Raw genomic sequence first — 72089 nt, 5'->3', positions numbered from 1 at the left:
TTTTGATAGTTTATTTACAGTATATATAACACATATTTGGTGTACTTTTTGATATTTTATGTACAGTATGTAATATATATTTACTGTACTTTTTGATATTTTATGTACAGTATATAAAATGTATTTGGTGTACTTTTTGTTAATATTATATGTACAATATATGAAACATATTTACTGTACTTTTTGATATTTTATGTACAGTATATAAGATACATTTGGTGTCCTTTTGATATTTTATATAAATTATATAATATATATTTGGTGTAGTTTTTGATATTTTACATAGGGTGTGTAGTATATATTTACTGTCCATTTGATATTTTATTTAAACTATATACTATACATTTCGTGTAATTTTTGATATTTTATGTACAGTATATTAAATATAATTACTGTAGTTTTTGATAGTTTATTTACAGTATATATAACACATATTTGGTGTACTTTTTGATATTTTATGTACAGTATGTAATATAAATTTACTGTACTTTTTGATATTTTATGTACAGTATATAAAATGTATTTGGTGTACTTTTAGTTAATATTATATGTACAATATATGAAGCATATTTACTGTACTTTTTGATATTTTATGTACAGTATATAAGATATATTTGGTGTCCTTTTGATATTTTATGTAAATTATATAATACATATTTGGTGTAGTTTTTGATATTTTACATAGGGTGTGTCATATATATTTACTGTCCTTTTTGATATTTTATTTACAGTATATACTATACATTTGGTGTAATTTTTGATATTTTATGTACAGTATATTAAATATAATTACTGTAGATTTTGATCGTTTATTTACAGTATATATAACACATATTTGGTGTACTTTTTGATATTTTATGTACAGTATGTAATATATATTTACTGTACTTTTTGATATTTTATGTACAGTATATAAAATGTATTAGGTGTAGTTTTTGTTAATTTTATATGTACAATATATGAAACATATTTACTGTACTTTTTGATATTTTATGTACAGTATATAAGATATATTTGGTGTCCTTATGATATTTTATGTAAATTATATGATACATACTTGGTGTAGTTTTTGATATTTTACATAGGGTGTGTAGTATATATTTACTGTCCTTTTTGATATTTTATTTACAGTATATAATGTACATTTGGTGTAATTTTTGATATTTTATGTACAGTATATTAAATATAATTACTGTAGTTTTTATAGTTTATTTACAGTATATATAACACATATTTGGTGTACTTTTTGATATTTTATGTACAGTATGTAATATATATTTGCTGTATTTTTGATATTTTATGTAAAGTATATAAAATGTATTTGGTGTACTTTTTGTTAATATTATATGTACAATATATGAAACATATTTACTGTACTTTTTGATATTTTATGTACAGTATATAAGATATATTTGGTGTCCTTTTGATATTTTATATAAATTATATAATATATATTTGGTGTAGTTTTTGATATTTTACATAGGGTGTGTAGTATATATTTACTGTCCTTTTTGATATTTTATTTACAGTATATAATGTACATTTGGTGTAATTTTTGATATTTTATGTACAGTATATTAAATATAATTACTGTAGTTTTTGATAGTTTATTTACAGTATATATAACACATATTTGGTGTACTTTTTGATATTTTATGTACAGTATGTAATATATATTTACTGTATTTTTGATATTTTATGTACAGTATATAAAATGTATTTGGTGTACTTTTTGTTAATATTATATGTAGAATATATGAAACATATTTACTGTACTTTTTGATATTTTATGTACAGTATATAAGATATATTTGGTGTCCTTTTGATATTTTATATAAATTATATAATATATATTTGGTGTAGTTTTTGATATTTTACATAGGGTGTGTAGTATATATTTACTGTCCTTTTTGATATTTTATTTACAGTTTATACTGTACATTTGGTGTAATTTTTGATATTTTATGTACAGTATATTAAATATAATTACTGTAGTTTTTGATAGTTTATTTACAGTATATATAACACATATTTGGTGTACTTTTTGATATTTTATGTACAGTATGTAATATATATTTACTGTACTTTTTGATATTTTATGTACAGTATATAAAATGTATTTGGTGTACTTTTTGTTAATATTATATGTACAATATATGAAACATATTTACTGTACTTTTTGATATTTTATGTACAGTATATAAGATACATTTGGTGTCCTTTTGATATTTTATATAAATTATATAATATATATTTGGTGTAGTTTTTGATATTTTACATAGGGTGTGTAGTATATATTTACTGTCCATTTGATATTTTATTTAAACTATATACTATACATTTCGTGTAATTTTTGATATTTTATGTACAGTATATTAAATATAATTACTGTAGTTTTTGATAGTTTATTTACAGTATATATAACACATATTTGGTGTACTTTTTGATATTTTATGTACAGTATGTAATATAAATTTACTGTACTTTTTGATATTTTATGTACAGTATATAAAATGTATTTGGTGTACTTTTAGTTAATATTATATGTACAATATATGAAGCATATTTACTGTACTTTTTGATATTTTATGTACAGTATATAAGATATATTTGGTGTCCTTTTGATATTTTATGTAAATTATATAATACATATTTGGTGTAGTTTTTGATATTTTACATAGGGTGTGTCATATATATTTACTGTCCTTTTTGATATTTTATTTACAGTATATACTATACATTTGGTGTAATTTTTGATATTTTATGTACAGTATATTAAATATAATTACTGTAGATTTTGATCGTTTATTTACAGTATATATAACACATATTTGGTGTACTTTTTGATATTTTATGTACAGTATGTAATATATATTTACTGTACTTTTTGATATTTTATGTACAGTATATAAAATGTATTAGGTGTAGTTTTTGTTAATTTTATATGTACAATATATGAAACATATTTACTGTACTTTTTGATATTTTATGTACAGTATATAAGATATATTTGGTGTCCTTATGATATTTTATGTAAATTATATGATACATACTTGGTGTAGTTTTTGATATTTTACATAGGGTGTGTAGTATATATTTACTGTCCTTTTTGATATTTTATTTACAGTATATAATGTACATTTGGTGTAATTTTTGATATTTTATGTACAGTATATTAAATATAATTACTGTAGTTTTTATAGTTTATTTACAGTATATATAACACATATTTGGTGTACTTTTTGATATTTTATGTACAGTATGTAATATATATTTGCTGTATTTTTGATATTTTATGTAAAGTATATAAAATGTATTTGGTGTACTTTTTGTTAATATTATATGTACAATATATGAAACATATTTACTGTACTTTTTGATATTTTATGTACAGTATATAAGATATATTTGGTGTCCTTTTGATATTTTATATAAATTATATAATATATATTTGGTGTAGTTTTTGATATTTTACATAGGGTGTGTAGTATATATTTACTGTCCTTTTTGATATTTTATTTACAGTATATAATGTACATTTGGTGTAATTTTTGATATTTTATGTACAGTATATTAAATATAATTACTGTAGTTTTTGATAGTTTATTTACAGTATATATAACACATATTTGGTGTACTTTTTGATATTTTATGTACAGTATGTAATATATATTTACTGTATTTTTGATATTTTATGTACAGTATATAAAATGTATTTGGTGTACTTTTTGTTAATATTATATGTAGAATATATGAAACATATTTACTGTACTTTTTGATATTTTATGTACAGTATATAAGATATATTTGGTGTCCTTTTGATATTTTATATAAATTATATAATATATATTTGGTGTAGTTTTTGATATTTTACATAGGGTGTGTAGTATATATTTACTGTCCTTTTTGATATTTTATTTACAGTTTATACTGTACATTTGGTGTAATTTTTGATATTTTATGTACAGTATATTAAATATAATTACTGTAGTTTTTGATAGTTTATTTACAGTATATATAACACATATTTGGTGTACTTTTTGATATTTTATGTACAGTATGTAATATATATTTACTGTACTTTTTGATATTTTATGTACAGTATATAAAATGTATTTGGTGTACTTTTTGTTAATATTATATGTACAATATATGAAACATATTTACTGTACTTTTTGATATTTTATGTACAGTATATAAGATACATTTGGTGTCCTTTTGATATTTTATATAAATTATATAATATATATTTGGTGTAGTTTTTGATATTTTACATAGGGTGTGTAGTATATATTTACTGTCCATTTGATATTTTATTTAAACTATATACTATACATTTCGTGTAATTTTTGATATTTTATGTACAGTATATTAAATATAATTACTGTAGTTTTTGATAGTTTATTTACAGTATATATAACACATATTTGGTGTACTTTTTGATATTTTATGTACAGTATGTAATATAAATTTACTGTACTTTTTGATATTTTATGTACAGTATATAAAATGTATTTGGTGTACTTTTAGTTAATATTATATGTACAATATATGAAGCATATTTACTGTACTTTTTGATATTTTATGTACAGTATATAAGATATATTTGGTGTCCTTTTGATATTTTATGTAAATTATATAATACATATTTGGTGTAGTTTTTGATATTTTACATAGGGTGTGTCATATATATTTACTGTCCTTTTTGATATTTTATTTACAGTATATACTATACATTTGGTGTAATTTTTGATATTTTATGTACAGTATATTAAATATAATTACTGTAGATTTTGATCGTTTATTTACAGTATATATAACACATATTTGGTGTACTTTTTGATATTTTATGTACAGTATGTAATATATATTTACTGTACTTTTTGATATTTTATGTACAGTATATAAAATGTATTAGGTGTAGTTTTTGTTAATTTTATATGTACAATATATGAAACATATTTACTGTACTTTTTGATATTTTATGTACAGTATATAAGATATATTTGGTGTCCTTATGATATTTTATGTAAATTATATGATACATACTTGGTGTAGTTTTTGATATTTTACATAGGGTGTGTAGTATATATTTACTGTCCTTTTTGATATTTTATTTACAGTATATAATGTACATTTGGTGTAATTTTTGATATTTTATGTACAGTATATTAAATATAATTACTGTAGTTTTTATAGTTTATTTACAGTATATATAACACATATTTGGTGTACTTTTTGATATTTTATGTACAGTATGTAATATATATTTGCTGTATTTTTGATATTTTATGTAAAGTATATAAAATGTATTTGGTGTACTTTTTGTTAATATTATATGTACAATATATGAAACATATTTACTGTACTTTTTGATATTTTATGTACAGTATATAAGATATATTTGGTGTCCTTTTGATATTTTATATAAATTATATAATATATATTTGGTGTAGTTTTTGATATTTTACATAGGGTGTGTAGTATATATTTACTGTCCTTTTTGATATTTTATTTACAGTATATAATGTACATTTGGTGTAATTTTTGATATTTTATGTACAGTATATTAAATATAATTACTGTAGTTTTTGATAGTTTATTTACAGTATATATAACACATATTTGGTGTACTTTTTGATATTTTATGTACAGTATGTAATATATATTTACTGTATTTTTGATATTTTATGTACAGTATATAAAATGTATTTGGTGTACTTTTTGTTAATATTATATGTAGAATATATGAAACATATTTACTGTACTTTTTGATATTTTATGTACAGTATATAAGATATATTTGGTGTCCTTTTGATATTTTATATAAATTATATAATATATATTTGGTGTAGTTTTTGATATTTTACATAGGGTGTGTAGTATATATTTACTGTCCTTTTTGATATTTTATTTACAGTTTATACTGTACATTTGGTGTAATTTTTGATATTTTATGTACAGTATATTAAATATAATTACTGTAGTTTTTGATAGTTTATTTACAGTATATATAACACATATTTGGTGTACTTTTTGATATTTTATGTACAGTATGTAATATATATTTACTGTACTTTTTGATATTTTATGTACAGTATATAAAATGTATTTGGTGTACTTTTTGTTAATATTATATGTACAATATATGAAACATATTTACTGTACTTTTTGATATTTTATGTACAGTATATAAGATACATTTGGTGTCCTTTTGATATTTTATATAAATTATATAATATATATTTGGTGTAGTTTTTGATATTTTACATAGGGTGTGTAGTATATATTTACTGTCCATTTGATATTTTATTTAAACTATATACTATACATTTCGTGTAATTTTTGATATTTTATGTACAGTATATTAAATATAATTACTGTAGTTTTTGATAGTTTATTTACAGTATATATAACACATATTTGGTGTACTTTTTGATATTTTATGTACAGTATGTAATATAAATTTACTGTACTTTTTGATATTTTATGTACAGTATATAAAATGTATTTGGTGTACTTTTAGTTAATATTATATGTACAATATATGAAGCATATTTACTGTACTTTTTGATATTTTATGTACAGTATATAAGATATATTTGGTGTCCTTTTGATATTTTATGTAAATTATATAATACATATTTGGTGTAGTTTTTGATATTTTACATAGGGTGTGTCATATATATTTACTGTCCTTTTTGATATTTTATTTACAGTATATACTATACATTTGGTGTAATTTTTGATATTTTATGTACAGTATATTAAATATAATTACTGTAGATTTTGATCGTTTATTTACAGTATATATAACACATATTTGGTGTACTTTTTGATATTTTATGTACAGTATGTAATATATATTTACTGTACTTTTTGATATTTTATGTACAGTATATAAAATGTATTAGGTGTAGTTTTTGTTAATTTTATATGTACAATATATGAAACATATTTACTGTACTTTTTGATATTTTATGTACAGTATATAAGACATATTTGGTGTCCTTATGATATTTTATGTAAATTATATGATACATACTTGGTGTAGTTTTTGATATTTTACATAGGGTGTGTAGTATATATTTACTGTCCTTTTTGATATTTTATTTACAGTATATAATGTACATTTGGTGTAATTTTTGATATTTTATGTACAGTATATTAAATATAATTACTGTAGTTTTTGTAGTTTATTTACAGTATATATAACACATATTTGGTGTACTTTTTGATATTTTATGTACAGTATGTAATATATATTTGCTGTATTTTTGATATTTTATGTAAAGTATATAAAATGTATTTGGTGTACTTTTTGTTAATATTATATGTACAATATATGAAACATATTTACTGTACTTTTTGATATTTTATGTACAGTATATAAGATATATTTGGTGTCCTTTTGATATTTTATATAAATTATATAATATATATTTGGTGTAGTTTTTGATATTTTACATAGGGTGTGTAGTATATATTTACTGTCCTTTTTGATATTTTATTTACAGTATATAATGTACATTTGGTGTAATTTTTGATATTTTATGTACAGTATATTAAATATAATTACTGTAGTTTTTGATAGTTTATTTACAGTATATATAACACATATTTGGTGTACTTTTTGATATTTTATGTACAGTATGTAATATATATTTACTGTATTTTTGATATTTTATGTACAGTATATAAAATGTATTTGGTGTACTTTTTGTTAATATTATATGTAGAATATATGAAACATATTTACTGTACTTTTTGATATTTTATGTACAGTATATAAGATATATTTGGTGTCCTTTTGATATTTTATATAAATTATATAATATATATTTGGTGTAGTTTTTGATATTTTACATAGGGTGTGTAGTATATATTTACTGTCCTTTTTGATATTTTATTTACAGTATATAATGTACATTTGGTGTAATTTTTGATATTTTATGTACAGTATATTAAATATAATTACTGTAGTTTTTGATAGTTTATTTACAGTATATATAACACATATTTGGTGTACTTTTTGATATTTTATGTACAGTATGTAATATATATTTACTGTATTTTTGATATTTTATGTACAGTATATAAAATGTATTTGGTGTACTTTTTGTTAATATTATATGTAGAATATATGAAACATATTTACTGTACTTTTTGATATTTTATGTACAGTATATAAGATATATTTGGTGTCCTTTTGATATTTTATATAAATTATATAATATATATTTGGTGTAGTTTTTGATATTTTACATAGGGTGTGTAGTATATATTTACTGTCCTTTTTGATATTTTATTTACAGTTTATACTGTACATTTGGTGTAATTTTTGATATTTTATGTACAGTATATTAAATATAATTACTGTAGTTTTTGATAGTTTATTTACAGTATATATAACACATATTTGGTGTACTTTTTGATATTTTATGTACAGTATGTAATATATATTTACTGTACTTTTTGATATTTTATGTACAGTATATAAAATGTATTTGGTGTACTTTTTGTTAATATTATATGTACAATATATGAAACATATTTACTGTACTTTTTGATATTTTATGTACAGTATATAAGATACATTTGGTGTCCTTTTGATATTTTATATAAATTATATAATATATATTTGGTGTAGTTTTTGATATTTTACATAGGGTGTGTAGTATATATTTACTGTCCATTTGATATTTTATTTAAACTATATACTATATATTTCGTGTAATTTTTGATATTTTATGTACAGTATATTAAATATAATTACTGTAGTTTTTGATAGTTTATTTACAGTATATATAACACATATTTGGTGTACTTTTTGATATTTTATGTACAGTATGTAATATAAATTTACTGTACTTTTTGATATTTTATCTACAGTATATAAAATGTATTTGGTGTACTTTTAGTTAATATTATATGTACAATATATGAAACATATTTACTGTACTTTTTGATATTTTATGTACAGTATATAAGATATATTTGGTGTCCTTTTGATATTTTATGTATATTATATAATACATATTTGGTGTAGTTTTTGATATTTTACATAGGGTGTGTCATATATATTTACTGTCCTTTTTGATATTTTATTTACAGTATATACTATATATTTGGTGTAATTTTTGATATTTTATGTACAGTATATTAAATATAATTACTGTAGATTTTGATAGTTTATTTACAGTATATATAACACATATTTGGTGTACTTTTTCATATTTTATGTACAGTATGTAATATATATTTACTCTACTTTTTGATATATTATCTACAGTATATAAAATGTGTTTGGTGTACTTTTAGTTAATATTATATGTACAATATTTGAAACATATTTACTGTACTTTTTGATATTTTATGTACAGTATATAAGATATATTTGGTGTCCTTTTGATATTTTATGTAAATTATATAATATATATTTGGCGTAGTTTTTGATATTTCACATAGGGTGTGTCATATATATTTACGGTCCTTTTTGATATTTTATTTACAGTATATAATGTACATTTGGTGACATTTTTGATGTTTTATGTACAGTATATTAAATATAATTACTGTAGTTTTTGATAGTTTATTTACAGCATATGTAACACATATTTGGTGTACTTTTTGATACTTTACGTACAGTATGTAATATATATTTACTGTACTTTTTGATATTTTATGTTGAGTATATAAAATGTATTTGGTGTACTTTTTGTTAATATTATATGTACAATATACGAAATATATTTACTGTATTTTTTATATTTTATGTACAGTATATAAGATATATTTGGTGTCTTTTTGATATTTTATGTAAATTATATATTATATATTTGGTGTAGTTTTTGATATTTTACATAGGGTGTGTCATATATATTTACTGTCCTTTTTGATATTTTATTTACAGTATATACTATACATTTGGTGTAATTTTTGATATTTTATATACAGTATATTAAATATAATTACTGTAGATTTTGATAGTTTATTTACAGTATATATAACACATGTTTGGTGTACTTTTTGATATTTTATGTACAGTGTGTAATATATATTTACTGTACTTTTTGATATTTTATGTAGAGTATATAAAATGTATTTGGTGTACTTTTAGTTAATATTATATATACAATATATGAAATATATTTACTGTATTTTTGATATTTTATGTACAGTATATAAGATATATTTGGTGTCCTTTTGATATTTTATGTAAATTATATAATGCATATTTGGTGTAGTTTTTGATATTTTACATAGGGTGTGTCATATATATTTACTGTCCTTTTTGATATTTTATTTACAGTATATACTATACATTTGGTGTAATTTTTGATATTTTATGTACAGTATATTAAATATAATTTCTGTAGATTTTGATAGTTTATTTACAGTATATATAACACATATTTGGTGTACTTTTTGATATTTTATGTACAGTATGTAATATATATTTGGTGTACTTTTAGTTAATATTATATGCACAATATATGAAACATATTTACTGTACTTTCTGATATTTTATGTACAGTATATAAGATATATTTGGTGTCCTTTTGATATTTTATGTAAATTATATAATTCATATTTGGTGTAGTTTTTGATATTTTACATAGGGTGTGTCATATATATTTCCTGTCCTTTTTGATATTTTATTTACAGTATATAATGTACATTTGGTGTAATTTTTGATATTTTATGTACAGTATATTAAATATAATTACTGTAGTTTTTGATAGTTTATTTACAGTATATATAACACATATTTGGTGTACTTTTTGATATTTTATGTACAGTATGTAATATATATTTACTGTACTTTTTGATATTTTATGTACAGTATATAAAATGTATTTGGTGTACTTTTAGTTAATATTATATGTACAATATATGAAATATATTTACTGTATTTTTGATATTTTATGTACAGTATGTCAGATATATTTGGTGTCCTTTTGATATTTTATGTAAATTATATAATTCATATTTGGTGTTGTTTTTGATATTTTACATAGGGTGTGTCATATATATTTCCGGTCCTTTTTGATATTTTATTTACAGTATATAATGTACATTTGGTGTAATTTTTGATATTTAATGTACAGTATATTAAATATAATTACTGTAGTTTTTGATAGTTTATTTACAGTATATATAACACATATTTGGTGTACTTTTTGATATTTTATGTACAGTATGTAATATATATTTACTGTACTTTTTGATATATTATGTACAGTATATAAAATGTATTTGGTGTACTTTTTGTTAATATTATATGTACAACATATGAAATATATTTACTGTACTTTTTGATATTTTATGTACAGTATATAAGATATATTTGGTGTCCTTTTGATATTTTATGTAAATTATATAATATATATTTGGCGTAGTTTTTGATATTTCACATAGGGTGTGTCATATATATTTACGGTCCTTTTTGATATTTTATTTACAGTATATAATGTACATTTGGTGAAATTTTTGATGTTTTATGTACAGTATATTAAATATAATTACTGTAGTTTTTGATAGTTTATTTACAGCATATGTAACACATATTTGGTGTACTTTTTGATACTTTATGTACAGTATGTAATATATATTTACTGTACTTTTTGATATTTTATGTAGAGTATATAAAATGTATTTGGTGTACTTTTTGTTAATATTATATGTACAATATACGAAATATATTTACTGTATTTTTGATATTTTATGTACAGTATATAAGATATATTTGGTGTCCTTTTGATATTTTATGTAAATTATATAATATATACTTGGTGTAGTTTTTGATATTTTACATAGGGTGTGTCATATATATTTACTGTCCTTTTTGATATTTTATTTACAGTATATAATGTACATTTGGGGTAATTTTTGATATTTTATGTACAGTATATTAAATATAATTACTGTAGTTTTTGATAGTTTATTTACAGTATAGATAACACATATTTGCTGTACTTTTAGATATTTTATGTACAGTATGTCATATATATTTACTGTACATTTTGATATTTTATGTAGAGTATATAAAATGTATTTGGTGTACTTATTGTTAATATTATATTTAAAATATATGAAATATATTTACTGTATTTTTGATATTTTATGTACAGTATATAAGATATATTTGGTGTCTTTTGATATTTTATGTAAATTATATAATATATATTTGGTGTAGTTTTTGATATTTTACATTCGGTGTGTCATATATATTTACTGTACTTTTTGATATTTTATTTACAGTATATACTATACATTTGGTGTAATTTTTGGTATTTTAAGTACAGTATATTAAATATAATTACTGTAGATTTTGATAGATTATTTATAGTATATATAACACATATTTGGTGTACTTTTTGATATTTTATGTACAGTATGTAATATATATTTACTGTACTTTTTGATATTTTATGTACAGTATATAAAATGTATTTGGTGTACTTTTAGTTAATATTATATGTACAATGTATGAAATATATTTACTGTATTTTTGATATTTTATGTACAGTATGTCAGATATATTTGGTGTCCTTTTGATATTTTATGTAAATCATATAATTCATATTTGGTGTTGTTTTTGATATTTTACATAGGGTGTGTCATATATATTTCCTGTCCTTTTTGATATTTTATTTACAGTATAAAATGTACCTTTGGTGTAATTTTTGGTATTTTATGTACAGTATATTAAATATAATTACTGTAGTTTTTGATAGTTTATTTACAGTATATATAACACATATTTGGTGTACTTTTTGATATTTTATGTACAGTATGTAATATATATTTACTGTACATTTTGATATTTTATGTAGAGTACATAAAATGTATTTGGTGTACTTTTTGTTAATATTATATGTACAATATATGAAATATATTTACTGTACTTTTTGATATTTTATGTACAGTATATAAGATATATTTGGTGGCCTTTTGATATTTTATGTAAATTATATAATACATATTTGGTGTAGTTTTTGATATTTTACATAGGGTGTGTCATATATATTTACTGTCCTTTTTGATATTTTATTTACAGTATATACTATACATTTGGTGTAATTTTTGATATTTTATGTACAGTATATAAAATATAATTACTGTAGATTTTGATAGTTTATTTACAGTATATATAACACATATTTGGTGTACTTTTTGATATTTTATGTACAGTATGTCATATATATTTACTGTACATTTTGATATTTTATGTAGAGTATATAAAATGTATTTGGTGTACTTTTTGTTAATATTATATGTACAATATATGAAATATATTTACTGTATTTTTGATATTTTATGTATAGTATATAAGACATATTTGGTGTCCTTTTGATATTTTATATAAATTATATAATATATATTTGGTGTAGTTTTTGATATTTTACATAGGGTGTTTAGTATATATTTACTGTCCTTTTTCATATTTTATTTACATTATATAATGTACATTTTGTGTAATTTTTGATATTTTATGTACAGTATATTAAATATAATTACTGTAGTTTTTGATAGTTTATTTACAGTATATATAACACATATTTGGTGTACTTTTTGATATTTTATGTACAGTATGTCATATATATTTACTGTACTTTTTGATATTTTATGTACAGTATATAAAATGTATTTGGTGTACTTCTAGTTAATATTATATGTACAATATATGAAACATATTTACTGTACTTTTTGATATTTTATGTACAGTATATTAAATATAATTACTGTAGTTTTTGATAGTTTATTTACAGTATATATAACACATATATGGTGTACTTTTTGATATTTTATGTACAGTATGTAATATATATTTACTGTACTTTTTGGTATTTTATGTAGAGTACATAAAATGTATTTGGTGTACTTTTTGTTAATATTATATGTACAATATATGAAATATATTTACTGTATTTTTGATATTTTATGTACAGTATATAAGATATATTTGGTGTCCTTTTGATATTTTATGTAAATTATATAATACATATTTGGTGTAGTTTTTGATATTTTACATAGGGTGTGTCATATATATTTACTGTCCTTTTTGATATTTTATTTACAGTATATACTATACATTTGGTGTAATTTTTGATATTTTATGTACAGTATATAAAATATAATTACTGTAGATTTTGATAGTTTATTTACAGTATATATAACACATATTTGGTGTACTTTTTGATATTTTATGTACAGTATGTAATATATATTTACTGAATTTTTGATATTTTATGTACAGTATATAAAATATATTTGGTGTACTTTTAGTTAATATTAAATGTACAATATATGAAACACATTTACTGTACTTTGTGATATTTTATGTACAGAATATAAGATATATTTGATGTCCTTTTGATATTTTATGTAAATTAAATAATTCATATTCGGTGTAGTTTTTGATATTTTACATAGGGTGTGGCATATATATTTACTGTCCTTTTTGATATTTTATTTACAGTATATAATGTACATTTGGTGTAATTTTTGATATTTTATGTACAGTATATTAAATATAATTACTGTAGTTTTTGATAGTTTATTTACAGTATATATAACACATATTTGGTGTACTTTTTGATATTTTATGTACAGTATGTAATATATATTTACTGTACTTTTTGATATTTTATGTAGAGTTTATAAAATGTATTTGGTGTACTTTTTGTTAATATTATATGTACAATATATGAAACATATTTAGTGTACTTTTTGATATTTTATGTACACTATATAAGATATATTTGGTGTCCTTTTGATATTTTTTGTAAATTATATAATATATATTTGGTGTAGTTTTTGATATTTTACATAGGGTGTGTCATATATATTTGCTGTCCTTTTTGATATTTTATTTACAGTATATAATGTACATTTGGTGTAATTTTTGATATTTTATGTACAGTATATTAAATATAATTACTGCAGTTTTTGATAGTTTATTTACAGTATATATAACACATATTTGGTGTACTTTTTGATATTTTATGTACAGTATGTAATATATATTTACTGTACTTTTTGATATTTTATGTAGAGTATATAAAATGTATTTGGTGTACTTTTTGTTAATATTATATGTAAAATATATGAAATATATTTACTGTATTTTTGATATTTTATGTACAGTATATCAGATATATTTGGTGTCCTTTTGATATTTTATGTAAATTATATAATACATATTTGGTGTAGTTTTTGTATTTTACATAGGGTGTGTCATATATATTTACTTTCCTTTTTGATATTTTATTTACAGTATATACTATACATTTGGTGTAATTTTTGATATTTTATGTACAGTATATTAAATATAATTACTGTAGATTTTGATAGTTTATTTACAGTATATATAACACATATTTGGTGTACTTTTTGATATTTTATGTACAGTATGTAATATATATTTGGTGTACTTTTACTTAATATTATATGTACAATATATGAAACATATTTACTGTACTTTCTGATATTTTATGTACAGTAAATAAGATATATTTGGTGTCATTTTGATATTTTATGTAAATTATATAATTCATATTTGGTGTAGTTTTTGATATTTTACTTAGGGTGTGTCATATATATTTCCTGTCCTTTTTGATATTTTATTTACAGTATATAATGTACATTTGGTGTAATTTTTGATATTTTATGTACAGTATATTAAATATAATTACTGTAGTTTTTGATAGTTTATTTACAGTATATGTAACACATATTTGGTGTACTTTTTGATATTTTATGTACAGTATGTAATATATATTTACTGTACTTTTGATATTTTATGTAGAGTATATAAAATGTATTTGGTGTACTTTTTGTTAATATTATATGTACAATACATGAAATATATTTACTGTATTTTTGATATTTTATGTACAGTATATAAGATATATTTGGTGTCCTTTTGATATTTTATGTAAATTATATAATATATATTTGGTGTAGTTTTTGATATTTTACATAGGGTGTGTCATATAAACTTACTGTCCTTTTTCATATTTTATTTACACTATATAATGTACATTTGGTGTAATTTTTGATATTTTATGTACAGTATATTAAATATAATTACTGTAGATTTTGATAGTTTATTTACAGTATTTATAACACATATTTGGTGTACTTTTTGCTATTTTATGTACAGTATGTAATATATATTTACTGTACTTTTTGATATTTTATGTAGAGTATATAAAATATATTTGGTGTACTTTTTGTTAATATTATATGTACAATATATGAAATATATTTACTGTACTTTTTGATATTTTATGTACAGTATATAAGATATATTTGATGTCCTTTTGATATTTAATATAAATTATAAAATATATATTTGGTGTAGTTTTTGATATTTTACATAGGGTGTGTCGTATATATTTACTGTCCTTTTTGATATTTTATTTATAGTATATAATGTATATTTGGTGTAACTTTTGATATTTTATGTACAGTATATTAAATATAATTACTGTAGATTTTGATAGTTTATTTACAGTATATATAACCCATATTTGGTGTACTTTTTGATATTTTATGTACAGTATGTTATATATATTCACTGTAATTTTGATAATTTATGTACAGTATATTAAATGTATTTGGTGTACTTTTACATAATATTATATGTACAATATATGAAATATATTTACTGTACTTTTTGATATTTTATGTATAGTATATAAGATATATTTGGTGTCCTTTTGATATTTTATGTAAATTATATAATATATTTGTTATAGTTTTTGATATTTTACATAGGTTGCGTCATATATATTTACTGTCCTTTTTGATATTTTATTTACAGTATATAATATACATTTGGTGTAATTTTTGATATTTTATGTACAGTATATTAAATATAATCACTGTAGTTTTTGATAGTTTTTTTACAATATATATTACACATATTTGGTGTACTTTTTGATATTTTTTGTACAGTATGTCATATATATTTACTGTACTTTTTGATATTTTATGTACAGTATATAAAATGTATTTGGTGTACTTTCAGTTAATATTATATGTACAATATATGAAATATATTTACTGTACTTTTTGATATTTTATATACAGTATATAAGATATATTTGGTGTCCTTTTGATATTTTATGTAAATTATATTATACATATTTGGTGTAGTTTATGATATTTTACATAGGGTGTGTATTATATATTTGCTGTCCTTTTTGATATTTTATTAAAAGTATATAATATATATTTGGTGTAATTTTTTATATTTTATGTACAGTATATTAAATATAATTACTGTAGTATTTGATAGTTTATTTACAGTATATATAACACATATTTGGTGTACTTTTTGATATTTTATGTACAGTATGTCATATATATTTACTCTACTTTTTGATATTTTATTTACAGTGTATAAAATGTATTTGTTGTACTCTTAGTTAATATTATATGTACAATATATGAAATATATTTACTGTACTTTTCGTTATTTTATGTACAGTATATAAGATATATTTGGTGTCCTTTTGATATTTTATGTAAATTATATAATAAATATTTGGTGTAGTTTTTGATATTTTACATAGGGTGTGTCATATATATTTACTGTCCCTTTTGATATTTTATTTAGAGTATATAATATACATTTGGTGTAATTTTTGATATTTTATGTACAGTATATTAAATATAATTACTGTAGTATTTGATAGTTTATTTACAGTATATATAACACATATTTGGTGTACTTTTTGGTATTTTATGTACAGTATGTAATATATATTTACTGTACTTTTAGATATTTTATTTACAGTATATAAAATGTATTTGGTGTACTCTTAGTTAATATTATATGTACATTATATGAAATAAATTTACTGTACTTTTTGATATTTTATGTACAGTATATAATATATATTTGGTGTCCTTTCGATATTTTATGTATATTATATAATACATATTTGGTGTTGTTTTTGATATTTTACATAGTGTGTGTCATATATATTTACTGTCCTTTTTGATATTTTATTAAGAGTATATAATATACATTTGGTGTAATTTTTGATATTTTATGTACAGTATATTAAATATAAATACTGTTGTTTTTGATAGTTTATTTACAGTATATATAACACATATTTGGTGTACTTTTTGATATTTTATGTACAGTATATCATATATATTTGCTGTAATTTTTGATATTTTATTTACAGTATATAAAATGTATTTGGTGTAGTTTTAGTTAATATTATATGTACAATATATGAAATATATTTACTGTACTTTTTGATATTTTATGTACAGTATATAAGATATATTTGGTGTCCTTTTGATATTTTATGTAAATTATATAATACATATTTGGTGTAGTTTATGATATTTTACTTAGGGTGTGTAGTATATATTTGCTGTCCTTTTTGATATTTTATTAAAAGTATATAATATACATTTGGTGTAATTTTTGATATTTTATGTACAGTATATTAAATATAATTACTGTAGTATTTGATAGTTTATTTACAGTATATATAACACATATTTGGTGTACTTTTTGATATTTTATGTACAGTATGTCAGATATATTTACTGTACTTTTTGATATTTTATTTACAGTATATAAAATGTATTTGTTGTACTCTTAGTTAATATTATATGTACAATATATGAAATATATTTACTGTACTTTTCGTTATTTTATGTACAGTATATAGGATATATTTGGTGTCCTTTTGATATTTTATGTAAATTATATAATAAATATTTGGTGTAGTTTTTGATATTTTACATTGGGTGTGTCATATATATTTACTGTCCTTTTTGATATTTTATTTAGAGTATATAATATACATTTGGTGTAATTTTTGATATTTTATGTACAGTATATTAAATATAATTACTGTAGTATTTGATAGTTTATTTACAGTATATATAACACATATTTGGTGTACTTTTTGATATTTTATATCCAGTATGTAATATATATTTACTGGACTTTTTGATATTTTATGAACAGTATATAAAATGTATTTGGTGTGCTTTTAGTTAACATTATATGTACAATATATGAAATATATTTACTGTATTTTTGATATTTTATGTATAGTATATAAGACATATTTGGTGTCCTTTTGATATTTTATATAAATTATATAATATATATTTGGTGTAGTTTTTGATATTTTACATAGGGTGTTTAGTATATATTTACTGTCCTTTTTCATATTTTATTTACATTATATAATGTACATTTTGTGTAATTTTTGATATTTTATGTACAGTATATTAAATATAATTACTGTAGTTTTTGATAGTTTATTTACAGTATATATAACACATATTTGGTGTACTTTTTGATATTTTATGTACAGTATGTCATATATATTTACTGTACTTTTTGATATTTTATGTACAGTATATAAAATGTATTTGGTGTACTTCTAGTTAATATTATATGTACAATATATGAAACATATTTACTGTACTTTTTGATATTTTATGTACAGTATATTAAATATAATTACTGTAGTTTTTGATAGTTTATTTACAGTATATATAACACATATATGGTGTACTATTTGATATTTTATGTACAGTATGTAATATATATTTACTGTACTTTTTGGTATTTTATGTAGAGTACATAAAATGTATTTGGTGTACTTTTTGTTAATATTATATGTACAATATATGAAATATATTTACTGTATTTTTGATATTTTATGTACAGTATATAAGATATATTTGGTGTCCTTTTGATATTTTATGTAAATTATATAATACATATTTGGTGTAGTTTTTGATATTTTACATAGGGTGTGTCATATATATTTACTGTCCTTTTTGATATTTTATTTACAGTATATACTATACATTTGGTGTAATTTTTGATATTTTATGTACAGTATATAAAATATAATTACTGTAGATTTTGATAGTTTATTTACAGTATATATAACACATATTTGGTGTACTTTTTGATATTTTATGTACAGTATGTAATATATATTTACTGAATTTTTGATATTTTATGTACAGTATATAAAATATATTTGGTGTACTTTTAGTTAATATTAAATGTACAATATATGAAACACATTTACTGTACTTTCTGATATTTTATGTACAGAATATAAGATATATTTGATGTCCTTTTGATATTTTATGTAAATTAAATAATTCATATTCGGTGTAGTTTTTGATATTTTACATAGGGTGTGGCATATATATTTACTGTCCTTTTTGATATTTTATTTACAGTATATAATGTACATTTGGTGTAATTTTTGATATTTTATGTACAGTATATTAAATATAATTACTGTAGTTTTTGATAGTTTATTTACAGTATATATAACACATATTTGTGTACTTTTTGATATTTTATGTACAGTATGTAATATATATTTACTGTACTTTTTGATATTTTATGTAGAGTTTATAAAATGTATTTGGTGTACTTTTTGTTAATATTATATGTACAATATATGAAACATATTTAGTGTACTTTTTGATATTTTATGTACACTATATAAGATATATTTGGTGTCCTTTTGATATTTTTTGTAAATTATATAATATATATTTGGTGTAGTTTTTGATATTTTACATAGGGTGTGTCATATATATTTGCTGTCCTTTTTGATATTTTATTTACAGTATATAATGTACATTTGGTGTAATTTTTGATATTTTATGTACAGTATATTAAATATAATTACTGCAGTTTTTGATAGTTTATTTACAGTATATATAACACATATTTGGTGTACTTTTTGATATTTTATGTACAGTATGTAATATATATTTACTGTACTTTTTGATATTTTATGTAGAGTATATAAAATGTATTTGGTGTACTTTTTGTTAATATTATATGTAAAATATATGAAATATATTTACTGTATTTTTGATATTTTATGTACAGTATATCAGGTATATTTGGTGTCCTTTTGATATTTTATGTAAATTATATAATACATATTTGGTGTAGTTTTTGTATTTTACATAGGGTGTGTCATATATATTTACTTTCCTTTTTGATATTTTATTTACAGTATATACTATACATTTGGTGTAATTTTTGATATTTTATGTACAGTATATTAAATATAATTACTGTAGATTTTGATAGTTTATTTACAGTATATATAACACATATTTGGTGTACTTTTTGATATTTTATGTACAGTATGTAATATATATTTGGTGTACTTTTACTTAATATTATATGTACAATATATGAAACATATTTACTGTACTTTCTGATATTTTATGTACAGTAAATAAGATATATTTGGTGTCATTTTGATATTTTATGTAAATTATATAATTCATATTTGGTGTAGTTTTTGATATTTTACTTAGGGTGTGTCATATATATTTCCTGTCCTTTTTGATATTTTATTTACAGTATATAATGTACATTTGGTGTAATTTTTGATATTTTATGTACAGTATATTAAATATAATTACTGTAGTTTTTGATAGTTTATTTACAGTATATGTAACACATATTTGGTGTACTTTTTGATATTTTATGTACAGTATGTAATATATATTTACTGTACTTTTGATATTTTATGTAGAGTATATAAAATGTATTTGGTGTACTTTTTGTTAATATTATATGTACAATACATGAAATATATTTACTGTATTTTTGATATTTTATGTACAGTATATAAGATATATTTGGTGTCCTTTTGATATTTTATGTAAATTATATAATATATATTTGGTGTAGTTTTTGATATTTTACATAGGGTGTGTCATATAAACTTACTGTCCTTTTTCATATTTTATTTACACTATATAATGTACATTTGGTGTAATTTTTGATATTTTATGTACAGTATATTAAATATAATTACTGTAGATTTTGATAGTTTATTTACAGTATTTATAACACATATTTGGTGTACTTTTTGCTATTTTATGTACAGTATGTAATATATATTTACTGTACTTTTTGATATTTTATGTAGAGTATATAAAATGTATTTGGTGTACTTTTTGTTAATATTATATGTACAATATATGAAATATATTTACTGTACTTTTTGATATTTTATGTACAGTATATAAGATATATTTGATGTCCTTTTGATATTTAATATAAATTATAAAATATATATTTGGTGTAGTTTTTGATATTTTACATAGGGTGTGTCGTATATATTTACTGTCCTTTTTGATATTTTATTTATAGTATATAATGTATATTTGGTGTAACTTTTGATATTTTATGTACAGTATATTAAATATAATTACTGTAGATTTTGATAGTTTATTTACAGTATATATAACCCATATTTGGTGTACTTTTTGATATTTTATGTACAGTATGTTATATATATTCACTGTAATTTTGATAATTTATGTACAGTATATTAAATGTATTTGGTGTACTTTTACATAATATTATATGTACAATATATGAAATATATTTACTGTACTTTTTGATATTTTATGTATAGTATATAAGATATATTTGGTGTCCTTTTGATATTTTATGTAAATTATATAATATATTTGTTATAGTTTTTGATATTTTACATAGGTTGCGTCATATATATTTACTGTCCTTTTTGATATTTTATTTACAGTATATAATATACATTTGGTGTAATTTTTGATATTTTATGTACAGTATATTAAATATAATCACTGTAGTTTTTGATAGTTTTTTTACAGTATATATTACACATATTTGGTGTACTTTTTGATATTTTTTGTACAGTATGTCATATATATTTACTGTAATTTTTGATATTTTTTTTACAGTATATAAAATGTATTTGGTGAACTTTTAGTTAATATTATATGTACAATATATGAAATATATTTAATGTATTTTTGATATTTTATGTACAGTATATAAGATATATTTGGTGTCCTTTTGATATTTTATGTAAATTATATAATACATATTTGGTGTAGTTTTTGATATTTTACATAGGGGGTGTCATATATATTTACTGTCTTTTTGATATTTTATTTACAGTATATACTATACATTTGGTGTAATTTTTATATTTTATGTACAGTATATTAAATATAATTACTGTAGATTTTGATAGTTTATTTACAGTATATATAACACATATTTGGTGTACTTTTTGATATTTTATGTACAGTATGTAATATATATTTACTGTACTTTCTGATATTTTATGTACAGTATATAAAATGTATTTGGTGTACTTTTAGTTAATATTATAAGTACAATATATGAAACATATTTACGGTACTTTTTGATATTTTATGTACAGTATATAAGATATATTTGGTGGCCTTTTGATATTTTATGTAAATTATATAATATATATTTGGTGTAGTTTTTGATATTTTACATGGGGTGTGTCATATATATTTACTGTCCTTTTTGATATTTTATTTACAGTATATAATGTACATTTGGTGTAATTTTTGATATTTTATGTACAGTATATTAAATATAATTACTGTAGTTTTTGATAGTTTATTTACAGTATATATAACACATATTTGGTGTACTTTGTGATATTTTATGTACAGTATGTAATATATTTTTACTGTACTTTTTGATATTTTATGTAGAGCATATAAAATGTATTTGGTGTACTTTTTGTTAATAGTATATGTACAATATATGAAATATATTTAATGTACTTTTTGATATTTTTGATACAGTATATAACATATATTTGGTGTCCTTTTGATATTTTATATAAATTATATAATATATATTTGGTGTAGTTTTTGATATTTTACATAGGGTGTGTATTATATATTTACTGTCATTTATGATACATTATTTACAGTATATAATGTACATTTGGTGTAATTTTTGATATTTTATGTACAGTAGATTAAATATAATTTCTGTAGTTTTTGATAGTTTATTTACAGTATATATAACACATATTTGGTGTACTTTTTGATATTTTATGTACAGTATGTAATATATATTTACTGTACTTTTTGATATTTTATTTACAGTATATAAAATGTATTTGGTGTACTTTTAGTAAATATTATATGTACAATATATGAAATATATTTACTGTATTTTTGATATTTTATGTACAGTATATAAGATATATTTGGTGTCCTTTTGATATTTTATGTAAATTATATGATACATATTTGGTGTAGTTTTTGATATTTTACATAGGGTGTGTCATATATATTTACTGTCCTTTTTGATATTTTTTTTACAGTATATACTATACATTTGGTTTAATTTTTGATATTTTATGTACAGTATATTAAATATAATTACTGTAGATTTTGATAGTTTATTTACAGTATATATAACACATATTTGGTGTACTTTTTGATATTTTATATACAGTATGTAATATATATTTACTGTACTTTTTGATATATTATGTACAGTATATAAAATGAATTTGGTGTACTTTTAGTTAATATTATATGTACAATATATGAAACATATTTACTGTACTTTTTGATATTTTATGTACAGTATATAAGATATATTTGGTGGACTTTGGTATTTTATGTAAATTATATAATATATATTTGGTGTAGTTTTGATATTTTACATACGGTGTGTCATATATGTTTACTGTCCTTTTTGATATAATATATACAGTATATACTGTACATTTGGTGTAATTTTTGATATTTTATGTACAGTATATTAAATATAATTACTGTAGATATTGATAGTTTATTTACAGTATATATAACACATATTTGGTGTACTTTTTGATATTTTATGTACATTATGTAATATATATTTACTGTACTTTTTGATACTTTATGTACAGTATATAAAATGTATTTGGTGTACTTTTAGTTAATATTATATGTACCATATATGAAACATATTTACTGTAGTTTTTGATATTTTATGTACAGCATATAAGATATATTTGGTGGCCTTTTGATATTTTATGTAAATTATATAATATATATTTGGTGTAATTTTTGATATTTTACATAGGGTGTGTCATATATATTTACTGTCCTTTCTGATATTTTATTTACAGTATATGATGTACATTTGGTGTAATTTTTGATATTTTATGTACAGTATATTAAATATAATTACTGTAGTTTTTGATAGTGTATTTACAGTTTATATAACACATATTTGGTGTACTTTTTGATATTTTATATACAGTATGTAATATATATTTACTGTAACATTTGATATTTTATGTAGAGTATATAAAACGTATTTGGTGTACTTTTTGTTAATATTATATGTCCAATATATGAAATATATTTACTGTACTTTTTGATATTTTATGTACAGTATATAAGATATATTTGGTGTCCTTTTGTTATTTTATATAAATTATATAATATATATTTGGTGTAGTTTTTGATATTTTACATAGGGTGTGTAGTATATATTTACTGTCCTTTTTGATATTTTATTTAAACTATATAATGTACATTTCGTGTAATTTTTGATATTTTATGTACAGTATATTAAATATAATTACTGTAGTTATTGATAGTTTATTTACAGTATATATAATACATATTTGGTGTACTTTTTGATATTTTATATACAGTATGTAATATATATTTACTGTACTTTTTGATATATTATGTACAGTATATAAAATGAATTTGGTGTACTTTTAGTTAATATTATATGTACAATATATGAAACATATTTACTGTACTTTTTGATATTTTATGTACATTATATAAGATATATTTTGTGGACTTTGGTATTTTATGTAAATTATATAATATATATTTGGTGTAGTTTTGATATTTTACATAGGGTGTGTCATATATATTTACTGTCCTTTTTGATATTTTATTTACAGTATATAATATACATTTGGTGTAACTTTTGATAGTTTATGTACAGTACATTAAATATAATTACTGTAGTTTTTGATAGTTTATTTACAGTATATATTACACCTATTTGGTGTACTTTTTGATATTTTATGTACAGTATGTAATATATATTTAGTGTACTTTTTGATATTTTATTTACAGTACATAAAATGTATTGGGTGTACTTTTAGTTAATATTATATGTACAATATATGAAATATATTTACTGTACTTTTTGATATTTTATGTACAGTATATAAGATATATTTGGTGTCCTTTTGATATTTTATATAAATTATATAATATATATTTGGTGTAGTTTTTGATATTTTAGATAGGGTGTGTAGTATATATTGACTATCTTTTTGATATTTTATTCACAGTGTTTAATGTACATTTGGTTTAATTTTTGATATTTTATGTGCAGTATATTAAATATAATTACTGTAGTTTTTGATAGTTTATTTACAGTATATATAACACATATATGGTGTACATTTTGATATTTTATGTACAGTATGTAATATATATTTACTGTGCTTTTTGATATTTTATGTAGAGTACATAAAATGTATTTGGTGTACTTTTTGTTAATATTATATGTACAATATATGAAATATATTTACTGTATTTTTGATATTTTATGTACAGTATTTAAGATATATTTGGTGTCCTTTTGATATTTTATGTAAATTATATAATACATATTTGGTGTAGTTTTTGATATTTTACATAGGGTGTGTCATATATATTTACTGTCCTTTTTGATATTTTATTTACAGTATATACTATACATTTGGTGCAATTTTTGATATTTTATGTACAGTATATTAAATATAATTACTGTAGATTTTGATAGTTTATTTACAGTATATATAACACATATTTGGTGTACTTTTAGATATTTTATGTACAGTATGTCATATATATTTACTGTACATTTTGATATATTATGTAGAGTATATAAAATGTATTTGGTGTACTTTTTGTTAATATTATATGTAGAATATATGAAATATATTTACTGTACTTTTTGATATTTTATGTATAGTATATAAGACATATTTGGTGTCCTTTTGATATTTTATATAAATTATATAATATGTATTTGGTATAGTTTTTGATATTTTACATAGGGTGTTTAGTATATATTTACTGTCCTTTTTGATATTTTATTTACAGTATATAATGTACATTTGGTGTAATTTTTGATATTTTATGTACAGTATATTAAATATAATTACTGTAGTTTTTGATAGTTTATTTACAGTATATATAACACATATTTGGTGTACTTTTTGATATTTTATGTGCAGTATCTCATATATATTTACTGTATTTTTTGATATTTTATGTACAGTATATAAAATGTATTTGGTGTACTTTTAGTTAATATTATATGTACAATATATGAAACATATTTACTCTACTTTTTGATATTTTATGTACAGTATATTAAATATAATTACTGTAGTTTTTGATAGTTTATTTACAGTATATATAATACATATATGGTGTACTTTTTGATATTTTATGTACAGTATGTAATATATATTTACTGTACTTTTTGATATTTTATGTACAGTATATAAAATGTATTTGGTGTACTTTTTGTTAATATTATATGTACAATATATGAAACATATTTACTGTACTTTTTGATATTTTATGTACAGTATATAAGATATATTTGGTGGCCTTTTGATATTTTTTGTAAATTATATAATACATATTTGGTGTAGTTTTTGATATTTTACATAGGGTGTGTCATATATATTTACTGTCCTTTTTGATATTTTATTTACAGTATATACTATACATTTGGTGTAATTTTTGATATTTTATGTACAGTATATTAAATATAATTACTGTAGTTTTTGATATTTTATTTACAGTATATATAACAAATATTTGGTGTACTTTTAGATATTTTATGTACAGTATGTCATATATATTTACTGTACATTTTGATATTTTATGTAGAGTATATAAAATGTATTTGGTGTACTTTTTGTTAATATTATATGTACAATATATGAAATATATTTACTGTACTTTTTGATATTTTATGTATGGTATATAAGACATATTTGGTGTCCTTTTGATATTTTATATAAATTATATAATATATATTTGGTGTAGTTTTTGATATTTTACATAGGGTGTTTAGTATATATTTACTGTCCTTTTTGATATTTTATTTACAGTATATAATGTACATTTTGTGTAATTTTTGATATTTTATGTACAGTATATTAAATATAATTACTGTAGTTTTTGATAGTTTATTTACAGTATATATAACACATATTTGGTGTACTTTTTGATATTTTATGTACAGTATGTCATATATATTTACTGTACTTTTTGATATTTTATGTACAGTATATAAAATGTATTTGGTGTACTTTTAGTTAATATTATATGTACAATATATGAAACATATTTACTGTACTTTTTGATATTTTATGTACAGTATATTAAATATAATTACTGTAGTTTATGATAGTTTATTTACAGTATATATAACACATATATGGTGTACTTTTTGATATTTTATGTACAGTATGTAATATATATTTACTGTACTTTTTGATATTTTATGTAGAGTACATAAAATGTATTTGGTGTACTTTTTGTTAATATTATATGTACAATATATGAAATATATTTACTGTACATTTTGATATTTTATGTACAGTATATAAGATATATATGGTGGCCTTTTGATATTTTATGTAAATTATATAATACATATTTGGTGTAGTTTTTGATATTTTACATAGGGTGTGTCATATATATTTACTGTCCTTTTTGATATTTTATTTACAGTATATACTATACATTTGGTGTAATTTTTGATATTTTATGTACAGTATATTAAATATAATTACTGTAGATTTTGATAGTCTATTTACAGTATATATAACACATATTTGGTGTACTTTTTGATATTTTATGTACAGTATGTCATATATATTTACTGTATATTTTGATATTTTATGTAGAGTATATAAAATGTATTTGGTGTACTTTTTGTTAATATTATATGTACAATATATGAAATATATTTACTGTACTTTTTGATATTTTATCTATAGTATATAAGACAAATTTGGTGTCCTTTTGATATTTTATATAAATTGTATAATATATATTTGGTGTAGTTTTTGATATTTTACATAGGGTGTTTAGTATATATTTACTGTCCTTTTTGATATTTCATTTACAGTATACAATGTACATTTCGTGTCATTTTTGATATTTTGTGTACAGTGTATTAAATATAATTACTGTAGTTTTTGATAGTTTATTTACAGTATATATAACACATATTTGGTGTACTTTTTGATATTTTATGTACAGTATGTCATATATTTTTACTGTACTTTTTGATATTTTATGTACAGTATATAAAATGTATTTGGTGTACATTTAGTTAATATTATATGTACAATATATGAAACATATTTACTGTACTTTTTGATATTTTATGTACAGTATATTAAATATAATTACTGTAGTTTTTGATAGTTTATTTACAGTATTCATAACACATATATGGTGTACATTTTGATATTTTATGTACAGTATGTAATATATATTTACTGCACTTTTTGATATTTTATGTAGAGTACATAAAATGTATTTGGTGTACTTTTTGCTAATATTATATGTATAATATATGAAATATATTTACTGTATTTTTGATATTTTATGTACAGTATATAAGATATATTTGGTGTCCTTTTGATATTTTATGTAAATTATATAATACATATTTGGTGTAGTTTTTGATATTATACATACGGTGTGTCATATATATTTACTGTCCTTTTTCATATTTTATTTACAGTATATATTATACATTTGGTGTAATTTTTGATATTTTATGTACTGTATATAATATATACTTACTGTAGATTTTGATAGTTTATTTACAGTATATATAACACATATTTGGTGTACATTTTGATATTTTATGTACAGTATGTAATATATATTTACTGAACTTTTTGATATTTTATGTACAGTATACAAAATATATTTGGTGTACTTTTAGTTAATATTAAATGTACAATATATGAAACATATTTACTGTACTTTCTGATATTTTATGTACAGTATATAAGATATATTTGATGTCTTTTGATATTTTATGTAAATTATATAATTCATATTCGGTGTAGTTTTTGATATTTTACATAGGGTGTGTCATATATATTTACTGTCCTTTTTGATATTTTATTTACAGTATATAATGTACATTTGGTGTAATTTTTGATATTTTATGTACAGTATATTAAATATAATTACTGTAGTTTCGATAGTTTATTTACAGTATATATAACACATATTTGGTGTACTTTTTGATATTTTATGTACAGTATGTAATATATATTTACTGTACTTTTTGATATTTTATGTAGAGTATATAAAATGTATTTGGTGTACTTTTTGTTAATATTATATGTACAATATATGAAACATATTTACTGTACTTTTCGATATTTTATGTACACTATATAAGATATATTTGGTGTCCTTTTGATATTTTATATAAATTATATAATATATATTTGGTGTAGTTTTTCATATTTTACATAGGGTGTGTCATATATATTTACTGTCCTTTTTGATATTTTATTTACAGTATATAATGTACATTTGGTGTAATTTTTGATATTTTATGTACAGTATATTAAATATAATTACTGTAGTTTTTGATAGTTTATTTACAGTATGTATAACACATATTTGGTGTACTTTTAGATATTTTATGTACAGTATGTCATATATATTTACTGTACATTTTGATATTTTATGTAGAGTATATAAAATGTATTTGGTGTACTTTTTGTTAATATTATATGTAAAATATATGAAATAAATTTACTGTATTTTTGATATTTTATGTACAGTATGTAATATATATTTACTGTACTTTTTGATATTTTATGTACAGTATGTCATATATATTTACTGTATATTTTGATATTTTATGTAGAGTATATAAAATGTATTTGGTGTACTTTTTGTTAATATTATATGTACAATATATGAAATATATTTACTGTACTTTTTGATATTTTATGTATAGTATATAAGACATATTTGGTGTCCTTTTGATATTTTATATAAATTATATAATATATATTTGGTGTAGTTTTTGATATTTTACATAGGGTGTTTAGTGTATATTTACTGTCCTTTTTGATATTTTATTTACAGTATATAATGTACATTTTGTGTCATTTTTGATATTTTATGTACAGTGTATTAAATATAATTACTGTAGTTTTTGATAGTTTATTTACAGTATATATAACACATATTTGGTGTACTTTTTGATATTTTATGTACAGTATGTCATATATATTTACTGTACTTTTTGATATTTTATGTACAGTATATAAAATGTATTTGGTGTACTTTTAGTTAATATTATATGTACAATATTTGAAACATATTTACTGTACTTTTTGATATTTTATGTACAGTATATTAAATATAATTACTGTAGTTTTTGATAGTTTATTTACAGTATATATAACACATATATGGTGTACATTTTGATATTTTATGTACAGTATGTAATATATATTTACTGTGCTTTTTCATATTTTATGTAGAGTACATAAAATGTATTTGGTGTACTTTTTGTTAATATTATATGTACAATATATGAAATATATTTACTGTATTTTTGATATTTTATGTACAGTATATAAGATATATTTGGTGTCCTTTTGATATTTTATGTAAATTATATAATACATATTTGGTGTAGTTTTTGATATTTTACATAGGGTGTGTCATATATATTTACTGTCCTTTTTGATATTTTATTTACACTATATACTATACATTTGGTGCAATTTTTGATATTTTATGTACAGTATATTTAATATAATTACTGTAGATTTTGATAGTTTATTTACAGTATATATAACACATATTTGGTGTACTTTTAGATATTTTATGTACAGTATGTCATATATATTTACTGTACATTTTGATATTTTATGTAGAGTATATAAAATGTATTTGGTGTACTTTTTGTTAATATTATATGTACAATATATGAAATATATTTACTGTACTTTTTGATATTTTATGTATAGTATATAAGACATATTTGGCGTCCTTTTGATATTTTATATAAATTATATAATATATATTTGGTATAGTTTTTGATATTTTACATAGGGTGTTTAGTATATATTTACTGTCCTTTTTGATATTTTATTTACAGTATATAATGTACATTTGGTGTAATTTTTGATATTTTATGTACAGTATATTAAATATAATTACTGTAGTTTTTGATAGTTTATTTACAGTATATATAACACATATTTGGTGTACTTTTTGATATTTTATGTGCAGTATGTCATATATATTTACTGTATTTTTTGATATTTTATGTACAGTATATAAAATGTATTTGGTGTACTTTTAGTTAATATTATATGTACAATATATGAAACATATTTACTCTACTTTTTGATATTTTATCTACAGTATATTAAATATAATTACTGTAGTTTTTGATAGTTTATTTACAGTATATATAATACATATATGGTGTACTTTTTGATATTTTATGTACAGTATGTAATATATATTTACTGTACTTTTTGATATTTTATGAACAGTATATACAATGTATTTGGTGTACTTTTTGTTAATATTATATGTACAATATATGAAACATATTTACTGTACTTTTTGATATTTTATGTACAGTTTATAAGATATATTTGGTGGCCTTTTGATATTTTTTGTAAATTATATAATACATATTTGGTGTAGTTTTTGATATTTTACATAGGGTGTGTCATATATATTTACTGTCCTTTTTGATATTTTATTTACAGTATATACTATACATTTGGTGTAATTTTTGATATTTTATGTACAGTATATTAAATATAATTACTGTAGTTTTTGATAGTTTATTTACAGTATATATAACAAATATTTGGTGTACTTTTAGATATTTTATGTACAGTATGTCATATATATTTACTGTACATTTTGATATTTTATGTAGAGTATATAAAATGTATGTGGTGTACTTTTTGTTAATATTGTATGTACAATATATGAAATATATTTACTGTACTTTTTGATATTTTATGTATGGTATATAAGACATATTTGGTATCCTTTTGATATTTTATATAAATTATATAATATATATTTGGTGTAGTTTTTGATATTTTACATAGGGTGTTTAGTATATATTTACTGTCCTTTTTGATATTTTATTTACAGTATATAATGTACATTTTGTGTAATTTTTGATATTTTATGTACAGTATATTAAATATAATTACTGTAGTTTTTGATAGTTTATTTACAGTATATATAACACATATTTGGTGTACTTTTTGATATTTTATGTACAGTATGTCATATATTTTTACTGTACTTTTTGATATTTTATGTACAGTATATAAAATGTATTTGGTGTACTTTTAGTTAATATTATATGTACAATATATGAAACATATTTACTGTACTTTTTGATATTTTATGTACAGTATATTAAATATAATTACTGTAGTTTTTGATAGTTTATTTACAGTATATATAACACATATATGGTGTACATTTTGATATTTTATGTACAGTATGTAATATATATTTACTGTGCTTTTTGATATTTTATGTAGAGTACATAAAATGTATTTGGTGTACTTTTTGTTAATATTATATGTACAATATATGAAATATATTTACTGTACATTTTGATATTTTATGTACAGTATATAAGATATATATGGTGGCCTTTTGATATTTTATGTAAATTATATAATACATATTTGGTGTAGTTTTTGATATTTTACATAGGGTGTGTCATATATATTTACTGTCCTTTTTGATATTTTATTTACAGTATATACTATACATTTGGTGTAATTTTTGATATTTTATGTACAGTATATTAAATATAATTACTGTAGATTTTGATAGTCTATTTACAGTATATATAACACATATTTGGTGTACTTTTAGATATTTTATGTACAGTATGTCATATATATTTACTGTACATTTTGATATTTTATGTAGAGTATATAAAATGTATTTGGTGTACTTTTTGTTAATATTATATGTACAATATATGAAATATATTTACTGTACTTTTTGATATTTTATGTATAGTATATAAGACATATTTGGTGTCCTTTTGATATTTTATATAAATTATATAATATATATTTGGTGTAGTTTTTGATATTTTACATAGGGTGTTTAGTATATATTTACTGTCCTTTTTGATATTTTATTTACAGTATATAATGTACATTTGGTGTAATTTTTGATATTTTATGTACAGTATATTAAATATAATTACTGTAGTTTTTGATAGTTTATTTACAGTATATATAACACATATTTGGTGTACTTTTTGATATTTTATGTGCAGTATGTCATATATATTTACTGTATTTTTTGATATTTTATGTACAGTATATAAAATGTATTTGGTGTACTTTTAGTTAATATTATATGTACAATATATGAAACATATTTACTCTACTTTTTGATATTTTATGTACAGTATATTAAATATAATTACTGTAGTTTTTGATAGTTTATTTACAGTATATATAATACATATATGGTGTACTTTTTGATATTTTATGTACAGTATGTAATATATATTTACTGTACTTTTTGATATTTTATGAACAGTATATACAATGTATTTGGTGTACTTTTTGTTAATATTATATGTACAATATATGAAACATATTTACTGTACTTTTTGATATTTTATGTACAGTATATAAGATATATTTGGTGGCCTTTTGATATTTTTTGTAAATTATATAATACATATTTGGTGTAGTTTTTGATATTTTACATAGGGTGTGTCATATATATTTACTGTCCTTTTTGATATTTTATTTACAGTATATACTATACATTTGGTGTAATTTTTGATATTTTATGTACAGTATATTAAATATAATTACTGTAGTTTTTGATAGTTTATTTACAGTATATATAACAAATATTTGTTGTACTTTTAGATATTTTATGTACAGTATGTCATATATATTTACTGTACATTTTGATATTTTATGTAGAGTATATAAAATGTATTTGGTGTACTTTTTGTTAATATTATATGTACAATATATGAAATATATTTACTGTACTTTTTCATATTTTATGTATGGTATATAAGACATATTTGGTGTCCTTTTGATATTTTATATAAATTATATAATATATATTTGGTGTAGTTTTTGATATTTTACATAGGGTGTTTAGTATATATTTACTGTCCTTTTTGATATTTTATTTACAGTATATAATGTACATTTTGTGTAATTTTTGATATTTTATGTGCAGTATATTAAATATAATTACTGTAGTTTTTGATAGTTTATTTACAGTATATATAACACATATTTGGTGTACTTTTTGATATTTTATGTGCAGTATGTCATATATATTTACTGTATTTTTTGATATTTTATGTACAGTATATAAAATGTATTTGGTGTACTTTTAGTTAATATTATATGTACAATATATGAAACATATTTACTGTACTTTTTGATATTTTATGTACAGTATATTAAATATAATTACTGTAGTTTATGATAGTTTATTTACAGTATATATAACACATATATGGTGTACTTTTTGATATTTTATGTACAGTATGTAATATATATTTACTGTACTTTTTGATATTTTATGTAGAGTACATAAAATGTATTTGGTGTACTTTTTGTTAATATTATATGTACAATATATGAAATATATTTACTGTACATTTTGATATTTTATGTACAGTATATAAGATATATATGGTGGCCTTTTGATATTTTATGTAAATTATATAATACATATTTGGTGTAGTTTTTGATATTTTACATAGGGTGTGTCATATATATTTACTGTCCTTTTTGATATTTTATTTACAGTATATACTATACATTTGGTGTAATTTTTGATATTTTATGTACAGTATATTAAATATAATTACTGTAGATTTTGATAGTCTATTTACAGTATATATAACACATATTTGGTGTACTTTTTGATATTTTATGTACAGTATGTCATATATATTTACTGTATATTTTGATATTTTATGTAGAGTATATAAAATGTATTTGGTGTACTTTTTGTTAATATTATATGTACAATATATGAAATATATTTACTGTACTTTTTGATATTTTATGTATAGTATATAAGACAAATTTGGTGTCCTTTTGATATTTTATATAAATTGTATAATATATATTTGGTGTAGTTTTTGATATTATACATAGGGTGTTTAGTATATATTTACTGTCCTTTTTGATATTTCATTTACAGTATACAATGTACATTTCGTGTCATTTTTGATATTTTATGTACAGTGTATTAAATATAATTACTGTAGTTTTTGATAGTTTATTTACAGTATATATAACACATATTTGGTGTACTTTTTGATATTTTATGTACAGTATGTCATATATTTTTACTGTACTTTTTGATATTTTATGTACAGTATATAAAATGTATTTGGTGTACATTTAGTTAATATTATATGTACAATATATGAAACATATTTACTGTACTTTTTGATATTTTATGTACAGTATATTAAATATAATTACTGTAGTTTTTGATAGTTTATTTACAGTATTCATAACACATATATGGTGTACATTTTGATATTTTATGTACAGTATGTAATATATATTTACTGCACTTTTTGATATTTTATGTAGAGTACATAAAATGTATTTGGTGTACTTTTTGCTAATATTATATGTATAATATATGAAATATATTTACTGTATTTTTGATATTTTATGTACAGTATATAAGATATATTTGGTGTCCTTTTGATATTTTATGTAAATTATATAATACATATTTGGTGTAGTTTTTGATATTATACATAGGGTGTGTCATATATATTTACTGTCCTTTTTCATATTTTATTTACAGTATATACTATACATTTGGTGTAATTTTTGATATTTTATGTACTGTATATAAAATATACTTACTGTAGATTTTGATAGTTTATTTACAGTATATATAACACATATTTGGTGTACATTTTGATATTTTATGTACAGTATGTAATATATATTTACTGAACTTTTTGATATTTTATGTACAGTATACAAAATATATTTGGTGTACTTTTAGTTAATATTAAATGTACAATATATGAAACATATTTACTGTACTTTCTGATATTTTATGTACAGTATATAAGATATATTTGATGTCTTTTGATATTTTATGTAAATTATATAATTCATATTCGGTGTAGTTTTTGATATTTTACATAGGGTGTGTCATATATATTTACTGTCCTTTTTGATATTTTATTTACAGTATATAATGTACATTTGGTGTAATTTTTGATATTTTATGTACAGTATATTAAATATAATTACTGTAGTTTCGATAGTTTATTTACAGTATATATAACACATATTTGGTGTACTTTTTGATATTTTATGTACAGTATGTAATATATATTTACTGTACTTTTTGATATTTTATGTAGAGTATATAAAATGTATTTGGTGTACTTTTTGTTAATATTATATGTACAATATATGAAACATATTTACTGTACTTTTCGATATTTTATGTACACTATATAAGATATATTTGGTGTCCTTTTGATATTTTATATAAATTATATAATATATATTTGGTGTAGTTTTTGATATTTTACATAGGGTGTGTCATATATATTTACTGTCCTTTTTGATATTTTATTTACAGTATATAATGTACATTTGGTGTAATTTTTGATATTTTATGTACAGTATATTAAATATAATTACTGTAGTTTTTGATAGTTTATTTACAGTATGTATAACACATATTTGGTGTACTTTTAGATATTTTATGTACAGTATGTCATATATATTTACTGTACATTTTGATATTTTATGTAGAGTATATAAAATGTATTTGGTGTACTTTTTGTTAATATTATATGTAAAATATATGAAATATATTTACTGTATTTTTGATATTTTATGTACAGTATGTAATATATATTTACTGTACTTTTTGATATTTTATGTACAGTATGTCATATATATTTACTGTATATATTGATATTTTATGTAGAGTATATAAAATGTATTTGGTGTACTTTTTGTTAATATTATATGTACAATATATGAAATATATTTACTGTACTTTTTGATATTTTATGTATAGTATATAAGACATATTTGGTGTCCTTTTGATATTTTATATAAATTATATAATATATATTTGGTGTAGTTTTTGATATTTTACATAGGGTGTTTAGTGTATATTTACTGTCCTTTTTGATATTTTATTTACAGTATATAATGTACATTTTGTGTCATTTGTGATATTTTATGTACAGTGTATTAAATATAATTACTGTAGTTTTTGATAGTTTATTTACAGTATATATAACACATATTTGGTGTACTTTTTGATATTTTATGTACAGTATGTCATATATATTTACTGAACTTTTTGATATTTTATGTACAGTATATAAAATGTATTTGGTGTACTTTTAGTTAATATTATATGTACAATATTTGAAACATATTTACTGTACTTTTTGATATTTTATGTACAGTATATTAAATATAATTACTGTAGTTTTTGATAGTTTATTTACAGTATATATAACACATATATGGTGTACATTTTGATATTTTATGTACAGTATGTAATATATATTTACTGTGCTTTTTGATATTTTATGTAGAGTACATAAAATGTATTTGGTGTACTTTTTGTTAATATTATATGTACAATATATGAAATATATTTACTGTATTTTTGATATTTTATGTACAGTATATAAGATATATTTGGTGTCCTTTTGATATTTTATGTAAATTATATAATACATATTTGGTGTAGTTTTTGATATTTTACATAGGGTGTGTCATATATATTTACTGTCTTTTTTGATATTTTATTTACAGTATATACTATACATTTGGTGAATTTTTGATATTTTATGTACAGTATATAAAATATAATTACTGTAGTTTTTGATAGTTTATTTACAGTATATATAACACATATTTGGTGTACTTTTAGATATTTTATGTACAGTATGTCATATATATTTACTGTACATTTTGATATTTTATGTAGAGTATATAAAATGTATTTGGTGTACTTTTTGTTAATATTATATGTAAAATATATGAAATATATTTACTGTATTTTTGATATTTTATGTACAGTATATAAGATATATTTGGTGTCCTTTTGATATTTTATGTAAATTATATAATATATATTTGGTGTAGTTTTTGATATTTTACATAGGGTGTGTCATATATATTTACTGTCCTTTTTGATATTTTATTTACAGTATATACTATACATTTGGTGTAATTTTTGATATTTTATATACAGTATATTAAATATAAATACTGTAGATTTTGATAGTTTATTTACAGTATATATAACACATATTTGGTGTACTTTTTGATATTTTATGTACAGTGTGTAATATATATTTACTGTACTTTTTGATATTTTATGTAGAGTATATAAAATGTATTTGGTGTACTTTTAGTTAATATTATATATACAATATATGAAATATATTTACTGTATTTTTGATATTTTATGTACAGTATATAAGATATATTTGGTGTCCTTTTGATATTTTATGTAAATTATATAATGCATATTTGGTGTAGTTTTTGATATTTTACATAGGGTGTGTCATATATATTTACTGTACTTTTTGATATTTTATTTACAGTATATACTATACATTTGGTGTAATTTTTGATATTTTATGTACAGTATATTAAATATAATTACTGTAGATTTTGATAGTTTATTTACAGTATATATAACACATATTTGGTGTACTTTTTGATATTTTATGTACAGTATGTAATATATATTTGGTGTACTTTTAGTTAATATTATATGTACAATATATGAAACATATTTACTGTACTTTCTGATATTTTATGTACAGTATATAAGATATATTTGGTGTACTTTTGATATTTTATGTAAATTATATAATTCATATTTGGTGTAGTTTTTGATATTTTACATAGGGTTTGTCATATATATTTCCTGTCCTTTTTGATATTTTATTTACAGTATATAATGTACATTTGGTGTAATTTTTGATATTTTATGTACAGTATACTAAATATAATTAATGAAGTTTTTGATAGTTTATTTACAATATATATAACACATATTTGGTGTACTTTTTGATATTTTATGTACAGTATGTAATATATGTTTACTGTATTTTTGATATATTATGTACAGTATATAAAATGTATTTGGTGTACTTTTTGTTAATATTATATGTACAACATATGAAATATATTTACTGTACTTTTTGATATTTTATGTATAGTATATAAGACATATTTGGTGTCCTTTTGATATTTTATATAAATTATATAATATATATTTGGTGTAGTTTTTGATATTTTACATAGGGTGTTTAGTATATATTTACTGTCCTTTTTGATATTTTATTTACAGTATATAATGTATATTTTGTGTAATTTTTGATATTTTATGTACAGTATATTAAATATAATTACTGTAGTTTTTGATAGTTTATTTACAGTATATATAACACATATTTGGTGTACTTTTTGATATTTTATGTACAGTATGTCATATATATTTACTGTACTTTTTGATATTTTATGTACAGTATATAAAATGTATTTGGTGTACTTTTAGTTAATATTATATGTACAATATATGAAACATATTTACTGTACTTTTTGATATTTTATGTACAGTATATTAAATATAATTACTGTAGTTTATGATAGTTTATTTACAGTATATATAACACATATATGGTGTACTTTTTGATATTTTATGTACAGTATGTAATATATATTTACTGTACTTTTTGATATTTTATGTAGAGTACATAAAATGTATTTGGTGTACTTTTTGTTAATATTATATGTACAATATATGAAATATATTTACTGTACATTTTGATATTTTATGTACAGTATATAAGATATATATGGTGGCCTTTTGATATTTTATGTAAATTATGTAATACATATTTGGTGTAGTTTTTGATATTTTACATAGGGTGTGTCATATATATTTACTGTCCTTTTTGATATTTTATTTACAGTATATACTATACATTTGGTGTAATTTTTGATATTTTATGTACAGTATATTAAATATAATTACTGTAGATTTTGATAGTCTATTTACAGTATATATAACACATATTTGGTGTACTTTTTGATATTTTATGTACAGTATGTCATATATATTTACTGTATATTTTGATATTTTATGTAGAGTATATAAAATGTATTTGGTGTACTTTTTGTTATTATTATATGTACAATATATGAAATATATTTACTGTACTTTTTGATATTTTATCTATAGTATATAAGACAAATTTGGTGTCCTTTTGATATTTTATATAAATTGTATAATATATATTTGGTGTAGTTTTTGATATTTTACATAGGGTGTTTAGTATATATTTACTGTCCTTTTTGATATTTCATTTACAGTATACAATGTACATTTCGTGTCATTTTTGATATTTTGTGTACAGTGTATTAAATATAATTACTGTAGTTTTTGATAGTTTATTTACAGTATATATAACACATATTTGGTGTACTTTTTGATATTTTATGTACAGTATGTCATATATTTTTACTGTACTTTTTGATATTTTATGTACAGTATATAAAATGAATTTGGTGTACATTTAGTTAATATTATATGTACAATATATGAAACATATTTACTGTACTTTTTGATATTTTATGTACAGTATATTAAATATAATTACTGTAGTTTTTGATAGTTTATTTACAGTATTCATAACACATATATGGTGTACATTTTGATATTTTATGTACAGTATGTAATATATATTTACTGCACTTTTTGATATTTTATGTAGAGTACATAAAATGTATTTGGTGTACTTTTTGCTAATATTATATGTATAATATATGAAATATATTTACTGTATTTTTGATATTTTATGTACAGTATATAAGATATATTTGGTGTCCTTTTGATATTTTATGTAAATTATATAATACATATTTGGTGTAGTTTTTGATATTATACATAGGGTGTGTCATATATATTTACTGTCCTTTTTCATATTTTATTTACAGTATATACTATACATTTGGTGTAATTTTTGATATTTTATGTACAGTATATAAAATATAATTACTGTAGATTTTGATAGTTTATTTACAGTATATATAACACATATTTGGTGTACATTTTGATATTTTATGTACAGTATGTAATATATATTTACTGAACTTTTTGATATTTTATGTACAGTATACAAAATATATTTGGTGTACTTTTAGTTAATATTAAATGTACAATATATGAAACATATTTACTGTACTTTCTGATATTTTATGTACAGTATATAAGATATATTTGATGTCTTTTGATATTTTATGTAAATTATATAATTCATATTCGGTGTAGTTTTTGATATTTTACATAGGGTGTGTCATATATATTTACTGTCCTTTTTGATATTTTATTTACAGTATATAATGTACATTTGGTGTAATTTTTGATATTTTATGTACAGTATATTAAATATAATTACTGTAGTTTCGGTAGTTTATTTACAGTATATATAACACATATTTGGTGTACTTTTTGATATTTTATGTACAGTATGTAATATATATTTACTGTATTTTTGATATTTTATGTAGAGTATATAAAATGTATTTGGTGTACTTTTTGTTAATATTATATGTACAATATATGAAACATATTTACTGTACTTTTTGATATTTTATGTACACTATATAAGATATATTTGGTGTCCTTTTGATATTTTATATAAATTATATAATATATATTTGGTGTAGTTTTTGATATTTTACATAGTGTGTGTAGTATATATTTACTATCCATTTGATATTTTATTTACAGTATATACTATACATCTGGTGTAATTTTTGATATTTTATGTACAGTATATTAAATATAATTACTGTAGTTTTTGATAGTTTATTTACAGTATATATAACACATATTTGGTGTACTTTTAGATATTTTATGTACAGTATGTCATATATATTTACTGTACCTTTTGATATTTTATGTAGAGTATATAAAATGTATTTGGTGTACTTTTTGTTAATATTATATGTAAAATATATGAAATATATTTACTGTATTTTTGATATTTTATGTACAGTATGTAATATATATTTACTGTACTTTTTGATATTTTATGTACAGTATGTCATATATATTTACTGTATATTTTGATATTTTATGTAGAGTATATAAAATGTATTTGGTGTACTTTTTGTTAATATTATATGTACAATATATGAAATATATTTACTGTACTTTTTGATATTTTATGTATAGTATATAAGACATATTTGGTGTCCTTTTGATATTTTATATAAATTATATAATATATATTTGGTGTAGTTTTTGATATTTTACATAGGGTGTTTAGTGTATATTTACTGTCCTTTTTGATATTTTATTTACAGTATATAATTTACATTTTGTGTCATTTTTGATATTTTATGTACAGTGTATTAAATATAATTACTGTAGTTTTTGATAGTTTATTTACAGTATATATAACACATATTTGGTGTACTTTTTGATATTTTATGTACAGTATGTCATATATATTTACTGTACTTTTTGATATTTTATGTACAGTATATAAAATGTATTTGGTGTACTTTTAGTTAATATTATATGTACAATATTTGAAACATATTTACTGTACTTTTTGATATTTTATGTACAGTATATTAAATATAATTACTGTAGTTTTTGATAGTTTATTTACAGTATATATAACACATATATGGTGTACATTTTGATATTTTATGTACAGTATGTAATATATATTTACTGTGCTTTTTCATATTTTATGTAGAGTACATAAAATGTATTTGGTGTGCTTTTTGTTAATATTATATGTACAATATATGAAATATATTTACTGTATTTTTGATATTTTATGTACAGTATATAAGATATATTTGGTGTCCTTTTGATATTTTATGTAAATTATATAATACATATTTGGTGTAGTTTTTGATATTTTACATAGGGTGTGTCATATATATTTACTGTCCTTTTTGATATTTTATTTACACTATATACTATACATTTGGTGCAATTTTTGATATTTTATGTACAGTATATTTAATATAATTACTGTAGATTTTGATAGTTTATTTACAGTATATATAACACATATTTGGTGTACTTTTAGATATTTTATGTACAGTATGTCATATATATTTACTGTACATTTTGATATTTTATGTAGAGTATATAAAATGTATTTGGTGTACTTTTTGTTAATATTATATGTACAATATATGAAATATATTTACTGTACTTTTTGATATTTTATGTATAGTATATAAGACATATTTGGCGTCCTTTTGATATTTTATATAAATTATATAATATATATGGTATAGTTTTTGATATTTTACATAGGGTGTTTAGTATATATTTACTGTCCTTTTTGATATTTTATTTACAGTATATAATGTACATTTGGTGTAATTTTTGATATTTTATGTACAGTATATTAAATATAATTACTGTAGTTTTTGATAGTTTATTTACAGTATATATAACACATATTTGGTGTACTTTTTGATATTTTATGTGCAGTATGTCATATATATTTACTGTATTTTTTGATATTTTATGTACAGTATATAAAATGTATTTGGTGTACTTTTAGTTAATATTATATGTACAATATATGAAACATATTTACTCTACTTTTTGATATTTTATCTACAGTATATTAAATATAATTACTGTAGTTTTTGATAGTTTATTTACAGTATATATAATACATATATGGTGTACTTTTTGATATTTTATGTACAGTATGTAATATATATTTACTGTACTTTTTGATATTTTATGAACAGTATATACAATGTATTTGGTGTACTTTTTGTTAATATTATATGTACAATATATGAAACATATTTACTGTACTTTTTGATATTTTATGTACAGTTTATAAGATATATTTGGTGGCCTTTTGATATTTTTTGTAAATTATATAATACATATTTGGTGTAGTTTTTGATATTTTACATAGGGTGTGTCATATATATTTACTGTCCTTTTTGATATTTTATTTACAGTATATACTATACATTTGGTGTAATTTTTGATATTTTATGTACAGTATATTAAATATAATTACTGTAGTTTTTGATAGTTTATTTACAGTATATATAACAAATATTTGGTGTACTTTTAGATATTTTATGTACAGTATGTCATATATATTTACTGTACATTTTGATATTTTATGTAGAGTATATAAAATGTATGTGGTGTACTTTTTGTTAATATTATATGTACAATATATGAAATATATTTACTGTACTTTTTGATATTTTATGTATGGTATATAAGACATATTTGGTATCCTTTTGATATTTTATATAAATTATATAATATATATTTGGTGTAGTTTTTGATATTTTACATAGGGTGTTTAGTATATATTTACTGTCCTTTTTGATATTTTATTTACAGTATATAATGTACATTTTGTGTAATTTTTGATATTTTATGTACAGTATATTAAATATAATTACTGTAGTTTTTGATAGTTTATTTACAGTATATATAACACATATTTGGTGTACTTTTTGATATTTTATGTACAGTATGTCATATATATTTACTGTACTTTTTGATATTTTATGTACAGTATATAAAATGTATTTGGTGTACTTTTAGTTAATATTATATGTACAATATATGAAACATATTTACTGTACTTTTTGATATTTTATGTACAGTATATTAAATATAATTACTGTAGTTTTTGATAGTTTATTTACAGTATATATAACACATATATGGTGTACATTTTGATATTTTATGTACAGTATGTAATATATATTTACTGTGCTTTTTGATATTTTATGTAGAGTACATAAAATGTATTTGGTGTACTTTTTGTTAATATTATATGTACAATATATGAAATATATTTACTGTACATTTTGATATTTTATGTACAGTATATAAGATATATATGGTGGCCTTTTGATATTTTATGTAAATTATATAATACATATTTGGTGTAGTTTTTGATATTTTACATAGGGTGTGTCATATATATTTACTGTCCTTTTTGATATTTTATTTACAGTATATACTATACATTTGGTGTAATTTTTGATATTTTATGTACAGTATATTAAATATAATTACTGTAGATTTTGATAGTCTATTTACAGTATATATAACACATATTTGGTGTACTTTTAGATATTTTATGTACAGTATGTCATATATATTTACTGTACATTTTGATATTTTATGTAGAGTATATAAAATGTATTTGGTGTACTTTTTGTTAATATTATATGTACAATATATGAAATATATTTACTGTACTTTTTGATATTTTATGTATAGTATATAAGACATATTTGGTGTCCTTTTGATATTTTATATAAATTATATAATATATATTTGGTGTAGTTTTTGATATTTTACATAGGGTGTTTAGTATATATTTACTGTCCTTTTTGATATTTTATTTACAGTATATAATGTACATTTGGTGTAATTTTTGATATTTTATGTACAGTATATTAAATATAATTACTGTAGTTTTTGATAGTTTATTTACAGTATATATAACACATATTTGGTGTACTTTTTGATATTTTATGTGCAGTATGTCATATATATTTACTGTATTTTTTGATATTTTATGTACAGTATATAAAATGTATTTGGTGTACTTTTAGTTAATATTATATGTACAATATATGAAACATATTTACTCTACTTTTTGATATTTTATGTACAGTATATTAAATATAATTACTGTAGTTTTTGATAGTTTATTTACAGTATATATAATACATATATGGTGTACTTTTTGATATTTTATGTACAGTATGTAATATATATTTACTGTACTTTTTGATATTTTATGAACAGTATATACAATGTATTTGGTGTACTTTTTGTTAATATTATATGTACAATATATGAAACATATTTACTGTACTTTTTGATATTTTATGTACAGTATATAAGATATATTTGGTGGCCTTTTGATATTTTTTGTAAATTATATAATACATATTTGGTGTAGTTTTTGATATTTTACATAGGGTGTGTCATATATATTTACTGTCCTTTTTGATATTTTATTTACAGTATATACTATACATTTGGTGTAATTTTTGATATTTTATGTACAGTATATTAAATATAATTACTGTAGTTTTTGATAGTTTATTTACAGTATATATAACAAATATTTGGTGTACTTTTAGATATTTTATGTACAGTATGTCATATATATTTACTGTACATTTTGATATTTTATGTAGAGTATATAAAATGTATTTGGTGTACTTTTTGTTAATATTATATGTACAATATATGAAATATATTTACTGTACTTTTTCATACTTTATGTATGGTATATAAGACATATTTGGTGTCCTTTTGATATTTTATATAAATTATATAATATATATTTGGTGTAGTTTTTGATATTTTACATAGGGTGTTTAGTATATATTTACTGTCCTTTTTGATATTTTATTTACAGTATATAATGTACATTTTGTGTAATTTTTGATATTTTATGTGCAGTATATTAAATATAATTACTGTAGTTTTTGATAGTTTATTTACAGTATATATAACACATATTTGGTGTACTTTTTGATATTTTATGTGCAGTATGTCATATATATTTACTGTATTTTTTGATATTTTATGTACAGTATATAAAATGTATTTGGTGTACTTTTAGTTAATATTATATGTACAATATATGAAACATATTTACTGTACTTTTTGATATTTTATGTACAGTATATTAAATATAATTACTGTAGTTTATGATAGTTTATTTACAGTATATATAACACATATATGGTGTACTTTTTGATATTTTATGTACAGTATGTAATATATATTTACTGTACTTTTTGATATTTTATGTAGAGTACATAAAATGTATTTGGTGTACTTTTTGTTAATATTATATGTACAATATATGAAATATATTTACTGTACATTTTGATATTTTATGTACAGTATATAAGATATATATGGTGGCCTTTTGATATTTTATGTAAATTATATAATACATATTTGGTGTAGTTTTTGATATTTTACATAGGGTGTGTCATATATATTTACTGTCCTTTTTGATATTTTATTTACAGTATATACTATATATTTGGTGTAATTTTTGATATTTTATGTACAGTATATTAAATATAATTACTGTAGATTTTGATAGTCTATTTACAGTATATATAACACATATTTGGTGTACTTTTTGATATTTTATGTACAGTATGTCATATATATTTACTGTATATTTTGATATTTTATGTAGAGTATATAAAATGTATTTGGTGTACTTTTTGTTAATATTATATGTACAATATATGAAATATATTTACTGTACTTTTTGATATTTTATGTATAGTATATAAGACAAATTTGGTGTCCTTTTGATATTTTATATAAATTGTATAATATATATTTGGTGTAGTTTTTGATATTATACATAGGGTGTTTAGTATATATTTACTGTCCTTTTTGATATTTCATTTACAGTATACAATGTACATTTCGTGTCATTTTTGATATTTTATGTACAGTGTATTAAATATAATTACTGTAGTTTTTGATAGTTTATTTACAGTATATATAACACATATTTGGTGTACTTTTTGATATTTTATGTACAGTATGTCATATATTTTTACTGTACTTTTTGATATTTTATGTACAGTATATAAAATGTATTTGGTGTACATTTAGTTAATATTATATGTACAATATATGAAACATATTTACTGTACTTTTTGATATTTTATGTACAGTATATTAAATATAATTACTGTAGTTTTTGATAGTTTATTTACAGTATTCATAACACATATATGGTGTACATTTTGATATTTTATGTACAGTATGTAATATATATTTACTGCACTTTTTGATATTTTATGTAGAGTACATAAAATGTATTTGGTGTACTTTTTGCTAATATTATATGTATAATATATGAAATATATTTACTGTATTTTTGATATTTTATGTACAGTATATAAGATATATTTGGTGTCCTTTTGATATTTTATGTAAATTATATAATACATATTTGGTGTAGTTTTTGATATTATACATAGGGTGTGTCATATATATTTACTGTCCTTTTTCATATTTTATTTACAGTATATACTATACATTTGGTGTAATTTTTGATATTTTATGTACTGTATATAAAATATACTTACTGTAGATTTTGATAGTTTATTTACAGTATATATAACACATATTTGGTGTACATTTTGATATTTTATGTACAGTATGTAATATATATTTACTGAACTTTTTGATATTTTATGTACAGTATACAAAATATATTTGGTGTACTTTTAGTTAATATTAAATGTACAATATATGAAACATATTTACTGTACTTTCTGATATTTTATGTACAGTATATAAGATATATTTGATGTCTTTTGATATTTTATGTAAATTATATAATTCATATTCGGTGTAGTTTTTGATATTTTACATAGGGTGTGTCATATATATTTACTGTCCTTTTTGATATTTTATTTACAGTATATAATGTACATTTGGTGTAATTTTTGATATTTTATGTACAGTATATTAAATATAATTACTGTAGTTTCGATAGTTTATTTACAGTATATATAACACATATTTGGTGTACTTTTTGATATTTTATGTACAGTATGTAATATATATTTACTGTACTTTTTGATATTTTATGTAGAGTATATAAAATGTATTTGGTGTACTTTTTGTTAATATTATATGTACAATATATGAAACATATTTACTGTACTTTTCGATATTTTATGTACACTATATAAGATATATTTGGTGTCCTTTTGATATTTTATATAAATTATATAATATATATTTGGTGTAGTTTTTGATATTTTACATAGGGTGTGTCATATATATTTACTGTCCTTTTTGATATTTTATTTACAGTATATAATGTACATTTGGTGTAATTTTTGATATTTTATGTACAGTATATTAAATATAATTACTGTAGTTTTTGATAGTTTATTTACAGTATGTATAACACATATTTGGTGTACTTTTAGATATTTTATGTACAGTATGTCATATATATTTACTGTACATTTTGATATTTTATGTAGAGTATATAAAATGTATTTGGTGTACTTTTTGTTAATATTATATGTAAAATATATGAAATATATTTACTGTATTTTTGATATTTTATGTACAGTATGTAATATATATTTACTGTACTTTTTGATATTTTATGTACAGTATGTCATATATATTTACTGTATATATTGATATTTTATGTAGAGTATATAAAATGTATTTGGTGTACTTTTTGTTAATATTATATGTACAATATATGAAATATATTTACTGTACTTTTTGATATTTTATGTATAGTATATAAGACATATTTGGTGTCCTTTTGATATTTTATATAAATTATATAATATATATTTGGTGTAGTTTTTGATATTTTACATAGGGTGTTTAGTGTATATTTACTGTCCTTTTTGATATTTTATTTACAGTATATAATGTACATTTTGTGTCATTTGTGATATTTTATGTACAGTGTATTAAATATAATTACTGTAGTTTTTGATAGTTTATTTACAGTATATATAACACATATTTGGTGTACTTTTTGATATTTTATGTACAGTATGTCATATATATTTACTGAACTTTTTGATATTTTATGTACAGTATATAAAATGTATTTGGTGTACTTTTAGTTAATATTATATGTACAATATTTGAAACATATTTACTGTACTTTTTGATATTTTATGTACAGTATATTAAATATAATTACTGTAGTTTTTGACAGTTTATTTACAGTATATATAACACATATATGGTGTACATTTTGATATTTTATGTACAGTATGTAATATATATTTACTGTGCTTTTTGATATTTTATGTAGAGTACATAAAATGTATTTGGTGTACTTTTTGTTAATATTATATGTACAATATATGAAATATATTTACTGTATTTTTGATATTTTATGTACAGTATATAAGATATATTTGGTGTCCTTTTGATATTTTATGTAAATTATATAATACATATTTGGTGTAGTTTTTGATATTTTACATAGGGTGTGTCATATATATTTACTGTCTTTTTTGATATTTTATTTACAGTATATACTATACATTTGGTGAATTTTTGATATTTTATGTACAGTATATAAAATATAATTACTGTAGTTTTTGATAGTTTATTTACAGTATATATAACACATATTTGGTGTACTTTTAGATATTTTATGTACAGTATGTCATATATATTTACTGTACATTTTGATATTTTATGTAGAGTATATAAAATGTATTTGGTGTACTTTTTGTTAATATTATATGTAAAATATATGAAATATATTTACTGTATTTTTGATATTTTATGTACAGTATATAAGATATATTTGGTGTCCTTTTGATATTTTATGTAAATTATATAATATATATTTGGTGTAGTTTTTGATATTTTACATAGGGTGTGTCATATATATTTACTGTCCTTTTTGATATTTTATTTACAGTATATACTATACATTTGGTGTAATTTTTGATATTTTATATACAGTATATTAAATATAAATACTGTAGATTTTGATAGTTTATTTACAGTATATATAACACATATTTGGTGTACTTTTTGATATTTTATGTACAGTGTGTAATATATATTTACTGTACTTTTTGATATTTTATGTAGAGTATATAAAATGTATTTGGTGTACTTTTAGTTAATATTATATATACAATATATGAAATATATTTACTGTATTTTTGATATTTTATGTACAGTATATAAGATATATTTGGTGTCCTTTTGATATTTTATGTAAATTATATAATGCATATTTGGTGTAGTTTTTGATATTTTACATAGGGTGTGTCATATATATTTACTGTACTTTTTGATATTTTATTTACAGTATATACTATACATTTGGTGTAATTTTTGATATTTTATGTACAGTATATTAAATATAATTACTGTAGATTTTGATAGTTTATTTACAGTATATATAACACATATTTGGTGTACTTTTTGATATTTTATGTACAGTATGTAATATATATTTGGTGTACTTTTAGTTAATATTATATGTACAATATATGAAACATATTTACTGTACTTTCTGATATTTTATGTACAGTATATAAGATATATTTGGTGTACTTTTGATATTTTATGTAAATTATATAATTCATATTTGGTGTAGTTTTTGATATTTTACATAGGGTTTGTCATATATATTTCCTGTCCTTTTTGATATTTTATTTACAGTATATAATGTACATTTGGTGTAATTTTTGATATTTTATGTACAGTATATTAATTATAATTACTGTAGTTTTTGATAGTTTATTTACAGTATATATAACACATATTTGGTGTACTTTTTGATATTTTATGTACAGTATGTAATATATGTTTACTGTATTTTTGATATATTATGTACAGTATATAAAATGTATTTGGTGTACTTTTTGTTAATATTATATGTACAACATATGAAATATATTTACTGTACTTTTTGATATTTTATGTATAGTATATAAGACATATTTGGTGTCCTTTTGATATTTTATATAAATTATATAATATATATTTGGTGTAGTTTTTGATATTTTACATAGGGTGTTTAGTATATATTTACTGTCCTTTTTGATATTTTATTTACAGTATATAATGTATATTTTGTGTAATTTTTGATATTTTATGTACAGTATATTAAATATAATTACTGTAGTTTTTGATAGTTTATTTACAGTATATATAACACATATTTGGTGTACTTTTTGATATTTTATGTACAGTATGTCATATATATTTACTGTACTTTTTGATATTTTATGTACAGTATATAAAATGTATTTGGTGTACTTTTAGTTAATATTATATGTACAATATATGAAACATATTTATTGTACTTTTTGATATTTTATGTACAGTATATTAAATATAATTACTGTAGTTTATGATAGTTTATTTACAGTATATATAACACATATATGGTGTACTTTTTGATATTTTATGTACAGTATGTAATATATATTTACTGTACTTTTTGATATTTTATGTAGAGTACATAAAATGTATTTGGTGTACTTTTTGTTAATATTATATGTACAATATATGAAATATATTTACTGTACATTTTGATATTTTATGTACAGTATATAAGATATATATGGTGGCCTTTTGATATTTTATGTAAATTATATAATACATATTTGGTGTAGTTTTTGATATTTTACATAGGGTGTGTCATATATATTTACTGTCCTTTTTGATATTTTATTTACAGTATATACTATACATTTGGTGTAATTTTTGATATTTTATGTACAGTATATTAAATATAATTACTGTAGATTTTGATAGTCTATTTACAGTATATATAACACATATTTGGTGTACTTTTTGATATTTTATGTACAGTATGTCATATATATTTACTGTATATTTTGATATTTTATGTAGAGTATATAAAATGTATTTGTTGTACTTTTTGTTATTATTATATGTACAATATATGAAATATATTTACTGTACTTTTTGATATTTTATCTATAGTATATAAGACAAATTTGGTGTCCTTTTGATATTTTATATAAATTGTATAATATATATTTGGTGTAGTTTTTGATATTTTACATAGGGTGTTTAGTATATATTTACTGTCCTTTTTGATATTTCATTTACAGTATACAATGTACATTTCGTGTCATTTTTGATATTTTGTGTACAGTGTATTAAATATAATTACTGTAGTTTTTGATAGTTTATTTACAGTATATATAACACATATTTGGTGTACTTTTTGATATTTTATGTACAGTATGTCATATATTTTTACTGTACTTTTTGATATTTTATGTACAGTATATAAAATGAATTTGGTGTACATTTAGTTAATATTATATGTACAATATATGAAACATATTTACTGTACTTTTTGATATTTTATGTACAGTATATTAAATATAATTACTGTAGTTTTTGATAGTTTATTTACAGTATTCATAACACATATATGGTGTACATTTTGATATTTTATGTACAGTATGTAATATATATTTACTGCACTTTTTGATATTTTATGTAGAGTACATAAAATGTATTTGGTGTACTTTTTGCTAATATTATATGTATAATATATGAAATATATTTACTGTATTTTTGATATTTTATGTACAGTATATAAGATATATTTGGTGTCCTTTTGATATTTTATGTAAATTATATAATACATATTTGGTGTAGTTTTTGATATTATACATAGGGTGTGTCATATATATTTACTGTCCTTTTTCATATTTTATTTACAGTATATACTATACATTTGGTGTAATTTTTGATATTTTATGTACAGTATATAAAATATAATTACTGTAGATTTTGATAGTTTATTTACAGTATATATAACACATATTTGGTGTACATTTTGATATTTTATGTACAGTATGTAATATATATTTACTGAACTTTTTGATATTTTATGTACAGTATACAAAATATATTTGGTGTACTTTTAGTTAATATTAAATGTACAATATATGAAACATATTTACTGTACTTTCTGATATTTTATGTACAGTATATAAGATATATTTGATGTCTTTTGATATTTTATGTAAATTATATAATTCATATTCGGTGTAGTTTTTGATATTTTACATAGGGTGTGTCATATATATTTACTGTCCTTTTTGATATTTTATTTACAGTATATAATGTACATTTGGTGTAATTTTTGATATTTTATGTACAGTATATTAAATATAATTACTGTAGTTTCGGTAGTTTATTTACAGTATATATAACACATATTTGGTGTACTTTTTGATATTTTATGTACAGTATGTAATATATATTTACTGTATTTTTGATATTTTATGTAGAGTATATAAAATGTATTTGGTGTACTTTTTGTTAATATTATATGTACAATATATGAAACATATTTACTGTACTTTTTGATATTTTATGTACACTATATAAGATATATTTGGTGTCCTTTTGATATTTTATATAAATTATATAATATATATTTGGTGTAGTTTTTGATATTTTACATAGGGTGTGTCATATATATTTACTGTCCTTTTTGATATTTTATTTACAGTATATAATGTACATTTGGTGTAATTTTTGATATTTTATGTACAGTATATTAAATATAATTACTGTAGTTTTTGATAGTTTATTTACAGTATATATAACACATATTTGGTGTACTTTTAGATATTTTATGTACAGTATGTCATATATATTTACTGTACATTTTGATATTTTATGTAGAGTATATAAAATGTATTTGGTGTACTTTTTGTTAATATTATATGTAAAATATATGAAATATATTTCCTGTATTTTTGATATTTTATGTACAGTATGTAATATATATTTACTGTACTTTTTGATATTTTATGTACAGTATGTCATATATATTTACTGTATATTTTGATATTTTATGTAGAGTATATAAAATGTATTTGGTGTACTTTTTGTTAATATTATATGTACAATATATGAAATATATTTACTGTACTTTTTGATATTTTATGTATAGTATATAAGACATATTTGGTGTCCTTTTGATATTTTATATAAATTATATAATATATATTTGGTGTAGTTTTTGATATTTTACATAGGGTGTTTAGTGTATATTTACTGTCCTTTTTGATATTTTATTTACAGTATATAATTTACATTTTGTGTCATTTTTGATATTTTATGTACAGTGTATTAAATATAATTACTGTAGTTTTTGATAGTTTATTTACAGTATATATAACACATATTTGGTGTACTTTTTGATATTTTATGTACAGTATGTCATATATATTTACTGTACTTTTTGATATTTTATGTACAGTATATAAAATGTATTTGGTGTACTTTTAGTTAATATTATATGTACAATATTTGAAACATATTTACTGTACTTTTTGATATTTTATGTACAGTATATTAAATATAATTACTGTAGTTTTTGATAGTTTATTTACAGTATATATAACACATATATGGTGTACATTTTGATATTTTATGTACAGTATGTAATATATATTTACTGTGCTTTTTCATATTTTATGTAGAGTACATAAAATGTATTTGGTGTGCTTTTTGTTAATATTATATGTACAATATATGAAATATATTTACTGTATTTTTGATATTTTATGTACAGTATATAAGATATATTTGGTGTCCTTTTGATATTTTATGTAAATTATATAATACATATTTGGTGTAGTTTTTGATATTTTACATAGGGTGTGTCATATATATTTACTGTCCTTTTTGATATTTTATTTACAGTATATACTATACATTTGGTGCAATTTTTGATATTTTATGTACAGTATATTTAATATAATTACTGTAGATTTTGATAGTTTATTTACAGTATATATAACACATATTTGGTGTACTTTTAGATATTTTATGTACAGTATGTCATATATATTTACTGTACATTTTGATATTTTATGTAGAGTATATAAAATGTATTTGGTGTACTTTTTGTTAATATTATATGTACAATATATGAAATATATTTACTGTACTTTTTGATATTTTATGTATAGTATATAAGACATATTTGGCGTCCTTTTGATATTTTATATAAATTATATAATATATATTTGGTATAGTTTTTGATATTTTACATAGGGTGTTTAGTATATATTTACTGTCCTTTTTGATATTTTATTTACAGTATATAATGTACATTTGGTGTAATTTTTGATATTTTATGTACAGTATATTAAATATAATTACTGTAGTTTTTGATAGTTTATTTACAGTATATATAACACATATTTGGTGTACTTTTTGATATTTTATGTGCAGTATGTCATATATATTTACTGTATTTTTTGATATTTTATGTACAGTATATAAAATGTATTTGGTGTACTTTTAGTTAATATTATATGTACAATATATGAAACATATTTACTCTACTTTTTGATATTTTATCTACAGTATATTAAATATAATTACTGTAGTTTTTGATAGTTTATTTACAGTATATATAATACATATATGGTGTACTTTTTGATATTTTATGTACAGTATGTAATATATATTTACTGTACTTTTTGATATTTTATGAACAGTATATACAATGTATTTGGTGTACTTTTTGTTAATATTATATGTACAATATATGAAACATATTTACTGTACTTTTTGATATTTTATGTACAGTATATAAGATATATTTGGTGGCCTTTTGATATTTTTTGTAAATTATATAATACATATTTGGTGTAGTTTTTGATATTTTACATAGGGTGTGTCATATATATTTACTGTCCTTTTTGATATTTTATTTACAGTATATACTATACATTTGGTGTAATTTTTGATATTTTATGTACAGTATATTAAATATAATTACTGTAGTTTTTGATAGTTTATTTACAGTATATATAACAAATATTTGGTGTACTTTTAGATATTTTATGTACAGTATGTCATATATATTTACTGTACATTTTGATATTTTATGTAGAGTATATAAAATGTATTTGGTGTACTTTTTGTTAATATTATATGTACAATATATGAAATATATTTACTGTACTTTTTGATATTTTATGTATGGTATATAAGACATATTTGGTATCCTTTTGATATTTTATATAAATTATATAATATATATTTGGTGTAGTTTTTGATATTTTACATAGGGTGTTTAGTATATATTTACTGTCCTTTTTGATATTTTATTTACAGTATATAATGTACATTTTGTGCAATTTTTGATATTTTATGTACAGTATATTAAATATAATTACTGTAGTTTTTGATAGTTTATTTACAGTATATATAACACATATTTGGTGTACTTTTTGATATTTTATGTACAGTATGTCATATATATTTACTGTACTTTTTGATATTTTATGTACAGTATATAAAATGTATTTGGTGTACTTTTAGTTAATATTATATGTACAATATATGAAACATATTTACTGTACTTTTTGATATTTTATGTACAGTATATTAAATATAATTACTGTAGTTTTTGATAGTTTATTTACAGTATATATAACACATATATGGTGTACATTTTGATATTTTATGTACAGTATGTAATATATATTTACTGTGCTTTTTGATATTTTATGTAGAGTACATAAAATGTATTTGGTGTACTTTTTGTTAATATTATATGTACAATATATGAAATATATTTACTGTACATTTTGATATTTTATGTACAGTATATAAGATATATATGGTGGCCTTTTGATATTTTATGTAAATTATATAATACATATTTGGTGTAGTTTTTGATATTTTACATAGGGTGTGTCATATATATTTACTGTCCTTTTTGATATTTTATTTACAGTATATACTATACATTTGGTGTAATTTTTGATATTTTATGTACAGTATATTAAATATAATTACTGTAGATTTTGATAGTCTATTTACAGTATATATAACACATATTTGGTGTACTTTTAGATATTTTATGTACAGTATGTCATATATATTTACTGTACATTTTGATATTTTATGTAGAGTATATAAAATGTATTTGGTGTACTTTTTGTTAATATTATATGTACAATAAATGAAATATATTTACTGTACTTTTTGATATTTTATGTATAGTATATAAGACATATTTGGTGTCCTTTTGATATTTTATATAAATTATATAATATATATTTGGTATAGTTTTTGATATTTTACATAGGGTGTTTAGTATATATTTACTGTCCTTTTTGATATTTTATTTACAGTATATAATGTACATTTGGTGTAATTTTTGATATTTTATGTACAGTATATTAAATATAATTACTGTAGTTTTTGATAGTTTATTTACAGTATATATAACACATATTTGGTGTACTTTTTGATATTTTATGTGCAGTATGTCATATATATTTACTGTATTTTTTGATATTTTATGTACAGTATATAAAATGTATTTGGTGTACTTTTAGTTAATATTATATGTACAATATATGAAACATATTTACTCTACTTTTTGATATTTTATCTACAGTATATTAAATATAATTACTGTAGTTTTTGATAGTTTATTTACAGTATATATAATACATATATGGTGTACTTTTTGATATTTTATGTACAGTATGTAATATATATTTACTGTACTTTTTGATATTTTATGAACAGTATATACAATGTATTTGGTGTACTTTTTGTTAATATTATATGTACAATATATGAAACATATTTACTGTACTTTTTGATATTTTATGTACAGTATATAAGATATATTTGGTGGCCTTTTGATATTTTTTGTAAATTATATAATACATATTTGGTGTAGTTTTTGATATTTTACATAGGGTGTGTCATATATATTTACTGTCCTTTTTGATATTTTATTTACAGTATATACTATACATTTGGTGTAATTTTTGATATTTTATGTACAGTATATTAAATATAATTACTGTAGTTTTTGATAGTTTATTTACAGTATATATAACAAATATTTGGTGTACTTTTAGATATTTTATGTACAGTATGTCATATATATTTACTGTACATTTTGATATTTTATGTAGAGTATATAAAATGTATTTGGTGTACTTTTTGTTAATATTATATGTACAATATATGAAATATATTTACTGTACTTTTTCATATTTTATGTATGGTATATAAGACATATTTGGTGTCCTTTTGATATTTTATATAAATTATATAATATATATTTGGTGTAGTTTTTGATATTTTACATAGGGTGTTTAGTATATATTTACTGTCCTTTTTGATATTTTATTTACAGTATATAATGTACATTTTGTGTAATTTTTGATATTTTATGTGCAGTATATTAAATATAATTACTGTAGTTTTTGATAGTTTATTTACAGTATATATAACACATATTTGGTGTACTTTTTGATATTTTATGTGCAGTATGTCATATATATTTACTGTATTTTTTGATATTTTATGTACAGTATATAAAATGTATTTGGTGTACTTTTAGTTAATATTATATGTACAATATATGAAACATATTTACTGTACTTTTTGATATTTTATGTACAGTATATTAAATATAATTACTGTAGTTTATGATAGTTTATTTACAGTATATATAACACATATATGGTGTACTTTTTGATATTTTATGTACAGTATGTAATATATATTTACTGTACTTTTTGATATTTTATGTAGAGTACATAAAATGTATTTGGTGTACTTTTTGTTAATATTATATGTACAATATATGAAATATATTTACTGTACATTTTGATATTTTATGTACAGTATATAAGATATATATGGTGGCCTTTTGATATTTTATGTAAATTATATAATACATATTTGGTGTAGTTTTTGATATTTTACATAGGGTGTGTCATATATATTTACTGTCCTTTTTGATATTTTATTTACAGTATATAATATACATTTGGTGTAATTTTTGATATTTTATGTAGGGTATAGTAAATATAATTACTGTAGATTTGGTAGTTTATTTACAATATATATAACACATATTTGGTGTACTTTTTGATATTTTATGTACAGTATGTAATACATATTTACTGTACTTTTTGATATTTTATTTACAGTATATAAAATGTATTTGGTGAACTTTTAGTTAATATTATATGTACAATATATTAAACATATTTACTGTAATTTTTGGTATTTTCTGTACAGTATATAAGATATATTTGGTGGCCTTTTGATATTTTATGTAAATTACATAATATATATTTCGTGTAGTTTTTGATATTTTACATAGTGTGTGTCATATATATTTACTGTCATTTTTGATATTTTATTTACAGTAGATAATATACATTTGGTGTAATTTTTGATATTTTATGTATAGTATATTAAATATAATTACTGTAGTTTTTGAGAGTTTATTTACAGTATATATAACACTTATTTGGTGTACTTTTTGATATTTTATGTCCAGTATGTAATATATATTTACTGTACTTTTTGATATTTTATTTACAGTATATAAAATGTATTTGGTGCACTTTTAGTTAATATTATATGTACAATATATGAAACATATTTACTGTACTTTTTGATAGTTTATGTACAGTATATAAGATATATTTGGTGGCTTTTTGATATTTTATGTAAATTACAGAATATATATTTGGTGTAGTTTTTGATATTTTACATAAGGTGTGTCATATATATTTACTGTCCTTTTTGATATTTTATTTACAGTGTATAATATACATTTGGGGTAATTTTCGATATTTTATGTACATTATATTAAATATAATTACTGTAGATTTTGATAATTTATTTCCAGTACATATAACACATATTTGGTGTAGTTTTTGATATTTTATGTACAGTATGTAATGTATATTTACTGTACTTTTTGATATTTTATTGACAGTATATAAAATGTATTTGGTGTACTTTTAGTTAATATTATATGTACAATATATGAAACATATTTAGTGTACTTTTTGATATTTTATGTACAGTATATAAGATATATTTGGTGGCCTTTTGATATTTTTTGTAATTTATATAACATATATTCGGTGTAGTTTTTGATATTTTACATGGGGTTTGTCATATATATTTACTCTCCGTTTTGATATTTTATTTACAGTTTATAATATACATTTGGTGTAATTTTTGATATTTTATGTACAGTATATTAAATATAATTACTGTAGTTTTTGATAGTTTATTTACAGTATATATAACACATATTTGGTGTACTTTTTGATATTTTATGTACAGTATGTAATGTATTTACTGTACTTTTTCATCTTTTATTTACAGTATATAAAATGTATTTGGTGTACTTTTAGTTAATATTATATGTACAATATATGAAACATATTTACTCTACTTTTTCATATTTTATGTACAGTATATAAGATATATTTTATGGCCTTTTGGTATTTTATGTTAATTACATAATATACATTTGGTGTAGTTTTTGATATTTTACATAGTGTGTGTCATATATATTTACTGTCCTTTTTGATATTTTATTTACAGTATATAATATATATTTGGTGTAATTTTTGATATTTTATGTAGAGTATATTAAATATAATTACTGTAGATTTGGTAGTTTATTTACAATATATATAACACATATTTGGTGTAGTTTTTGATATTTTATGTACAGTATGTAATACATATTTACTGTAATTTTTGATATTTTATTTACAGTATATAAAATGTATTTGGTGTACTTTTAGTTAATATTATATGTACAATATAGTAAACATATTTACTGTAATTTTTGGTATTTTCTGTACAGTATATAAGATATATTTGGTGGCCTTTTGATATTTTATGTAAATTACATAATATATATTTGCTGTAGTTTTTGATATTTTACATAGGGTGTGTCATATATATTTACTGTCATTTTTGATATTTTATTTACAGTATATAATATACATTTGGTGTAATTTTTGATATTTTATGTACAGTGTAGTAAATATAATTACTGTAGTTTTTGATAGTTTATTTACAGTATATATAACACTTATTTGGTGTACTTTTTGATATTTTATGTACAGTATGTAATATATATTTACTGTACTTCGTGATATTTTATTTACACTTTATCAAATGTATTTCGTCTACTTTTAGTTAACATTATATGTACAATACATGAAATACATTTACTGTACTTTTTGATATTTTATGTACAGTATATAAGATATATTTGGTGGCCTTTTGATATTTTATATAAATTATATAATATATATTTGGTGTAGTTTTTGATATTTTACATAGGGTGTGTAGTATATATTTACTGTCGTTTTTGATATTTTATTTACAGTATATACTATACATTTCGTGTAATTCTTGATATTTTATGTACAGTATATTAAATATAATTACTGTAGTTTTTGATAGTTTATTTACAGTATATATAACACATATTTGGTGTACTTTTTCATATTTTATGTACAGTATGTAATATATTAACTGTATTTTTGATATTTTATTTACAATATATAAAATGTATTTGGTGTACTTTTAGTTAATATTATATGTACAATATATGAAATATATTTACTGTATTTTTGATATTTTATGTACAATATATAAGATATATTTGGTGTCCTTTTGATATTTTATGTAAATTATATAATACATATTTGGTGTAGTTTTTGATATTTTACATAGGGTGTGTCATATATATTTACTGTTCTTTTTGATATTTTATTTACTGTATATACTATACATTTGGTGTAATTTTTGATATTTTATGTACAGTATATTAAATATAATTACTGTAGATTTTGATAGTTAATTTACAGTATATATAACACATATTTGGTGTACTTTTCGATATTTTATGTACAGTATGTAATATATATTTAGTGTACTTTTTGATATTTTATGTACAGTATATAAAATGTATTTGGTGTACTTTTAGTTAATGTTATATGTACAATATATGAAACATATTTACTGTACTTTTTGATATTTTATGTACAGTATATAAGATATACTTTGTGGCCTTTTGATATTTTATGTAAATTATATAATACATATTTGGTGTAGTTTTTGATATTTTACATAGGGTGTGTCATATATATTTACTGTCCTTTTTGATATTTTATTTACAGTATATACTATATATTTGGTGTAATTTTTGATATTTTATGTACAGTATATTAAATATAATTACTGTAGATTTTGATAGTTTATTTACAGTATATATAACACATATTTCGTGTACTTTTTGATATTTTATGTACAGTATGTAATATATATTTACTGTACTTTTTGATATTTTATGTACAGTATATAAAATGTATTTGGTGTACTTTCAGTTAATATTATATGTACAATATATGAAACATATTTACTGTACTTTTTGATATTTTATGTACAGTATATAAGATATATTTGGTGTACTTTTGATATTTTATGTAAATTATATAACAGATATTGGGTGTAGTTTTTGATATTTTACATAGGGTGTGTCATATATATTTACTGTCTTTTTGATATTTTATTTACAGTATATACTATACATTTGGTGTAATTTTTGATATTTTATGTAGAGTATATTAAATATAATTACTGTAGATTTTGATAGTTTATTTACAGTATATATAACACATATTTGGTGTACTTTTTGATATTTTATGTACAGTATGCAATATATATTTACTGTAATTTTTGATATTTTTTGTACAGTATATAAAATGTATTTGGTGTACTTTTAGTTAATATTATATGTGCAATATATGAAGCATATTTACTGTACTTTTTGATATTTTATGTACAGTATATAAGATATATTTGGTGTCCTTTTGATATTTTGTATAAATTATATAATATATTTTTGGTGTAGTTTTTGATATTTTACATAGGGTGTGTAATATGTATTTACTGTAATTTTTGATATTTTATTTACAGTATATAATGTACATTTGGTGCAATATTTGATATTTTATGTACAGTATATTAAATATAATTACTGTAGTTTTTGATAGTTTATTTAAAGTATATATAACACATATTTGGTGTACTTTTTGATATTTTATGTACACTGTGTAATATATATTTACTGTATTTTTGATATTTTATTTACAGTATATAAAATGTATTTGGTGTACTTTTAGTTAATATTATATGTACAATATATGAAATATATTTACTGTATTTTGGTATTTTATGTACAGTATATAAGATATATTTGGTGTCCTTATGATATTTTATGTAAATTACATAATATATATTTGGTGTAGTTTTTGATATTTTACATAGGGTGTGTCATGTATATTTACTGTCCTTTTTGATATTTTATTTACAGTATATAATATACATTTGGTGTAATTTTTGATATTTTATGTACAGTATAGTAAATATAATTACTGTAGTTTTTGATAGTTTATTTACAGTATATATAATACTTATTTGGTGTACTTTTTGATATTTTTTATGTACAGTATGTACTATATATTTACTGTACTTCGTGATATATTATTTACACTATATCAAATGTATTTCGTGTACTTTTAGTTAACATTATATGTATATTACATGAAATATACTTACTGTACTTTTTGATATTTTATGTAGAGTATATAAGATATATTTGGTGGCCTTTTGTTATTTTATGTAAATTACATAATATATATTTGGTGTAATTTTTGATATTTTACATAGGGTGTGTCATATATATTTACTGTCCTTTTTGATATTTTATTTACAGTATATAATATACATTTGGTGTAATTTTTGATATTTTATGTATAGTATATTAAATATAATTACTGTAGATTTTGATAGTTTATTTACACTATATATAAGACATATTTGGTGTAGTTTTTGATATATTATGTACAGTATCTAATACATATTTACTGTAATTTTTGATATTTTTTTACAGTATATAAAATGTATTTGGTGTACTTTTAGTTAACATTATATGTACAATATATGAAACATATTTACTGTACTTTTTGATATTTTATGTACAGTATATAAGATATATTTGGTGGCCTTTTGATATTTTATGTAATTTATATAATATATATTTGGTGTAGTTTTTGATATTTTACATAGGGTGTGTCATATATATTTACTGTCCTTTTGATATTTTATTTACAATTTATAATATACATTTGGTGTAATTTTTGATATTTTATGTACAGTATATTAAATATAATTAATGTAGATTTTTACAGTTTATTTACAGTATATATAACACTTATTTGGTGTACTTTTTGATATTTTATGTACAGTATGTAATATATTTACTGTACTTTTTGATATTTTATTTACAGTATATAAAATGTATTTGGTGTACTTTTAGTTAGTATTATATGTACAATATATGAAACATATATACTGTACTTTTTGATATTTTATGTACAGTATATAAGATATATTTGGTGGCCTTTTGATATTTTATGTAAATTACATAGTATATATTTGGTGTAGTTTTTGATATTTTACATAGGGTGTGTCATCTATATTTACTGTCCTTTTTGATATTTTATTTACAGTATATAATATACATTTGTGTAATTTTTGATATTTTATGTACAGTATATTAAATATAATTACTGTAGTTTTTGATAGTTTATTTCCAGTATATATAACACTTATTTGGTGTACTTTTTGATATTTTATGTACAGTATGTAATAAATATTTACTGTACTTTTTGATATTTTATTTACAGTATATAAAATGTATTTGGTGTACTTTTAGTTAATATTATATGTACAATATATGAAACATATTTACTGTAATTTTGGTATTTTATGTACAGTATATAAGATATATTTGGTGGCCTTTTGATATTTTATGTAATTTATATAATATATATTTGGTGTAGTTTTTGAAATTTTACATAGGGTGTGTCATATATATTTACTGTCCTGTTTGATATTTTATTTACAGTATATAATATACATTGGGTTTAATTTTTGATATTTTATGTACAGTATATTGAATATAACTACTGTAGTTTTTGATAGTTTATTTACAGTATATATAACATTTATTTGGTGTACTTTTTGATATTTTATGTACAGTATGTGATATATATTTACTGTACTTTTTGATATTTTATTTACACTATATAAAATGTATTTGGTGTACTTTTAGTTAATATTATATGTACAATATATGAAACATATTTACTGTACTTTTTGATAGTTTATGTACAGTATATAAGATATATTGGGTGGCCTTTTGATATTTTTTGTAATTTATATAATATATATTTGGTGTAGTTTTTGGTATTTTACATAGGGTGTGTCATATATATTTACTGTCCGTTTTGATATTTTATTTACAGTATATAATATACTTCTGGTGAAATTTTTGATGTTTTATGTACAGTATATTAAATATAATTACTGTAGTTTTTGATAGTTTATTTACAGTATATATAACACATATTTGGTGTACTTTTTGATATTTTATGTACAGTATGTAATATATTTACTGTACTTTTTCATATTTTATTTACAGTATATAAAATGTATTTGGTATACTTTTAGTTAATATTATATGTACAATACATGAAACATATTTACTGTACTTTTTGATAGTTCATGTACAGTATATAAGATATATTTGGTGGCCTTTTGATATTTTATGTAAATTACATAATATATATTTGGTGTAGTTTTTGATATTTTACATAGGGTGTGTCATATATATTTACTGTCCTTTTTGATATTTTATTTACAGTATATAATATACATTTGGTTTAATTTTTGATATTTTATGTACAGTATATTAAATATAATTACTGTAGTTTTTGATAGTTTATTTACAGTATATATAACACTTATTTGGTGTACTTTTTGATATTTTATGTACAGTATGTAATATATATTTACTGTACATTTTGATATTTTATTTACATTATATAAAATGTATTTGGTGTACTTTTAGTTAATATTATATGTACAATATATGAAACATATTTACTGTGCTTTTTGATAGTTTATGTACAGTATATAAGATATATTTGGTGGCTTTTTGATATTTTATGTAAATTACAGAATATATATTTGGTGTAGTTTTTGATATTTTACATAAGGTGTGTCATATATATTTACTGTCCTTTTTGACATTTTATTTACAGTATATAATATACATTTGGTGTAATTTTTGATATTTTATGTACAGTATATTAAATATAATTACTGTAGATTTTGATAATTTATTTCCAGTATATATAACACATATTTGCTGTAGTTTTTTATATTTTACGTACAGTATGTAATATATATTTACAGTACTTTTTGATATTTTATTTACAGTATACAAAAAGTATTTGGTGTACTTTTAGTTAATATTATATGTACAATATATGAAACATATTTACTGTACTTTTTGATATTTTATGTACAGTATATAAGATATATTTGGTGGCCTTTTGTTATTTTTTGTAATTTATATAATATATATTTGGTGTAGTTTTTGATATTTTACATAGGGTGTGTCATATATATTTACTGTCCTTTTTGATATTTTATTTACAGTATATACTATACATTTCGTGTCATTTTTGATATTTTATGTACAGTATATTAAATATAATTACTGTAGTTTTTGATAGTTTATTTGCAGTATATATAACACATATTTGGTGTACTATTTGATATTTTATGAACAGTATGTAACATATAATTACTGTACTTTTTGATATTATATCTACAGTATATAAAATGTATTTGGTGTACTTTTAGTTACTATTATATGTACAATATATGAAATATATTTACTGTATGTTTGATATTTTATGTACAGTATATAAGATATATTTGGTGTCCTTTTGATATTTTATGTAAATTATACAATACATATTTGGTGTAGTTTTTGATATTTTACATAGGGTGTGTCATATATATTTACTGTCCTTTTTGATATTTTATTTACAGTATATACTATACATTTGGTGTAATTTTTGATATTTTATATACAGTATAGTAAATATAATTACTGTAGATTTTGATAGTTTATTTACAGTATATATAACACATATTTGGAGTACTTTTTGATATTTCATGTACAGTATGTAATATATATTTACTGTACTTTTTGATATTTTATGTACAGTATATAAAATGTATTTGGTGTACTTTTAGTTAATATTATATGTACAATATATGAAACATATTCACTGTACTTTTTGATATTTTATGTACAGTATATAAGATATATTTGGTGTCCTTTGATATTTTATGTAAATTATATAATACATATTTGGTGTATTTTTTGATATTTTACATAGGGTGAGTCATATATACTTACTGTCCTTTTTGATATTTTATTTACAGTATATACTATACATTTGGTGTAATTTTTGATATTTTATGTACAGTATATTATATATAATTACTGTAGATTTTTATAGTTTATTTACAGTATATATAACACATTTTTGGTGTACTTTTTGATATTTTATGTATAGTATGTAATATATATTTACTGTACTTTTTAACATTTTATATACAGTATATAAAATATATTTGGTGTACTTTTTGTTAATATTATATGTACAATATATGAAATATATTTACTGTACTTTTTGATATTTTATGTACTGTATATAAGGTATATTTGGTGTCCTTGTGATATTTTATGTAAATTATATAATACATATTTGGTGTAGTTTTTGATATTTTACATAGGGTGTGTCATATATATTTACTGTCCTTTTTGATATTTTATTTACAGTATATAATGTACATTTCGTGTAAATTTTGATATTTTATGTACAGTATATTAAATATAATTACTGTAGTTTTTGATAGTTTATTTGCAGTATATATAACACATATTTGGTGTACTTTTACATATTTTATGTACAGTATGTAATATATATTTACTGTACTTCTTGATATATTATTTACAGTATATAAAATGTATTTGGTGTACTTTTTGTTAATATTATATGTACAATACATGAAATATATTTAGTGTACTTTTTGATATTTTATGTACAGTATATAAGATATATTTTGTGTCGTTTTGATATTTTATGTAAATTATATAATACATATTTGGTGTAGTTTCTGATGTTTTACATAGGGTGTGTCATATATATTTACTATCCTTTTTGATATTTTATTTACAGTATATAATGTACATTTGCTGTAATTTTTGATATTTTATGTACAGTATATTAAATATAATTACTGTAGTTTTTGATAGTTTATTTACAGTATATGTAACACATATTTGGTGTACTTTTTGATATTTTATGTACATTATGTAATATATATTTACTGTACTTTTTGATATTTTATTTACAGTATATAAAATGTATTTGGTGTACTTTTAGTTAATATTATATGTACAATATATGAAATATATTTACTGTATTTTGATATTTTATGTACAGTATATAAGATCTATTTGGTGTCCTTTTGATATTTTATGTAAATTATATAATACATATTTGGTGTAGTTTTTGATATTTTACATAGGGTGTGTCATATATATTTACTGTCCTTTTTGATATTTTATTTACAGTATATACTATACATTTGGTGTAATTTTTGATATTTTATGTACAGTATATTAAATATAATTTCTGTAGTTTTGGATAGTTTATTTACAGTATATATAACACATATTTGGTGTACTTTTTGATATTTTATGTACATTATGTAATATATATTTACATTACTTTTTGATATTTTATATACAGTATATAAAATGTATTTGGTGTACTTTTAGTTAATATTATATGTACAATATATGAAACATATTTACTGTATTTTTGATATTTTATGTACAGTATATAAGATATATTTGGTGGCCTTTTGATATTTTATGTAAATTATATAATATATATTTGGTGTAGTTTTTGATATTTTACATAGGGTGTGTCATATATATTTACTGTCCTTTTTGATATTTTATTTACAGTATATACTATACATTTGGTGTAATTTTTGATATTTCATGTACAGTATATTAAATATAATTACTGTAGATTTTGATAGTTTATTTACAGTATATATAACACATATTTGGTGTACTTTTTGATATTTTATGTACAGTATGTAATATATATTTACTGTACTTTTTGATATTTTATATACAGTATATAAAATGTATTTGGTGTACTTTTAGTTAATATTATATGTACAATATATGAAACATATTTACTGTACTTTTTGATATTTTATGTACAGTATATAAGATATATTTGGTGGCCTTTTGTTATTTTATGTAAATTATATAATACATATTTGGTGTAGTTTTTGATATTTTACATAGGGTGTGTCATATATATTTACTGTCCTTTTTGATATTTTATTTACAGTATATACTATATATTTGGTGTAATTTTTGATATTTTATGTACAGTATATTAAATATAATTACTGTAGATTTTGATAGTTTATTTACAGTATATATAACACATATTTGGTGTACTTTTTGATATTTTATGTACAGTATATAAAATGTATTTGGTGTACTTTTAGTTAATATTATATGTACAATATATGAAACATATTTACTGTACTTTTTGATATTTTATGTACAGTGTATAAGATATATTTGGTGGCCTTTTGATATTTTATGTAAATTATATAATATATATTTGGTGTAGTTTTTGATATTTTACATAGGGTGTGTCATATATATTTACTGTCCTTTTTGATATTTTATTTACAGTATATAATGTACATTTCGTGTAATTTTTGATATTTTATGTACAGTATATTAAATATAATTACTGTAGATTTTGATAGTTTATTTACAGTATATATAACACATATTTGGTGTACTTTTTGATATTTTATGTACAGTATGTAATATATATTTACGGTACTTTTTGATATTTTATGTAGAGTATATAAAATGTATTTGGTGTACTTTTTGTTAATATTATATGTACAATATATGAAATATATTTACTGTACTTTTTGATATTTTATGTACAGTATATAAGATATATTTGGTGTTCTTTTGATATTTTATATAAATTATATAATATATATTTGCTGTTGTTTTTGATGTTTTACATAGGGTGTGTAGTATATATTTACTACCCTTTTTGATATTTTATTTACAGTATATAATGTACATTTGCTGTAATTTTTGATATTTTATGTACAGTATATTAAATATAATTACTGTAGTTTTTGACAGTTTATTTACAGTATATGTAACACATATTTGGTGTACTTTTTGATATTTTATGTACATTATGTAATATATATTTACTGTACTTTTTGATATTTTATTTACAGTATATAAAATGTATTTGGTGTACTTTTAGTTAATATTATATGTACAATATATGAAACATATTTACTGTACTTTTTGATATTTTATGTACAGTATATAAGATATATTTGGTGGCCTTTTGATATTTTATGTAAATTATATAATATATATTTGGTGTAGTTTTTGATATTTTACATAGGGTGTGTCATATATATTTACTGTCCTTTTTGATATTTTATTTACAGTATATAATGTACATTTGGTGTAATTTTTGATATTTTATGTACAGTATATTAAATATAATTACTGTAGTTTTTGATAGTTTATTTACAGTATATATAACACATATTTGGTGTACTTTTTGATATTTTATGTACAGTATGTAATA

This window comes from Pan troglodytes, chromosome 14 (assembly GCF_028858775.2).
Source record: "Pan troglodytes isolate AG18354 chromosome 14, NHGRI_mPanTro3-v2.0_pri, whole genome shotgun sequence".
NCBI classification, from domain to species: domain Eukaryota; kingdom Metazoa; phylum Chordata; class Mammalia; order Primates; family Hominidae; genus Pan; species Pan troglodytes.
Note: the sequence above shows the minus strand (reverse complement) of the source record.